Source organism: Paramacrobiotus metropolitanus, unplaced genomic scaffold (genome assembly GCF_019649055.1).
Source record: "Paramacrobiotus metropolitanus isolate TYO unplaced genomic scaffold, Prichtersi_v1.0 Parri_scaffold0000025, whole genome shotgun sequence".
Classification (NCBI taxonomy): domain Eukaryota; kingdom Metazoa; phylum Tardigrada; class Eutardigrada; order Parachela; family Macrobiotidae; genus Paramacrobiotus; species Paramacrobiotus metropolitanus.
Window position 1 is genome coordinate 2,359 of NW_026570245.1, and position 60,948 is coordinate 63,306.

The window sequence follows — 60,948 nt, forward strand, 5'->3', positions numbered from 1 at the left end:
ACACAAACCATATTAATACCAGCAGAATATTATAAACCATAATACCAGTAGAACAGAAAACAACTGACTAATTATTCCACAACTGGGCGAATTAAGAAATTATTTTAATAAAGCTGGCTAAGAAGAATTGGTTGAATTTTAAAGCAAAATAAATTATTTCAATAATTAACAATAGTTTAACAATATAAATTTAGTCCAGAATTTTACCGCAATAAAGTTTTCGATAGATTTATCGAAATGTATCATGTCCAAAATATAACAAAATAATATATTCACACAAATGAAAAGATAAATTATTTTAAAATTTAACGAGAAAATTATGATATTATTGTGATGCAGTAAGTCAAATATTCCATTAAATAAGTGAAAAAATAAATTTACTTCCCGAAGTACAATGAAAAAATTCTTTCTATAATTATAAAAACATACTTCACTTTCACGTCCGAAAAAAATAATTCCATGCCATGAACTGTTCTCGTAATTCCACGAAAATATATTATTCCCCTATTTCGATAAATATTTCTAAATATCTTTCAACATTTCCTGCGCCACCCGTCCGGCTTACCGCTCTGCAGATGATTCTCCGTGACCCAGCGCTCCTCCTCCCCATCCCGTCCATAACACAACCGCGCCGTATTCCTTTTTTCCCTCAAACACACCTCCTCATCCTCCTCTTCACACCGGCATCCGCGCAGTCCCACCGCCTGCTCCTGCCGCTGCAGGACTTCCAAGCTATTCCGGCATTTCTGACTACACCCCTGGCCCTTCAACATCCGCCGGCACAACCGGATAAAATACTCCCACGCCGTGCGGCACACCGCGTCGGCCCGGCACACCCTCTCCGCGGTGGCGCAGGACACCGTCGCGTTGCTGCGGAGCGCCTGCGCCACCTCCGCCGCGCAGCCGGCTCCCTCGAGGCGCTCCCGGAAGAGCAGGCACCCGGCGTCCTCGCAGCGGCACCGGCGGAATGCCGCGCCGAGCCGGTTGCCGAGTAAACCGATTAATCCGTCGCGACACCCGGGGAACAGTCACCGAGGGTGTCGGCGCACTCACTGCTGACGGTTAATAAATGTTCCCGGCAGTGGTCATCGGCGATGCAGTGCTCTTTCACGGCAGTACAACTCTCCAGGATCTCCTCATCCGCCGCGATTAAACCGGCGCAAATTATCAACAGGAATATTCTCTCCATCATTAAATAAATAAATTGATAACTCCGCAAAGACACGAAAATTATTGCAAAAAATGGGTATTTAATCCGCGAGGAATATTAACGGGTTTTGCTGGTTGGAAAGACGATCAAACTGGCTCATTTAGAGAAAGTAAACGTCGTCAAAAAAGTGTAATTATCAACCAAATACAACCGCGAATAATTTTAAAATTCCGTAAAAATCCCACAATTATTATTTAACGCGCGGTTGCAATATCAACATCACTAACGGCTGCAGCGGGATGAAAAGACGACCAAACTGGCTCATTTAGAGGAAGTAAACGTTGGCCACAATGGAGAATAGCAACAGGTTTATAGCGACACGTTGCCGATGATAATATAACCACACAAATAATCTCGACACACGGCGCAGTGGAGCGTCTCAACTGACCAGCTGCTCCTTCGCGAATTGTGTTCCGGCATATGTAGAAACAAAATATATAAACCTTAACTACACGTGCAGACAGCAGCTCATAAAGTTCGCAGCGGGACGCTAAGGAGTTGTCCGGTAAGACGGTTAATCAGGCGCAGAAAGGCGCTGATTGGTTGGAGGGGGCGGGGACTGCGCCCGCTGACCAGTGGTCAAGCGGCGTACACGTATCAAGCGGATTAAGCCGGTGGCGGGCACGTACAGCAAACAGACGAGTGAATTAAGCTGTTTGCCCAGCAATCATCATCAATGTCCACTCATAACACGGCGATTATGGCGTTAGTACGGCGCAGACAGACTTATGTATCCAGGCTGTAATTACCGCGAATGACGACATCTTGGTGAAATGTCACCCGATTGCATTCTGATACGTACAGATGTACTGTTTCCATTACTGCTTTTTTTTAAAATCACTTATTAATAAACTCTTAATGATAAAATTTAATAAGTCTTCGTAAAAAAAGCGTTTTCTACACTTGTTTAAGAAATAAAAATAAGGAAAAACAATAATAAATTCTTATTCAATTTGTTTGTTATTTATTTTTGATTATTATTTATTCCGCGAAATGTGCTGGTTGGACAGACGACAAAACTGGCTCATTTAGAGAAAGTAAACGTCGCAACAAGTCGAAGGTGTAATTAATGGCAAACTTCAGCGAAAATTCGGCGAAATAAACCGGCAATTTCTGCATGGTTTTTTCAGGGTGTGGATTTCGTACTGACCGTTGCGAGTGGGTGGAGCCACTGCGGATGCGCTGATTGTTTCGAGTGTAATTGATTAGTTTGGCGGGACATTGTGCGCGAATGTGCCTGTCAGCGCTGACGTTCAATTAGACGGCAGCGCGACGCGATCTAGATTATGAGTGTTGATGTATTGTTCCGGGGATGACTTTTCGGGGTGTAAGCGGAGACAGCCGGGGAGCGGGGGATTAATTACTGTGCGCCGGTGATTGATTAGCCTGTGCACTTCCGTGTATTAGTTGGCTGTATTGTCTGTACACTGTCCGGCATTGTCCGCCGGCTTAGCGGGACTCGTTAGGCCGCGGCCGCTAATTAGTCTCTCTCGCTACTGATCCTGCTGCGCCCATCCGCCGTACCTGTGCCTCACTTCGCACCTCATCAATTTACAGCTTGTCGCCGGCTAATTATACACCAACTAAGAAACATCATTTTTCGCAATTATACAGCAAAAGAAATGAAAGCAGAAAGAAAAATAATTTAGAATACTCATGAAAGAAAGCTGAAAAACGAAAATGAGAAGAAAATCAGACAAAGAAAAAAAGAAAATAAAAACAGAAGGGAAAAAAATGGGAAATAAAAAGAACGGATAGACACATAAATATGAAAAAAATGGGAATAAGAAACAGAAAAATGGAAATACGAAAAGAAAACGGGAAAATCAAATAAAATAAAAATAAATGTAAATATTAAAATAGAAAAATACAGCAATAAGATTAAACAAAAGACTAAACTAAAAATAAGAAAATTAGCGAAAAAAGAAAAATAAGAGGAAAAGAAACCCCGAAGTAAAAAAGCTGAAACAAAAATAAAAAAAAGAAAAATAAAAGAAAACCGTTTAAATAATCAAAATAAAATGCAGAAGAAAACTAAGAAAACAAATAAAAATTAAAGCAACCGGAAATTTAAAAGTCAATATTTCCCAGTCAAATTTTCAGTTGTAAGCCAATCTGCGCCCGCAAAAGCTTGTATACTGTAAAAGTCGTACGCATTCCGTAATTAAATTAATCGCTTTTTATTATAAAATATTCAAGTACAATAATCAAATCGAATTGTCCATAAAATACACCGAGAATAATTCTGACGCGAATAAGTCTGAATAATCGTTGCCGGTAGCGGTTTTTATTTACCGACATCTGGTCGGAATACTGCGCAAATATTGACCACAACTTGCCGAATAAATATCCCGGTATTTATGTTTAGTGACCAACCGATGCGGAATTATTTCCCATCAATAAATAAAAATGCCCGGACGCATGGAAATAATCCAGGCATTTATCCGAGTAGTGTATGGTCAGCGCAGCGAACATTTTCGAACACGCCGGACCACACACGCCGCAGCCGGCATATTGTGGCTGCTTCGTCCATCACTGGCGACTGTATATTGCCCAGCGGAGCGTCCCCGCGTCCAGCACACGTTATATGCGTTAACAAAGCAAAATAATTCATTCATCACGGGTAACAATGCGCCGTCAACGTGTGCTGGCCGGCCGCGCAGCGATAAATTAGCCCGGCCGAGTGACGACGCATTCCGCATATATGCGGATATACAGGGAAATTTAAATAGAACAATATGCGATTATGCATGTTGACAAGCCCGTTGGTGGCCAATTTAGACGCTGCATGCAGCCCGATATATCGCCGGTGATGACAGCCACGTTGATTATGATATACTAGGCGCATTTACGTGATTGATGCCGATTCGGCCCGATCAGCATATCAAGTCGATGATTTTTAAATTATTTAAAATTTTCAAAGGTTTAAAAATTATTTTTCCTACAAATAATTCAAAGAAAATTTTCTGGATCTTTTTTACGTCGGTTTGAATTATGGAAAATTAGATTTATCCTAAAAATAAATAACAGAAAATTGTCCCCGATTTTTCAACCTCATTTAAATGATGTAAAAGTATTTTTCTGTTGAAAATAATTAAAAGAAAATTGTCCGGATTTTTTATATCATTTAAGTGCTCTATACATAGATTCTTTATACAATAATTCACAGAAAATGGTCTGGACTTTTCTACATCATTTGAATGGTTTAAAAAAATAGACCGTATTTCTCGTAAAAATATTTTAAAGAAAATTGTCCGGGTTTTTTATATTATTTAAATAAAAAAAATTTATCCCTAAAATCGAATCAAATAAATCTACGGTTTTCATTTTTGTGGGGGAAAATGGAGGGTATCAGTGTGTGCCGGCGACTGCAGCAATCAATGGCCGTCTGCCTGTATAATATAAACCGATGAAAATTAGGCTGTGTCGCCGGTGCAATTGCTTTCCATTGGCCGTTTGCATCGTGTGTGGTCTGTTTTCATTGCTAATGCTACTCCGTGTCGCGCCCCATCCACCGTGTTTTTAATGTGCGAGAAATTGTTTTCAACTGCTTCCATTAACGTACAGCCCAGGGGAGCGTCATAATAAAATACGACTATAGTAGAAAAATTGGGAATTTTTTATTGAAAATAAACTGGATGCAAATTCTCGGAACAATAAAATTTTATTTCTTTTACAGCGCATATAAATTCATCAATTTATTTCAACTTATTCCAGAACACCAAGAGTTTTTCCATGAATCTAACTATTTTATAAAACGCGTAAAATAAAAGTGCCACCATTTTTTCCTTGTTTGTTATAATTAGATCCAATTACTGTATTTTGTAGATTTATTTACATTAAGCCAGAAATACAATTTCTAATGACCGTATTTTTCCTGATTATTAATGATAAAAGTTTCAGTTCTTTTTTTCCAATTCTGGAACAATTAATCCTCAGTAATCCGGAAAAAAAATTATAAAGCCACTATTTTTCATTAATAAAATTTTTCTAAAAATTTCGAAATATTGTAACGTATTTTTCGTGATTATTGATGATAAGATTTTCAGTTCTTTTATAAATAACTATCTTCGACAAACGGGGGAATAAAATTTCTCATGTTACTTGTTAGCATCTTTCCTGAATTTTCCACTTTTTAAAAGTACATAATTAATCCAGAATAATCCGGAAAAATTCCAAAGTCGGTATTTTTTATTAATAAAAATTTACAAAATGTCGAAATATTGTAAAATACGAATACGGCATTTTGCCTGATTTTTCGGTGAGCAGGGAATGATGCGCACATGTGCAAATCCGCGCCACTGACCACACACGACGCGTGCCAGCCAGTCACGATAACGCCAACGTTGCAGCGCGGGCGGAATAATTCATGGAATGCCGTGGCAGTGCCGGCGATAATGTTAAAATTGTGGACGGGAGGCGGCGCGGGACTAGCATAATAAACACTGATTCACACTGTTGGAAAACTTTGCAACGTGGCATAATGCGCAAGGCGGAGATTCCGTGTTTTGGGAAGCCGGCAACCCGGCGCGGCCACCAGCGGCGGGTCAACGCCGAGGTCACCACGTCCACCAGTTCAACGCAACGGCGACAAACAACCGCCGCTGCGTTGAACTCATTTTCTTATAATTTTACTGTATTTTTCTGTTTATATGTATTTCTATTTCCTCCGCTCATTTTTATATGTATTGAGTGTTTATTTCCTTTGTAACCGAATTTATTCAACCGCATTCATAATCACTGAACATATTTAATGATTTATTGAATGGATTTTCTGTTTACTGAATCTGACATTACTGAACCAGATTTTCAATGTGCTGAATTAAGTATAATTTTCTATTTAACACGGTAATACTTGATAACGGAAGTTTCTGATCAATTTTACTACTCTAATTTTGTTACTGAATGAATTTAAATAAGTACGCACTTCGCTACTCGAGTATTTGGTAAATTTTTACTGCATTTACTCATTTTCCAAAGTATATATGCAGTTTCCTTTTTCTCTATTTGCCGAATTTAATTTTTATTTACGGCATATATTCTACGTTTACGAGTTGAACTTTTCTACTTACTGAAATCTGTTTCCTATTTACAAAACTCATGTTTCTTCTGGCTAGATCGCTGCGATTATCCGTGCGGTAGAAACGCGCTTATCGGTCATTACGGAAGTGGTTGGAAAAATTCAGTTTTAACCACATCTTTCATTAATTCTATTTATTCCTGATATATTTTTGAACATTCTCAGCGGCGAAACATTTGTTTTCGGTTAGAAAAATGGCTTCATATAATGTGTAAAAAATATAATGCGCACTACAGATACCACATAAAGCGATATGGGATTTTTCTTAAATTTATTTCGGCGTTAAATTACCTAAGAAAACTTAGTACCGACAGATCAGCTTCACGGCGGGCGCTGTAATATTCTTCCTCAGCAAATGGACGAAGAAAACTTGGTTAAGACACGCAGCACCGGAAGAGGCATTCTGCAGAAAAAGGCGAAACGATGCGGACAGTTCAACAGGTCAGGAAAAAAATCACGGAAGACAGTTTGGTCCGCTGTTGTTTTCACAGTTCTTCGTCGTCGGGATGGTAGAGCTCCGTCAGCAGCCGGTACACGTACGACGGCGCATTGCCTCCGCTGTTTAACAACGCCATTATGCATATTTAATTTTTCGGAGATTTTGAATATACAGGGGTGCCGCGCCAAGTTCGGACAGTTGTATAAAATGAATTTTAAAATAGTTGTATTGATAGTTTTGCTTTTACTTTCTTAACATTGTTTGTGTAACTTTTTATTACGAATCTAGAACTGTCAAAACCAGTACGTTCTGAAATGCCAGTAGCGAGCCAAGCAGGGATTTAGGGGATGGGGTGGTGGTCGGATTTTGGGCGCTTATATCTGTCCCTCTAAACAATTCACCGACAGATATTGTTTCGTGGGTGTTTTGCAGACTATTAAGGGAACCAAAAGGTGTTCGTTACAAGTTGGCAAAAAATCGTGCTCCACCCGTGCCCGCGGTAGCCACGAAATAAGGTGTCTTTCCCATAGACTTGTATGTTACAACGCTCCTTAGGAACAATAGGGTTGCCCAGCGCACATGATGTGGAAACCTCGAATTAATATTTTCCATGCATGACGCATGGATAACATCATACAAATTTGACGTTTTGACTGAAATCAATTGCGCAAGCGGGGAGGTGGTTGAGCCGAACAAGTGGAACAAAAAAACGTCAAAGCTGGAGATTAAAAAAGTTGTAGCTGTTGTTTGAACTACTGGGAACGGAATATCCCGGGCCTGTTGTGAGGATAAAAGAACTCAAATTGACGTTCAGGGTTTCTAGAACAAGATTTTTCCAAAAACATTCACATAAGGCACCCTGCGACTGTACGGCGAGCAAGGCAGAGGAGGTCACCCTCCAGTTTTCGGGTGTCTGCAGTCAGACTGCAAAGGTCACGAACGCCTGATTGAAATCGTCTGGAAGATAGACTGATTTGCAGAAGGACTTAATGACAAACAGTTTAGAGCTATTGCTTTTAGACTACAACATCGACAGAATTTGTTAGCAAATTTTTAAAGGGGCAGAAACAAACAAGTTCGATGGGTCGAACCACTTTTTTCAGGTGGTCTGTTCTAGTTTTTCTTCTACTATAATCCAAAGCACGTTCTCAGTAGGGAAACCTGGAGTGCAAAAGATGTTGGACACACGCAGGGATCATATTAGCATTTGATAAGTTTTTGTTTGGTGGTGGATGATTTATGGGAAATTTTTAGAAAAACTGTCCGAACTTGGCGCGGCACCCCTGTAATATATTATTTTCTGCTGGTATAAAAGACAATAATCTACACATTTATTTTATATTTTCTGACACTTTCAAATAATATTTTTATATGGCCAACATTTTTTAAATTCTCCAAGATATATTTTGTCATACACCATTTTCTTTATGAAAACCAGTTGTACAGTAGATACGTTTCTTATATCCATTTTTTGGACATTTTCTACTCGTATATTTCATCTCTTAAATATTATTTCTTATCGCCCGTTTTAGTAGTGTTTCTACAACACAATATCAAATATTCTTATTAGAATTTCTCGTTGTTTATTTGATTCTTAAATTTGTTTAATTAATTACAGTTAATTATTGTTTAATTAATTTTAGTTATTAACTTTATTCTTAATTTCTTTTAAATATTTTTACGGGTAGATTTGACTGACATGTTGGAGATGAAGAGCGTGACGAGCTCGGGTGGGACGTAGTCGAAGACGGGATTGACCAGGTGGACGGCGGAGAGGATCTCGCCCTCGGAATAGCTCAGCACATCCTCCGGCGTGACGAATTTATTAAAGGCATCCTGCAGCATTCATTGGCTATTTAATCAACATTATTTTCTGAATTAAAAATCACGGGAATTCTCTTTATACTCGTGGGCATTTTTCGCGTTATTTATTTCATGAAAATAATAATGAGAAGAATAAAATATTCAAGATTACATATCCGGCAAGCGGTAGCAGTGTATTTAACTAATCCCTGTTTTCGATATTAATCCGAAAATCAGTTCTGGCGATTTTCTACTTATCACACATCTCTTCCGCTAATTATTATTATTTTTTGCATTAATTATCAGCAATGTTTATAGTTATTTTTTTAAATGTTATGCAATTTTTTGTGAATTTTTATCCCGTAATCAGTTGAATTAATTTAACCCATTTGCGAACACAACTTGCAGAATTTGTAAAACGAAGGAAATCTACAAATAAAAAGCATAATTTACCTGATCATACGTGCAGAGATACTGCGGCGCCAACTTGAACATGGCCGCGCACACCACCAACTGCAAACAATCCCAATTAATCACACCGGAAACAAGCGTCAAGGGAAACGTCCATACCGGGACGGAATAGTGTTTGGCGGCCAAGGCGATCGTGTGGCTACCGCTGACGGCCTTCAGTCTGCAATTCAGCCCCCAAAGTTAACAAATTTCTTTAAAATTCACAACTTATCTTGGAGAATTTCTCAAAAATTAATTCTTTTCATTTTTAATTTCCTTATTTTCTTAAAACAAAATTTAAATCAAATTTATCACAATTATTTCCCTCGGGAACACGAATACTGTGCGGAATATGTATTGTAAAACCATCCGAAAAATGTAAAAATTATTGTAAAAATTATATAAAATTTATCTTTAAAATTTATTGAACAAATATTCACTGCAACGAACTGTTTGGTCGTTTTTATTTGGAAATTCATTGTATTTGGTGTGAGAGAAAATGAGATAACATACCCGCCGTTGGCGAGGACGGTGTGGGTGCCGATGATGACCTTGTTGACGCGGGACATCATGGCGAAGACGGCCGAGTCGGTGATGATGGTGGTGGGGATGGGCGGGGTGTGCTCGGCCAGGCGTTTGGCCATTAAATGCCCGTGGAAGAACGGCGCCGCCTCCGCCACGATCACGTGGAATTTCCGCTTCTTCGCCGCATGCTACCGCCGGAGAACAACATTCTTCGTGCTCGGAAATGCAGCAGTGTGTTGAGAGGACAACAGACCTTGAGAAATTCCTCCACGGTCCGCGATTTGCCGATGGTGAGGATGACTTCGTTGGAGTGGATGTGCTCCAGCGCCTGCGTCGCGATACAGTCCACGCTGTCGCCACAAACAACAACAACAAATCGGCTGATTTATACACGAAATCCCCAATGAGCAATTCTTAAACAAATCCAAGATTCAAGCAAATTTTTCTTTTTACAATTTACTTGCTTTTTATTACCACCATCGTTTCAGAACATTTGACAACCTGATACTCTCGCTAATCCGTTTACATTAAAGGAAGTGGACCGGTAAATGGTACCGCATTCGTGTACATGCACGGAAACTAACACTTCCGCGCATTCCCAAACACTTTTTTTGTTCTGACATTCATGACATTCTGTAGCCATTAGATTTGTATACACTGGCGTGAAAACCGTTTGTTCGCGCAACATCCGGTTGGGAAATATTATCGGTGAAAAAACTTCCAAAAGTTTAAATGCCTTCAGGTGTACCAAAAGTCTCATTATGGGCCAATTTTGCACGTAAATGCATATACCGTATTTATCGAATTAGAAGCCCAGGGTTACAAATATTACAAATGACCCACGGGGTGGGCTCCAATTACGGGCATGGGCTTGTATTTAGGGGCTTCAATTTTCAAACCAGCTTTTGGCATTTTTAATATGGGCTTTACGGTATTTAATTAAGCCCATGGGCCTCTATTTCGGGGGGGGGGGCTTCAATTTTTCAAACCAGCTTTTTGGCATTTTTAATATGGGCTTTACGGTATTTAATTGGCCCATGGGCCTCTATTTCGGGGGGGGGGGGCTTCAATTTTTCAAACCAGCTTTTTGGCATTTTTTAATATGGGCTTTACGGTATTTAATTAAGCCCATGGGCCTCTATTTCGGGGGGGGGGGCTTCAATTTTCAAACCAGCTTTTGGCATTTTTTAATATGGGCTTTACGGTATTTAATTAAGCCCATGGGCCTCTATTTCGGGGGGGGGGCTTCAATTTTTCAAACCAGCTTTTTGGCATTTTTTAATATGGGCTTTACCGTATTTAATTAAGCCCATGGGCCTCTATTTCGATTAATTTTCAAACCAGCTTTTGGCATTTTTAATATGGGCTTTACCGTATTTAATTAAGCCCATGGGCCTCTATTTCGGGGGGGGGGCTTCAATTTTTCAAACCAGCTTTTTGGCATTTTTTAATATGGGCTTTACCGTATTTAATTAAGCCCATGGGCCTCTATTTCGGGGGGGGGGGGGCTTCAATTTTCAAACCAGCTTTTTGGCATTTTTTAATATGGGCTTTACCGTATTTAATTAAGCCCATGGGCCTCTATTTCGGGGGGGGGGGCTTCAATTTTTCAAACCAGCTTTTTGGCATTTTTTAATATGGGCTTTACCGTATTTAATTAAGCCCATGGGCCTCTATTTCGGGGGGGGGGGCTTCAATTTTCAAACCAGCTTTTTGGCATTTTTTAATATGGGCTTTACCGTATTTAATTAAGCCCATGGGCCTCTATTTCGGGGGGGGGGGGGCTTATAACTTTCAAACGACCTTAGGGGTGGGCTCTAATTACGGGGGGCTTGTATTTTGGGGGGGCTTCAAATTCGATAATTACGGTAACCACGTTTTCACACCGACCCACTGTTCTAGCATGTTTCAAAATTCTAAAATGAATTTCAAAAATTTTAAAACTTATTTTAAAATTTGAAAAAAAATCATGGAAATCTGGATCGGTGTAAAAACGATCTTCACGGCCGTGTGCATTTACATGCAAAGTTTGAAGGAGATCGGTCCCTAATGAGACTTTTGGTACACCTGAACGCATTTAAACTTTTTGAAATTTTCTAACAGCCATAACTCCCGACCTGGATGTTGCGCGCATAAACGGTTTTCACGCCCATGTATACAGCTCATCTGGCTACAGAATGTCATAAATCGAAACAAAAATGTGTTTGGGAGTGCGCTAACGTGTAAGCTTCCGTGCATGTACACGAATTCGGTATCATGCACCGGCCTACTTCCCTTAAATCGCTTACTACATTACTCGTATTATTACAATTTATTTCAAAAAACCTAACCAATTTATTCCCATTTTTATTACGCTGTAATAAATTTACTACAATTGACTGCCTGCAGAAATTTTATGGACGTTTTTTTTGCTTATTGTGCAGTTTTTCTGACCTGGTATCCAGTTCCGATAGGAATTCATTGTATGCTTCGATAATCTGAGTCTGTCCAATAAATCAGTGCCGTTCAGATTTCAAAACGTCAACACATGTCGGCAAAACTGTTTTCACCTTCAGTCCGTCAATCTTGCTGGAGAAATCGTCCATTCGGTGGCCGGAAATGAAGAGATTCTACACAAGACATTTTGCTCACGATGACACCGAGATAATCCGTTAAATTATACTATTATGACTACTACGAGGACTTTATCTATTTTTGTTATATTATTATTTATTGTTAATAGCAGTTAATTTATTTTTATTTATTTTCCCAACGAACGGCAACGTACGTGCAGGGATTCCCCGAACTCGGCGTCCTCCGTGGTGCCGCGGTCGGCCGCCTCCCCCGCCACCACCGCCGCGCCCTCGCCGCCGGCGGTGCCGTTACGCAGGGCGGTCGCTTGTGCGGCGCTATCGAAAACCAGGAAAAATTCCCCGCACGTTCAATAAATGCCAGGAACGTATGGCTTACTTGATGTACTCTTCCCGGATGATTTTCAAGGCTAGAAAAAAAACCCATCCATTGATAGTCACCTCCGTTCCCGACGGAAATAAAATTTAACAAAAATAAACAGATAACTTCCATCAACAAATAACCTACTTTTAATCATAATTAAGCAAATTATTAAATTAGTAGTATTTCTTGAAATATAAATGTAACTTAATATTATATGTAACCCAAATTCTTCGGTAACTCATAAACGATAAACGAAACACATAAATAAATAAGCGCATAAAACAAGTAGCCAATTCTTAAATAACCACCATGATCAAGCGTAATAATAAATATTTCCCGGTAATTTATTAAATTAATTATTTCAATTAACCACGGGGATATCTTTGAACATAAATAAATTACAATTAATTATTATGAACAGAAAAAAAAAACAGAAAATAAACAACATAATTCAAAATAACCAAAACCGAAGCTACTTTGTGGTAGAAAAATTATAAAATAATTGCACCGATTAACAACAGAAGAAGAAAAATGTATTAATATTTTTAATAAAACAACGCTTACTGCGTCGGACCACGTTGCCGATGACGGTCTCCGGAGGGCATGGTCTTGATGATGCGACGGCCTTCGCGGCGAATGACGTGCATTAGCTCCCTTAAACAAAAGCTAACCATCGTAATGAGCGACTTCCAGCACAGGCCTTATTTGTTTTCACCTGGCGTTGTTCCAGCGCACGGTGGCGACGATTTTCCGGAAGATCAACGCGGCTTCTTGAGCCGTCGCGTACGAACCGTATCGCTGACTGAAAAATACCAATTAAATCCTAACTGAAATCCGCACGAAGCCAAGCTACCGTAAATAATTATTCTAAAAATTTCCGCAAATGCTACAATATTTATAAAATAAAAACTGAGGCACATTCTGAGTAATTCCCGAAATATTCCTCTATTTAATTCTAATTTACCACCTTTTTATAAATAAACATAAGAAAATAAATTAAAAATAAAAGTCATTTAAAAAATTTAAAAATAAAAATTTAAAAATAAAAAGAATACTACAAATAAATATCAGGAAATTAAAAGGTGGAAATAAAAAAAAGAAGAAAAAAGTAAAAAACTCCATATTCGAATTCGGATCAAATTCCGTTTCGTTGCGAATCTGTGTTCAACGTCACGAAAACGCCAATACTGACCTGTATTTCAGCTTGTTGATGAAATTGTCCACGGTTTCCTGCAGCGTTTCGCCCAGCTGCGGGCCATCCGCGGCGGCATATCCCGAGGAACTGGCTGGAGGTCGCGGATGCTGCACGAGCGACGCTGGATACGCGAACGCTGCGTCGGCCATCATTCGCCACACACACTCACTCTCCGCAACGCCAACCGCGAAAATATCCTAGTCTGCAGATGGACGTGTTGTATAACTACAATGGCTCAAGAATAAACGATCAACGCATCATACTTTAAAATTTATTCCAGTATCAAAACCAAATCAAGCAATCAAATTATTTTATGAAAACGCCAGCAATATGTTTTCGTTTTACATCATTCACGTTGATTCACGAAAATGCCGTGCGTTGGTGGAACCAGTTGCTCAATTCCAATTCCACTTCCGTTTCCATTACATCAGCACGGCATCCATCTGCCACTCCAATGGAATTCTTTCAGAATTGGAATATCGCTGATTGGTGCCCATTTCCATTTCCGTTTCCACTGATCAGTACGGTGGTAATCACTAATCACCCAATTCCAAATGGAATTATTTTCTAATGTAATCCGAGCAAAATTTTCCTGTCCGTGTTTTGCCGTTAGCGGTTTGAATTTGTAGTTTGATTTCTTCCTTTCCCGACTTCTCACTGACTTTTACCAAAAACTTTCATCGAAGTTTTGCAAATCTCTGATGGTTAAAAATTCTCCATGGATTTCTGATATTGTTACTGGGGAAGTAAGGTTTGCTCTGTGAGAGAAACGCAGCAGAAACGGCTCTTCAATGACGCCGCTGGCGCGCTGCCTATGTCGTCAGCGCATCCTGCGTCCTTCCCCTTTCCCGGCGCCCCTCGCCACCCGCTCCCTCCACCCCCACCCCCAACCTACCGAACCCCGCCCCGATTATCCCCCACCGTGCCCTACAACCGCTACGGCGCCGCTTTCCGCTCGCACCTGTGCGGGCGCGTCAACCTCACGGATGTGGACGCCCAGCGCAGTATCTCCGTCTGCGGCTGGCTGCACAAGAAGCGCATGGACCACCGTTTCTGGCTGCTGCGCGACTGGAGCGGCACGCTGCAGGTGACGCTGGACGACCGGCAGCGAACGGAGTGGGCGGCGTGGCTGGGGGAGGTGGCGCTGGAGAGTGTGCTGCGCGTCAGCGGGGTGCCGCAACGGCGCCCGCCCGGGCAAGCCAATCCGCGGATGGCCACCGGGCAGCTGGAGCTGCGGGTGGAGCAGATGCAGGTGCTGAATCCGGCCGCGGCACGGCTGCCCTTCACGTGCGCGCAGTGGGAAGCGGCCGAGGCAAGTTGCGGAATTTTCGCGTTTTTTTCATTTTTTTTCGAGTTATTTTTCTTTTATTTTGTAATAAGTAATTTTATATTTTCTTTGTACGGTATTTTCAAATTAGTTTTCTTTGTTTTTATGTTTATTTCATATCCATATTATTTGCATTTATTTTGCATTTGTTTTGATTTAATTTCTACCTGAGCTTTAAATTTATTTCTCATTTTGTATGTATTTGTTCTTCGTTTTATTTGTGTTGATTTTGCGTTTTATTCGATTTATTTGTCATTTTATTTTGCAGTACAGTACTTTGCATTTATTTTGCATTTTTCTGTGTGTGGTTTAAATTTGTGAGCACTGTTTAAATTTGTTATTTGTATTATTTTCGATTTGGTTGAACTTTGTATGAATTTTATTTTTTTTTTGCCATCGAGTTTTTGTTTGTCGAGATTTATTTTAATTCGTTTCTGCAGTATTTTTCTGTTAATTTCATGTTATTTTTAATATAATTAATTTGTGTTTTACCTCTAATTTCATTGTATTGTACTTATTTTCATATTTATGTGCTTTTTTGTGTGTGTGTGAATTTTTTAATGTGTTTATTTTGTATCTGTGTTCATTTTTTATGTGTCGAGTTTTTCATTTGATTTCAATTTATGTTTTATTTAATTCGGCAGCATTTTCCCTAAAACAAATTAATAAATTTTAAAAATTAAACTGAATTTTTGCGCAGGTGGGTGAGCCGGTGCGGATGCAGTACCGCTACCTGGATCTGCGGCGCGCCGTCATGCAGCGCAACCTGCGTCTGCGCTCCTGGCTGCTGCAGCGTATGCGCCGCTTTTTACACGACCACGCCGGCTTCGTCGACGTGGACACGCCCTATTTATTCCGCGCCACGCCCGGCGGCGCCCAGGAATTCCCCGTGGCCAGCCAGCTGCCGGGGAAATTCTACTCCCTGGCGCAGAGTCCGCAGCAGTTCAAGCAGCTCCTCATGGTCGCCGGCGTCGATCGCTACTTCCAGGTGAGGGCCGACATTCACACCATTTTTTGCCGTTTTTTTTGAAGTTAAAAGAAAAATGATTTTATAAAGACTGATAAATTTTTTTAATTAATTTTCCGAATATTTTTAATAAATTTTTTAAAAACTACATTTATTTTTCATCCGTTTCCAACGCTCCAGCACCGTTTGAATCAGGAATCACCTTGATCGGTAACGAAATGGAATTTATTGTTTTTTTGAATATTTTTTTCCTGCTGTTAAATAAAGAAATTAAACGAACTAAGAATTTTTTGCTGCTGTATCGTTATTTCCACATGGTTATGTTCATAAAAAAAATGGGGAAAAATTGCGAAATAAAATGACAGAAAAATCATTGTAGGTAGCGCGCTGCTTCCGCGACGAGAGCAACAACCCGGAGAAGCAGCCCGAGTTCACGCAGCTGGACGTGGAGATGTCGTTCGTGGGGATGGAAGATGTGCTGGCGCTGGTGGAGGATTTATTGCGCTTTTCCTGGCCGGCGCCGGAAATTCTGGCCGAGGCGGCGAATTTCCCCTGGACCGACCGCGATGCGCTGCCACCGCCGGCCTTTCCTTTTCCCAGGTCAGCAAATTTATTTCTCCACTGCAGCAAACCATTTGTCAGAAATTATAGAAGAATTATGGGTAAAAAATGTCAGTTATTACAACTATGGAATATTTATGTGGTGTAGAACAAACATAAGAATTTTTACAAAGGAAAAAATTTGAAATTTCTTTGTAAACAAATTTAAGAAAGAAAATGTAATTTATACAGATAAATATCTGTGAAATTAAAAAAAAAAACGGAGCAAAATCGAAGTTAGCGAAAAATCTACTTCAGAAGAATGTAAGCAAAATCGCCCGCTGCACATATAAAAAATTAATTAATTTAACTCATTTTGTTAAGCGGATGGATTCCATTCAAAATGTTTTTGACTTGCAATTTAGCAAATTGGAATTTTGCTTTTAAAAAAATTCATTTATGCAGAAAAATGCCTGAACAATTTGAATTAAATTAAAATCAAACCAAATAATCTGCATTGAATTTTCCATGGGTTTAAAAATTCTGGAATTTTTTTAAAAAAATGTATAAATTTAGAAAATAAAGTAACATGATTAAAAGAGCAAAAATAAATTGCCTGCATTAATTACAGCGTGTGAATTTTAAAAAGGCGGCTAAATATGGAAAAATAAAATATGGAAAATTCAAAAATTTGGAAAAATACGAAAAAATAAAATGTGGAAAACTTAAAAAATTAAGTAGAGAAAAACTCAAAAATATAATATAGAAAATTCAAATAAAATATGGAAAAATTCCAAAAAATTGTTTAGAATGTCCTACAAGGACGCGATGACCTCCTACGGCACGGATAAACCCGACACCCGCTTCGCCTGGCACATCCGCGACATCACCCCCTGGGCACGCGACTACCGTCTCTTCGGGAACACCCCCCTGCACCCCGGGTCCACCGTCCGCGCCTTCGTCGCCCCGGGCGCCGCGCCCCTCTGCAAAAAGGCTTTTAAGGACGCCCTGGACACCCTCGTGAAACGGGAATACCCCGGGGTGCTGCTCAGCTTCCTCACGCTCAAACCCGACGGCTCGCTGTCCCGGGCGGCCCTCCCGCGGGAGGCGGCGGCCCAGCTGCACTCCCTGGTGGGCGGGATCCAGGGGGAGGATCTGGTGGTCGTTTGCGGTGGACCGGAGGAGCGCTGCTTGAAAGCCCTCGGGCGGTTACGGCTGGAGACGGCGGATTATGTGGAGAAAAACGGGAAGAGTGTCCGGGAGGATGCGTTTAAGTTCCTGTGGGTGGTGGATTTTCCGTTGTTCGCGCGGGCGGAGGAGGGGAGCGGGTGGGAGACGGTGCATCATCCGTTCACGGCGCCGCATCCCGAGGATGCGCATCTCCTGCAGGTGCGTTCCCGAAATTGAGATTTTTAGCGGAATATATTTTAAATTAATTTTTTTTAAATCGTTGTAATTTTTTTAAAATTTTTCTTATATGCGAGCGCTTCCCTGCGTCATTTCGGAAAATATTGTTTGTTGTTTTACTGGATAATTTAGGGGACTAAGTGATAAAATGTATGCATTTGATTTTATATTGATTTAGGAAGTTTTTCGAATATTCTGAATATTGTTTTATTTTTGAGGAATTTTTCTGTATAATTTTTTATTTTCATTTGCTGGTTTGCATGCTGTGTTCCGCCTAGCAAGGAACATTTTTTACTTACCCGTTCCACTGCCGGATTAGAAGAATTCCGTGGTAAAAAGCCCCGCAGGGAATTTAATATTGCTTTTGCAGCAGTTTTTTTTAAATCGCGATTATTTCTAGGAAATTTTCTGTATTATTCAGAATGTGTCCATTAATAATTGTTTTGTTTTTTTTAATTTTGCAAGTTTAATTTTTTATTTGCTGATTTGGAATTTACACCTTGCTTAACAGAAAGGTTATGGTTAATGTATTAAAAACCGGTTTGGACCGGCTGATTAGAATAATCACGGTTGCAAAAATGAACCTAAGAAACCTAAGGAACATTAATTTGTGCTTTCTTCAATAAAAAAATCCGCTTATCGACGGGTTTGTCTTGTAGGCCGGCGGGGATTTAAGCCGGATCCGCGGGCAGCACTACGACCTGGTGCTGAACGGCGCGGAGGTGGCCGGGGGCTCCATCCGGCTGGAGCGGGCCGCCGAGCAGCGCCACGTCCTGCAGCTGCTGCAGATCAACCCGGCGGACGTCGGGCATCTGCTGGCCGGCCTGGACAGCGGCTGCCCGCCCCACGGCGGCATCGCCCTGGGACTGGACCGGTTGGTATGCCTCCTGGCCCGCGCGAAGTCCATCCGCGACGTCATCGCCTTCCCCAAGACCGCGCAGGGCCGGGATCTCATGGCCGAGGCGCCCTGCAGTCTCCCGGGCAAAACCCTGCAGCTGTACCATCTGGCGGTGACGGCCAACACGGCCCCTGACCGCTCCCATGACGGAGGATGACGAATCCAGTTGGACGTTTCGTTTCTTAGTTGACGGTGTTCCAAGCTGTTGTTTTGTTGCGGTTTTCAGGGACTGGTTGACAGAATTGGACGTAAATGGAGACCGAAGATCCGCTGGTCATTGTACAAACGAGTTCTACCAACCCGGAATGCCAGCATTAAATAAAATCGATGTGATGTGTATACGAGTATGGACTATGTACGGCTCACTTAGTTCACAAATAAAACAACAAAATACGGTTGTAAACGGCTATGACAAGAATAGTTCCTCTAATTTCTCCTGATCCGGTATACAGAGTGTATTGTGCCCATCACGTACAGTAGGACCCGTTGTGCCCATTGTGCCCATTCTCGAGGCTTAGACCCGTTGTGAAAAGAAGTGAAATGAAATGGTGAAATAAAGTGAAATGAAATGAAACGTGAAATAAAAAATATACTGTTAGCCGCTAGATGAAATGGCACTACTTTTAGATCCGACCGCTGCCTGCCTCCGGCCGGACAGCGCGCTTTATGCGTCGCACAGAGCGGTGCCTCTTTGAATTTTGTATGGAGATCCGCTGCCGGAAAAAATCTTTCGCGCGTAATCGTCCGGTAGCGGCCGCGATGCCCGCATATGGTGTCCGATTTTATTGACCACCTTCTGAACTCCGTCGCCCCAGGGTCCGTATATTTTAAAAGCCGCGGGGATAAAGTTATACCGTGGCTGAAGCGGCACATGGACAATTTGTTGAACACCGAGACTTTGCTGACGACCTTCTGAATTCTGATGGCCGAAAAAATCAACTCCCGAAGCCCACTAAAAACCCAAGAAAATCTAAGATAACTCAACTTAAGATAACCTAAGATAAGTCCAAGATAACCTATGAAAAACCTAAAAAAACATGAACCTAAGCCTAACGCGACCAAAAAATTCACAACCGAGAATCCAAAAAGAACCCCGGACTTAATAAAACACCAAGAAATCTGACAATGTTAATCATCAACATATGTCGGTCAGCAACATTGTCGTGAAGCATAACGGAGATCCATAAACTGATGTCCTACCGCGTCGGTCTATCCCCTAAAGAGGAAAAGATGGAAATTATGTAAGGGAAATTAGGAAAAGATGGAAAGTAGGTAAGTGCTGCTGTATCGCACAATTCATAGACCAGTTAGTGAGCTGTACCCATGGTACGAATGACGATGCTGATGAAACGCAACAGACTCGCATTCGGATTGTCCAACGGAAACCAACAAGTATATTCAAAACTTCTCCGCATTTTATTCACAATCAATCCAACTTTCCAAGTCTCGCGTTCCGGAAGGAGTATTGCAGTAAATATCTCCCGGTGTTGGCTGCCATGGACAATGCAGGAGAGAGCTGCTGGCCCTGTCATGCAGTATCCACGACAGCCAACAGAGACGCTGGTCTTGGCTGGCGGTCAGCTGCACCGGTTCCGCGTGATCAGCGTGATGACAGTGCGGAGGTCGCGGGTGTAGACGGGGTTCCATGGGGGCTGTCATAAAATTTATCTGACGTCACGAAGAGCGTACGTCACGCTTTTCCAATTCCACAATCCCAATACCATTTCGCAGTGGTACTGGCGCTGGCGCTCGTGCAATTACTATGCGAACCTGTACATCAGGTACCCGGATTTGCACCGTTATCACGATGCAGAAGCGGGGATCCGATGTTAAGGTTCGAAAAGTACATATAGTGAAATCACTCAAAACTCGTGTTTTAAGACGTTATTCGATGCGCTGAGATACGTATGTGAAAACGTTCTGCGTGGGGCCATTGCCATTGGATCGACGCGTCATCGAACTGCGCCTGCATGGGCGTGAAATTTACCATCGCTAAAAATTTGTGATTTACTCCCGAAATTAATTAAGGGATTTGGCCCGGTACATAGTACCAAATTTGTATACATCCACGGCAACTTTCGCTGTCGCGCACTCCCACACACTTTTTTGCATTGCTTTATGATGTTTTATAGCCAAAGGATTCGCATACATAGGCGAATAAACCGTTTGTGCGCGCAACATCCGGTTCGGGAGTTATTAGTGAAACAAAATTCCAAAAGGTTAAACGCACGGAGGTGTACCAAAGTCTCATTATGAACCTATGCTCTTCAAATTTTGCACGGAAACGCACGTTACTATGTATGAAGATCGTTTTCGTACCAAACCAGCTTTCTACCATTTTTTTTTAAATTTTGAATTAATTTTTAAAATTTTTGAAATTTATTTTAAAATTTGAAAAAAATAGTAGAAAGCTGGTTTGGTACCAAAACGATCTTTACAATAATGTGCGTTTTCGTGCAAAATTTGAAGAGCATCGGTTCATAATGAGACTTTTGGTACACCTCCGCGCGTTTAACCTTTTGGAATTTTATTTCATTAACAACTCCCGAACCGGATGTTGCGCGCAAACGGATTTCACGCCTACGTATACAAATCCTTTGGATACAAAATGTCATAGAGCAATGCAAAAAAGTGTTTAGGAGTGCGTGACAGCGAAAGTTCCCGTGTATGTACCCGAATTTGGTACTATGTACCGGGCCAAATCCCTTAAGGAATTAACTATGAAATCGGAATATAATCTGGAAAGTAATCCGGAGAATTGGTGATATACTGTACGAGTACTACTCGTACTAATATCATTTTGAAAGTTAAGACTTTGATTACAGAGTAATTAATAAATTAGAGAACACGCGAAAAGCAATTATAAATGGAGAAAATTAAGAAGATATTAAGAAAAACAGCGGAAAGTTTGGTCATTTAAACGGATAACTATTTGGAACAGGTTCGACGTTATTTTGGAAATTATTTAAAAATACATACAATAAATTAGTTGTTTAGAAAGTACTAGTAACTGGGAAATTAACTTCCGAAGGAATATGTGAAAGGCAGAAGAGACTACGACTAAAGTTCCTTTAGTCGTATTCTCTTAAATATATTTTTTTATTCGGCATGCAGCAGCCACCGCCCATTGGTTCTGTACTGCATATATGTATATCCACAAATACAGGTTCTTCTGTGTTTTTCTTCTTTCTGTTGACCTTTTTCGGCAGCAGCAGTTGAGCAATGTGCAATTGGCAGAAAACATTAAGAACTGCTCACACCATAATAATTCTAATTCCATCCATAGAAACAGCTTGGCACTGAAACTTGCAAAAACAAATTAAACAACATCGCACTTCAGCCGAAGTTTTTCTGCGGCAGAACCACTACATTTGGAACGCACGAAGCAGTACTCTGTAACTTACAGAGTGTAAGCCAAGAGACACTACACAGGGCACTATGCCACATGGAAATCCCCACTGAACCAGCATATACCATAGGCGTATACCGGACATCTATCCCTGCTGTTCGTTTTCAACCAAGTGTGAACCCAGCCACAGTGAAACACCATTGCACCACCACCGAAATATTGCCCATTATATTAGGAGTACATTCATGTGCGAGCCGACATCCCGGTTAAATCTTGTCTGATGCAGATCAAGCAGATTAATGTTTTCTAAGCAGTTTACCATATTATTGTGGCTTATTGCTCGGTCCAGTGACATGCTTACCATGAGCGTAACATTGACGGCAGACCGTTTTCGAAAGCTAGCCAAGCTGTTGTTCCTAATCCAGACTTCAGTTTTGTTCTTATTTACTAACGTACGGAACGATTTAATTAAATTAGACATGCGATCTGGCCCCATGAAGATATGATATTCCCCGATATTTGGTAATCGTAAAAATATCTGCTTCGTGACTGACTTCGCATCTTCCTCCATCCTGCACAGTCTATTTCTCGCTAAAAGCGCTTAATAAGAAGTTCGCGTTCAGATGCTATAAGAGCAATTTTTTAGTTTGCCACACTTCCGTGCCCTGGCGTCGTGGTGCATGTTACATCATGGACTCATGGTTGGCCAATATTCATTATTCACAGTCAGCCACTTTTTACGACAATCCAGCGGTCGGTTGATGTGGCTTTGATACAGCAGGCGGCAGGATAAATTAATCAGCTGCTTGCAAAACGGCATTGGCAGTGCAGTGGAATGAATTCAACTGCAACGGCACGCATTCGGTTGAACAATTGGATCTGTCTCCTGAACCCTTACAAACGTTACAGCACACTTTTATTACAGTTACACTGACGCATACACACAATTGCCCATTAATTTTGCATACTGCAGTGTAAAACGTAAACGGGCCGCACACAAACACACAAGTAGAGGAGTCACATGTCGATACTCGTATGCATGTACGAGTACTCGTATGTACATACACCGTGCCTCGTTTAAAAGATCGGAGCCGCAGATTGGAAATTATTGTAATCCCGGCATTCCTTCAACCAGTGCTGGTACGAATACCTGATGCTGCAAACTGGATCATTGCGGATCATCAGTATGGATTAATCCTTCGCTCCGCAGGATTTCATCCGCTAACCGTCAACAACGTCCACCGTCTGTTGAGTGTCCATCTAAAAGCGTCCATGGAGCCGCTTCTGTTTACTAACAGCACCTTCACCGGAACTGGTCAAGCCAGCGGCAGCTTCACCTCACCGCTGGCTTGACCAGTTCCGGCGAAGGATGAAAGTGGATCGGCCAACGGCTGGATATTACCATGATCAAGAAACAGCTGCCCGGTGACTACAAGCCTGTCGACAAATTGAGCATGTAAAAGTACAGGTGGAGCGATATTAGCGCGAAGTTAGCGCTTGAATAATGGCCACTGCACTACGGTTATCGCACTGCGTAACTACGCTTCCCAGTTAGCTTCTCCCTTACTGCACCCGTGCACCAACCGTTTTCTAGCCAAGGCAGTTACAATTATTCTGACGAGGCGCATACCCCAACTCTTGATTCTCTGATCAACCTGTGCTTGGTGTCGTTAGATTCCTTAGAATTTTAGCAATCTTTTCCAAAAATCAACTTTTCCCCAGCTAAAGAACTGGGATTTAGAGATCTCTGAAAACCCATCGCACACATGATGGCTGACTTTGCAAAGAACGTCAGCAGACGCTGTTCCGACCGCAATACGATCTACGGCGTCCATTTACGGATGCGTGCTTACGCAACCGTCTTTTATGGAGATTACAAACTGCAGTGTTTGTCGATAGCTATCGCACCTTTTTACCCCATTGCGCGCACTAGCAATGACTGGCTGCATCGGCATCAATGCAACCGTGGACGATGGCGCGCGCGATAGGGCAAAAAGCCGAAACATCTATCGAGAAGCGCAATACAGAATCAACAGATTTGTAGCGAGACTAGTCGCAGGTACTGCGCACAAATGCGTATGGCGTATGCTGACGTGATGATCGAAGTCAGCCATCATGTATGCGCTAGTTTCTCAGAGATTTCTAAATCCCGGTTCTTTAGCTGGGGAAAAGTTGATTTTTGGAAAAGATTGCTTAATTTCTGCGGATTCTAACGATACCAAGCACATGTTGATCAGAGAATCAAGAGTTCGGGTATGCGCCTCGTGAATAGAATATCTGGCGTGCACCCAAGCCACCAGCCAGCAAAATGCGTGTTAGAAGATATAGCGCTAGTTTACCGTCAGCTCCGAATCGGTCCGGTTTTCGACCGGTCCGCGGTTCGGCTTGTAATCGGTTCGGTTTTCAGTCGGTTTGAACCGGACTGGAGCCGATTGTCCCCTTTCTTTGGTTTATTTTTCCCCACCCTCTTTTATTTATTCATGACATTTTATTTTATGGTATTTACAAGTGAAAATATAAATTATCAGGACCATTGGAGGCAGGACAGTTGTGCTTCTTACATAAATGATCCCAACGCGGATCAGAGAGAGGCTCAAAATCTCTAAGTTTACAGTTGCAGTAATAACACTGAACACAATCTTGTGTGCCAAAATGAAAAAATCCATCTCCAGCTAGTTCCATGGGTGAGGGTTTCAGATGTGGCCATCCTTTGAACGATTCCAAACGTGACTCTAAAGTGTCGTAGTTGCCGAAATCATCTATTTCGCGATTGGTTAGGGTGTTGCTGGCGTGTTCGGCAAGTTTATCGGCGAGCGTAATGCTGTTCTTGTATCCATCACACAGTTGTAGCCATGCCTGCGGTATACTTTTGAGACCGTGCCAAGCTCCGGCAATAGCACCCGCCAAGGTTGCAATTCCGTCAGTGCATCCACCAACCCGTATTGTAAGCGCCATGGTCGCTTCAAAAGCATTTTCAGGCGCCAGACTGGTTCCTTTTAGTACGCAGTAAATAGCCATAGGTACTGCTTCTAGTCCCGCGGAATCATTACCAAGGGCTTTCACCACGATATTTGTTTCTTGCGACAGCAGCGTTTTTAAAATGAACTAGTTTTGGTTGATACAGCTGAAGGTTAATGCCTGAGTCACACAGCGTGATTAGCATGTCCAGAAACTGTTCTGGAGTAAAGTAGGGGTATTGTAGGGCTACGGCAATAGCGTAGGCTTGAAGTTCACATGCTCCGTAAGCTTCCATTGCGGGATGTGTGAGTTCGGCAACGCTACGTACGTTGCGGATCATCAGCTCTGTCTGATGTCTAAAGTAAAGTGGGTACGCTGGAATCCACGCAGCTGGGCCGTATCCTTTGAGGAACGTTTTCGGTACAATGTTTTTCGGTAATGTGTCAAAGGTGTTGTAATTGCTCCACTTCCAGTGATGTATTATATCCTTAAGCTTCCCAAAAGCCGAGCGTATGACGGGATGTGCGCTGTAATAAGCTTCAACGCACGCTCGAGCGGCAGACACTGCATCATAACCCCCATCATCCAGCAATGCATTACCCAGCGCGTTTGTTAAGACGGTCTTCTCACGATAAGAGCGGTAGTCTCGTGTATCAACGAACAACTGCGCAACCTTGTGAACAATGCCATGATACGCCTTCAAGGGAACGCATAAGCATTCCCCCAGCATACCCCCAACTAAGCAACCACGAAATTGGTCCTTCTCCATTTTCCTTGCGAATGATAGATTTTCCAGTGCAACTCGAGTTTAAATATTCTATAGAATAAAGTTACTTTATTTACAACCAATCACCGCTCTCATTTCTAAAACATTTTTGAGTTTCCAAGCTACGTCACGTACGGTTTAGCCAATCGATAGGAGCTTACAGTATATAAGGGCGTAGCTATTTTTCGATTTTTCAGCCAATCATAGATGAAATAAAGTGTTTTTTTGTTTTGAATGACGTAAGTGTGAAAAAGGCGGAGTCTGATCGGAATTTACGACCAATGGGGTAAGCGGTTGGTTTTCTCAGACACAGCTGGTGAGTATAAAAGCGACGCGACTGGCCTTTTCCAAATCAGTCTGAAAAAAAGTTGAGAGCAAGTTTTTGCCATATCTCAACAGAAATGGATTTCGCACGCATTTTAGATGTTGTTGGTGATCATGATGGCTACACTGTGTACAAAGTCAATAGTGTGGTTAGCCTGTTCTGGAATGCTAAAGAAGTACGGGCATTTCTTGTGTTCGAAGCAAATGCGGATGCTGAGGGCTTGCGTAAAGCATGGAATAAAGGAATCCGATTCGGATACAATGAAATCACTGAATTGCTAAAGATCCTGAAGAGTGGACATTTGAAAGATTCGCTGGATAACGCAGCATCTGAAGGCAAACAGGAGAAAATGAAATTCGATGGCCCCGCTTGCCTGGAATTGACTTTGAAGGTGCACGAAAAGTACGGGCGCACAATCAGGTTTTCTCAGCCCGGGCGCTCTGTTCAGCTACCATACATGGGATTCATCGATGTGGCTCGAATCTTGGACGATAGCTTTAAAGCGCAATCTCTTATTGTTTAGCCGCTCTTCTCATGTTTTGTAACACTATAAAAATGTTGCTGTTGTTATTTTTGTTTGTTTTTTATTAGTCCCTTTTGTTATGAGAAAAAAAAGGCTGAAAAACGCCATTATTTGCGACAGTCTCAGCAGTGAAGTATATAAAGCCTTCTTGCTGACACTGTTGCAAGTAATGCGTTCAGTCATGGATATCCACAACATTATTCTGGCGGTACAGCTCAACGAGAAAGTTGATCTGCAGCATGTTTTAGAAGTTTTCGGGGAACATGCTACGAAGGTGAAAAATTTCAACGCAGTTAACATCAGACTTGTAGACCAGTCACATACATTCTGCCAGATCTTCCAGAATGGTAAGGTAATCGTAATAGGTGGCAAGTCCATAGAAGAATCAAATGGGCTATTAGAACAGTATTTGAGAATGTTGAGGGTAAACTGCATCGACGTGACTATTAAGGAGCGCTTTGTGGCAAATATAGTCTGTACGTATGCTTACAGTGAAATAATAAATTTAAATAAGCTGTATAGCCAGATTTTGAAAGAAAAGCCAACGGGTGTCGCATTTTTCTATGAACCTGAGCTTTTTCCAGCGATCAAACTGCGGTTTCCGTTATTGAAAACTACCGTAAACGTTTTCCATACTGGAAAGTGTGTGGTTCTCGGAGCGAGATCACTGTTGCAGATTCAACGCACAATTGAACAGATTAAAACCTCCTTGAAAAGTATACCACTACGGTGTGGAAAAGTGAAAAAATCTGATCGTTTCAAAAGCAACATTTGAGAGTTTTTGCAATTGAGTGCATTGTGAAGTGGCCGATAGTTAGCAGCACAAATCAGGAGAAATTAAAAATGGAAAAACTGAGTTTTGATTTCCGCTTTAAAACTCCCTGCGCGATATATATTTCTGGTCCAACTATGTCAGGAAAATCGACTTTTACAATGAAACTCTTGCGAAATCTTACGTAGAGTTTCAATCCACCCCCTGTTAGAATAGTATATGCTTATGGTACTTGGCAAGATGCCTTCCAGGATTTTGGAAAAGATATTGAACTTGTCCAAGGTCTTAATCCCATCGTAGAAGATGAGAATTTTTTCGACAAAGACGTCCCGAGCCTGCTAGTTTTAGATGATCTAATGGAGGAAATTGCTGGAACGCCAAGGTGTTCCTCGATTTTCACTCGCGACGTTCATCATAAAAATGTTTCTGTAATTTTTATATCTCAAAATTTATACAAACAAGGAAGGAGCATGCGTGATATCGCTCTGAATTCTCAGTACTTGGTAATTTTTAAATCAGTTCGCGATGTTCAGCAAGTTAAAACACTTGCACGTCAGTTAGGTATGCCACATATGCTGGAGGCCTACCGAAAGGCTATAAAGGAACCCTTTGGTTATTTACTGATAAACCTTAGACCCGAAGCTCCAGACAATGTTCGTCTTCAGTCGCACGTGTTTGAGTACAGACGCATATATGTAGAAAAATGAAACCAGAAGAAATTTTTCGACTTATTGAAGCGTTAAAGCTTCTGACACCACGTCAGAGAAGAAGCTTTTTCCAGCTGGCAACTAAACAACAAATAAGCGCAATCGAAGAAGCCTGCCTAAACCTAGTTAAGCAACCCACCGGTCTTAGCAAAATTGATTTAGCTCGGGCTCGAAAACATTCTTCAACAATCAAACGTCTAGCTGACCGCAGTACAGACCGTTCAAAGAAACGTAAAATATTGCAACAAAAAGGAGGATTTCTCAACGTTTTGCTTCCAGTATTAGGAACGTTAGTCTCCACTTTTCTAGCAAAATGAAGACGTACGTTTTAGTTCCCGAAACCGAGTTTTTAAAACAGAAGCATGCTCGGGAAGGTGTTCCCGCGCCGACTGCTTGGAAAAAGGCTCAAGACATTGGTCATGAAATTACACAGCAGCTCATGGCGAAGGCTGCTTTGGATTACCAGCGTTTAAACAATACGGGTAACGCTCCAGTCGCGACTCCATTGTTGGAAACAGTGCAAGTTGAATCTGGTGCTCCTGCTACCAATACATCACCCATAATGATTGATAAAAGTATACAAGCTCATTCTACAGGTGTTCTTAAAGATCAATATAGTCAAGCGGGTCCAAACGTAACCCATCAAGTTGTGCAGGCTGTTCCGACATTTCATGAACAGGGTACTCAAGCAACAGCCCCACCGTTAGTTGAATATAAGTATGTCGAGGTACCATCACAACCAATTGTACAATATGTACAAGTGCCTGGTGAGCCGCAAATACAAGTCGTTCCAAGCAAACCGGTAGTCAAACATGTTTATCGGAAACCGAAAAAACCCCCTTTGGTCAAAAAAGTCCATGTTAGACGCATTCCGAAATCCGATAACACTTTAAATGCCGCTATAGAATACGCTCCTACTCCGCCTAGTGTTCCGATAGTGGAATTTCCTGCTGATGGTGTGTTAGAATATCAAGTACCTGACAATGGATCCGTCCCGGCTGTGGAAAAAAACCAACTAGCTATTGAAGGGTTAAAAGCGCTTGCCGTTAAACCGAAAACTTCAAACCGGCTCCGGCAAAAGGACAAAGATCAGCAACTTGCTATTGAAGGGTCGAAGACGGTGGCAATTAAGCCAAAAACCTCTAACAAGCTCCAAAAGGCCACACCAAAACCTAAGCAAAGGGCTGCAATTGCTAGTGGTTCTCAAAGACTAGCAATAGAGGCCAGTGAGAAAGAGCAGGCAGCTATTACCGACACACCGCCGCTTAAGGCTTTAACATTCGAACAATCAAATAAAGCTGAAAGTTCAGGTCAGAACAAAATTCAGTTGAGAAAACGTAATAAACCGTCAGGACCTCCCGCTAAAAGACACAAAGGTGGTATACAAAGAGGTGGCTGGCTCTCGTACACATGATGAAGCCCACATTAGATGATTTGTATTTGAATCCTGTTTCTCAAGGAAGTTTAGGTGGCATAGACCGCTTGTACAAAGAAGCCAGGAAACATGGATATACACGAAAGCAAGTTAAGGCTTACTTAGAAACCAAAGACGCATATACACAACACAAACCTTTTCGGTCTAAGTTCAAACGCCGAAAAATTATTTCCGTTAATGTGGGTGACCAACATCAAATCGATCTTGTGGATTTTCAAAAATTTGCTAGTTATAACGATGGGTTTAAGTATATTCTTATGTGTATCGACTGCTTTTCTCGTTATGCATGGGCAGAGCCGGTTAAATCCAAACGGCCTGCTGATATTCGTGGAGCGCTTTTGAAAATATACAAGAGTGATTATCCTCCATTACGCGTTCAAAGCGATAATGGCAAGGAATTTGTTAGTAAAGACATGCGTAAGTTTTTTGAAGAATGTAATGTTACATTTTTTACAACAAAAAACGATGATGTAAAATGTGCGATGGTTGAACGTCTAAATCGTACCATTGAAGACCGGTTGTATGTGTTCATGACCGAAAACAACACATACCGATTCATAGATATCCTTCCTAAGGTTTTATCCGCTTACAATTCTACAAAACACTCGGCTACAGGAGTAGCCCCTAAAGACGTCGGTCCTGATGAAGCTGAGCAAATTCTCCAGAAGATGGTTGATGAACAAAAAGGTATGAAAAATCCAAAACCAACATTTTCTGTTGGTGATCATGTACGTTTGGCAAAAAAGAAACAGACATTTGAAAAAGGGTACGAGACTCGTTTCACAGAAGAAGTTTTTAAAATAACCCACGCTACACGAAGCGGGAGCCATTACCTTTACACAGTCGAAGATTTAAGTTTTATCCGGAAGAGTTATCTAAAGTCACAATGGCAGAAAAGCCATATCATAGGATCTCTAGGATATTAAGGGAAAGGAAACATAAAGGAAAAGTACAATACTTAGTACGTTGGTATGGATACGGTCCTGCTTATGACTCGTGGGAAAACAAAGAAGATTTGAAATGAGTTTTTGCATGACATTGCCGTCTTCGGCGTCAGAGGGGTTATACCCTGAAAACTGCCCTGGTAAATTTACAACGCTGCTCGCTAGACCTATAGATTTAGACGGTGCGTGGGAAGTAGGTCTTTCGGAAATTATTCTACCGCCTATGCGGATAAAGTTTAATACCGGATTATCCATTGCTGTCTCGCGTTACGGTATGCCGTCTAGAACTCATAGATTCGTCGATCAACATGCTTTTGAGGATGAAAATCATTTAATTCGGACGGTTAACAAACTGCTGAGGAAAACGTAGATGATAGGGACTCGAAAACCTACGGCCAGATAATAGCGAGTGGTCAAGCAGCTCAGTTAAACATCACGCCGGGCCTCGCTTTAACTTTTACGGGCTCCGAATACGCGCGCGCACTAGGTATACTACACCAGTACACATATAACAGCAGAGATGCTCTGTCTCATATGTTATATCCGGGACTGCATAATCGTCTCGTGCATGTGTATTGTGACGTGATTACACATGGGTTGGTAGGCGACTCAATGGTGCCTTTACTACGCACCTTATCGACTCAAGCGAATTCATTTCGAGAGACAGTAATTCGTTTTGAAAATCCGCATTATATGCCGCTAGCCTACCATACGTTTCAAACTATAGAAATAGCGATGCGCGATGATTTAGGGAAGGAGGTACTCTTTCATCCAGGTACATCAGTAATTAAATTACACTTTCGACCAAAGAAGCATTAAAATGGTTCTACAGGAGTTAAAATTTGACGAGCACCGCTACACCCAGATCTTCACCAAACAGCATGGGTACGGCATGCCATATTATCGTGGCGCACCCATGAAAGGTGGTAGTTTCTGGGGACGTGTGATTGGATTTGCAAAGGGTTTGTTCAGCAAAGCTGCGCCGCATATAAACAATTTAATTGCAACGGCCCAACCTCACATGAAAACAATGGCCAGCAAAGCTGTGGAATCCGTAATCGATAAAGCTGTTGAGCGTGTTAGCGAGAAATTACGCAACACGGCTCAACAACAGGGGTCGGGTATTAAGGGTCGTCGTCGAAAGAGAATGATCAAACCCACGAAACGTCAACGCGCAATAGACGCTATAAAAGACAAATTGTAACGATGGCTCTTATTGAAGCTGGCTCAGAACCCTCCATGCTTTTGGAAAGTCACTTGTTTTATCTTCCAGCTACGCTAACGGAAAGGTGGAATACACATGACTATGACTTGGGCCCGTCTCAAGCCGTAACCGACGATTCAAACGATATTGTATTTACAATTTCACCGTGTCAAACCGAGCTGATCAGCTTAGCTGACATTAGATTTTCATGTGATTTACACGTTACTAATTCTGCTGGTACTGTTCCAACAGAAAAAGACTGTCTTGCACCAATTAACAATATTTTGCATAGTTTATTTCAATCAGTTACGGTTTCATTGGGAGGTCGCAACATAACCGATAACAGTCCCTTGTATCACATTCGAGCGTACATTGAATCCCTTCTGGGTTTCACTGTTCAGGCTCAGAACAGTCAGTTGAGCCTGTGTGGATTTGCGTTGGACACTGACCTTGACAAAGACCCGTTATACATGAATGAGATAAATGGGGCAACAACATTTCATAGTAAGGGTGCCGAAACGCGAAGAACATGGTTGCAGACTTTCCGTCCGTTGCAGTTGTCTGGTAAACTACACTGCGATTTGTTCCAGCAAGACCGTCCACTAATTCCTGGTGTAGAGTTGAGCATTAAACTAATACGAAACAGGGCTAATCTTTGTTTTCTTACTGATAATGATCTAGCGGCTCCGAAGGCTTTTGCTATTCGAAACCCCAAGCTGAAAGTTCGAAAGTATGAACCTTCTCCAGACTTTTTAGCAGCCATGACAAAGCAACTAGTCACAACTAATGCAAAATATCACATCGAACGGGTTGCTTTAAGACAAACCACAATGCAATCAGGCCAGCAGCAACTATCCTGGGCGAATATTGTTATTGGACAGTTACCCAAGGTAATGTTCTTTGCAATGTCACCCAATCGCTCATTCGTTGGCGATTTTAAGTCAACTCCGTTCAATTTTCATCATTTCAACGTATCTAACTTAAGTGCTGAAATTGATGGACAGCTTTTTCCTACACGGGGGTACAACTTAGATTTCCAGAACGGTGCGTCAATTGAGGGTTATGAAGGGTTGTTAGATACTCTAGAGCGGCTGCATGAAGGTCATGGTGAACTACCGTTTGACAGGTCCGTATTTAACAAGGGTGGTTTCAATATTTTTGGGTTTGACTTCACTCGCGGCCACACGGGCAGAGGAGCCTTGTCACTGATAAGGCAAGGTAATTTAAACATCAATGTTAAATTTGCAAAACCGCTACCTGAAGGTATAGTTTGCATAGCTATGATGGTCTTCGATAACATTATCGAAATTAACAACAATCGCCAAGTACTTTTCGACTTTGCGCCATGAACAGCCTACAAATAGATTCAGCGCTGAAACAAGATCCTAACGTTCGCGACATTTTTGTCGGAGTATTTGCCAGTGATACGCTGCCAGTAAAAGAATTTCCAGGTGCATACATATCTAACACTCAACCGTCAGGTGCGGCGGGTGAACACTGGGTAGCATTTTATTGTACAAAACCCGGTACGATAGAGGTTTTTGATTCGTACGGAAAAAATCCCGGCGACTACTCAGATGACATTGAAAAATGGATAGACAATGACTTTGTTATAATGTCGAATACTGAGCGACAGAACACCGATAGTACTGTATGTGGTCAATATTGTATGTTTTTCGTTTTATTACGTTGCTACGGGTTTTCGTATAAAGACGTCATGTCTGCTCTCACTAAGCATAAAGGGGTGAATGATAAATTTGTATGTAAATTCATCAACAAGTTCTTCCGACTAAGGACTGTAGTCCGTGACGCAACATTTATACGCGACCTTATAAGAAATGGTTAAGCCGTTAGCTAAAAAAGCAGCATCAGTATTCTTTGCAGTACTGGTCACCATGCTGCTGGTAGTTTTCAATACTTTAGAAATCGTTTCCTATTTTATCAAGTCTGCTAATCGTACGCAGTTGGAAGAATCAAGAAAAATTACAAAAGAGGTGCTTGATGTGATGGTGAGCGACGAAGCGACGCAAACAGATTAGGTTTTCCCCTTTCTTTTATTGATTTTTTCCCCACCCTCTTTTTTCTATCGCGTGCCAAAAGGCAGCGTTGTAAAATCATCCAACATGATGCGCTTGTCGTAAACAAGCTTCAATTTCTTAGCTAACTGAACAGTATTAATTTCTTGGGTTTTTCCATTTCGTTTGATGTATTCTGGATATACAACCTGAACATGCCCATCCACACCATCCAGTAACCGCTTCAGCTGGTTAAAATCCAAGGCTTTTCCAGTCCGCGTCAGCTCCTTCGTGACCGAGTCCCAATCCAAAATATCTTCCGTAAATCCGTTCTGCATCATACCTTTCACTTTCAACTCAATGCGCCCCGTATCGGTTTCGTAGCTGTACACTTTTGGACCACAGGAGACAAATTTAACGATGTGATTCTCGCCAGCTTCTAGCTGGTTATCCCAGTCCCCAAGAATACTGCCGGTATCAGGAAGCCAGTCGCCAGGCCGGTGGATAAATATTACGGAATCCGTGTCGTAGTACAGCAGGCGCTCGCCCAACTTTTCCATGAGGGATAATAGTATAAGTCGCGCATGGCTGGTGGTGAAAGCGGCAATGACAACATTCGTACCGTTGCTGCCTTCATTGTAGTCATCCACTTTCGAGTGTGTTACCATCAGACACGTTGGGCTTACGCCATAGACATCATGTATTTCAATAGCTTTTGAACGACACAGATCAGAATACCGTTTGGGGTCGTAGACAAACTCCGTTGAGTTCATATCGCAACTTTGACCGGTTTTACCCCATAGACTGTTCACCACAATCTTGGTTGTGCTCTTCTTTCCAGCATCGAAAACCATAGCATCAGGATCCAAGGAAATGCCTTCGCGTTCTTTAACCGTCTGAATAAACTTGGCTTTCTTTTCATCGGTATCGCACCACGCAGGCCAACCACTGGCTTCCATTTTCACTTTTAAAAACTTGTCCATGTATGCCGCAAAGAGCTTGGTGTCAGACTGCGTCCAGTGCCACACTTCATACATTTCCACAACACGATACCCCACATCTATCGCATGATGTAGTTCCGGTGTCGCCCAAACCCCTTCGAAACAGCGATCATCGTCTGTATGCGCACAGCGGCTCGCCGCTTTTTCCATCGCGCATTTTTTGCACAGAACAAACATGAGCTTGCCGTTTATCGTGGCTGGTAAGACTGGATACAGGCATTGATCCGGAGCCGCTACCTTGCAGTAGACCAGTCCAAAATAATCTTTGGCATCCTTGAAATTGGACACGATTACTTCAGGATGGCCAACCGGGTATGCCTTGGTCTTGTTTACGAATGGGTACAAGCTAACAACGTCATAGTGCCTAATTTCTTCGTCATCTTTCACTTGGTAATACAAACGACTGGCATTCGTACCCTGACTACCCTGACTTTCAAGGAAGCGTTCGCGTTCCTGGAACTCTTCGTAAACTTCGCGCATTTTCTTCTTGGAGTATGGTACAACATCGTTTTCTTCAGTACAGAAAGGATGTCCATGGAAGACGCAGCCGTTATACTCGTAAACGGTTTGTGTCTCCTTGTCAAAACCGTCTACAAAGTATCGCCCAATTTTAACTTCTTTACCGTTCCGACCATGGCGTATACGGCCGTTTGCGCTCATGTTCTCCCATTCCAGCCATTGCGTGGCTTGAATACTAGTCCGTCGGTTTCGGTGCGGTCCGTGACTGGATAACGCGGCAACTTTGTTCTCGGGAAGGTGAAACATTCTCCAGTACCGGTAGCAGGCCGAAGGCATGGTCATACTTTCCATTGGATTCAGCGACGTCAGAGCTTGGTAATCGCTGATAAACTTTAACGCACACACACGCAAAACCGTAACATCGTTCGAGCAATATGTCATCATCTGCTCGCGAAAATTGAACACCCCATTGGCGGCCGCTTTAGCTTCAGCGTGCCACTTAAGAAATTCTTCTTTTTGCTTTCTTCGCATTCCATCAATCATATACTGTTCCGGCTCGGGCCAGGGCAAATCAGTTTTATCCCAGTTTTCAGGCTTATTAAATCGATGTGGGAAGTCGCCTTTCTGCACTTCGATTTCCAGGCCAACCGCTTTTGGTAACTGACTCAACTTCAAAGCCAGAAAGTTAAGGGTATCACGTGACCGGATCCCCAGTTTGCGGTACCGCAATTCCAACAACTGCGTCCCACGCTTGATGACCTCCACTCCTTTCAAACCATTGTCCAACATGTACTTCAGAACAAAATGTCCATCATAGCCTCGAAAATTGTGTGCTATGATAGTGAATCCCCGATGCTTTTCTTGAAACAGCCAGCGCCCAAATGCCTCATCAACTTCCGCATTCATCGGCTGACCATCTTCCGGAAAACGTACTTCCGAACCATCAGCATATTGCGCAACGATGCATGTGGGCACGTGACCATTCACTGGATCGTTGTAGGTTTCGTAATCGAAGAAAATGTATTTCATTTCTTCTTTCTGCCATGGTGGCGGTGCCTTGAGCGGCTTTATGTAGCACAAATGCGTAGCTTGGAGAAAAAAACCATTGCACGTGTTGCAATAAATTTCCCCGCACTGGTGTGTTACGTTTTGCCACGAATGGATAGGTTCACAAAAACACCGCATGTCTGGCAGATGAACATTTGCTCGCAATAATTCTTTCCATTTTTTCTTTTCTTCTTATGGATATCGTAACACTGTTGGTTGTGGAACCGACGGCTGCATTCAGTGCAGGAGATTGGATTGTCCACGAGACAGTCGCTCTTGTTGCGGTAGCACGACCTACATTTCCCCTCGCAACGATGACGTTCTTTATGATGATACGGTCGATCGCAATCATTGCAGAAGTAGGGTGAGCAGTAAAAGCCTGTCGCGGTTGTGACCAGGTCAAAATGCTCATTGTCCAGCAACAAAAAAATCTCCTGCATATCATGGGTTTTACGTTCGGGTACCCGTGCAATAATCATGTCGCCTTGATTGGCCGATATAACTTTAATTTGAAACTCGGGAAATTCATTTTCCTGTAGCACACCTAGGGCATCAAGGTCGCAGTAATGGCCAGGTTGCAGATCGCAGTTATTCATTATCTTGATGGCCTCCGCTTCCAAGCTGCGAGTGCGGTTAGCGCGAATATAATTGTTCCATTTATTCTTATGCTGCGGAACTTCAAGGTCATGCGTCAGGCGAAATTTCCCCAGGAACAACGCGGCAGGCAAGCACAGGTTATTTTCTACACGGACGCTTACAATGGATTTCTTGAAACGATTTCTGTCATGCTTAACATGCTGATGCCTGAGGAACCAGGATCCACCAGCCGGCATGATAGAACGCCAGATCCGTATGGTGAAAGAATCGTCAATCACCAGCTTCTGGCCGGAGTTCAGAAGCTCAATACGATGCATAAAAGCGGGTATGCTAAAGTCAGAGAGCTTTCGCATGGTTAAATAGAACGCTCTTTCAAGCCCATCCGATTTGAGAGCCACAACAACACGGTCCGTCGGGGCAAATTCTTTAAAGCACAAATCCATTATGACGCGCAGGATTTCCGGCATGATGAGCATGGTTTCTTCCTTTGCAAAAATTCGCGGTAGCGAGGCTATCTGGACACGGTATTTCTGTTCAGTGCTGTTGAAGGTTTTGAAAACGCGTTCCGACTCTTTGACCAATTGAAACAGACTTGAGAAATCGGGCAGCGATTCATCTCGGACCACATTTCCACCAGCTTGCGGCACTGGAGGATCTTCATACTGCCAGTCGTCCAGTTGCGCAAGAGCAAGAGCGGCAGCTAAAGATCCGGGGCTCAACTGATCAACCTGATCCAGGTGCAGCAAAGCCGTTGCTAGAGTCTGTTCATCGTGTTCATTGAACTCATTGGGATTAGCAATCATGTGATCAAAGGCTGCTTGATCTTCAACGGTTAACTGGTACGCATCATTAACTTGCTGCTGCTGCTGCTGCTGCTGCTCATCATCGACATCCATCCACGGCTCACTGAGAATGGCCGCAATAGCCGCATGATCAGAAGCAGTCAACTGATAAGTCATTTTTGCCAGACGGGAAAGATTAAAATGAAGAAAAGTCTCGTGCCGCGCGGCTTTTATACACGAGCTGAATTACTGTAGCGTGTGCTTATTGGTCTGATGTTTTCTGTAATACGATGTAATTGGTTAACACTGTTTAAGCCACACCTTTGGGCGTTCCAGTGGGCGCGAGTGGATACTTACCGGCGCTAGCAGCGCCGGTAAGTAACCGCTCGGCCTTTCTTTCGACATGTTTTAACGTGAAAAACTAACGAAAAAGAACCACGTTGTATTATTTCCACAGCAACAACAACAATCTCCATCAAAAACAGTCTACACCACAACATTGTAATTCCACTATTACTGTAACCATTATCCCACGGTATGCGGTATCAAATAAGAGGTATGAAAACTGTACTGCCATTATCCCATGGTATGTATTGTATGTAAAGACAAAGCCATAAAAGAAAAACACTACGACATTTTAGTTTTGCGTGTTCATCTCAGTCTCTTGCTTCTTGGCAGGCGGTTCCTCGGTGTCGTTGTCGTCGTCGTCGTCCGAATGCTTCCGTTTGTTGCCGCCTTCGACAGTGTCCACAGGCTCAGTGCCGTTCAGGTACTCGTCCAAGTCAATGTCTCCTACCAGGAGAGTGTCGTCCAATTCCTCTTCGGCTTCGGTCTCCGGAATCGCGTCGATTTCTCCTTCTTCAGCTTCAGTCGCCGGCTCACTCTCCAACGTGTCGTCTGCGAGAACGTGTTCACCTTCTTCTTCGTTTTCGTCACCCAGGTCGCTTTCAGCTTCATCCGACGGATCGCCCTCAAAGAAACCCGAGTCAAGCGAGTTGTCCGGGGCGCCAGCAACGCGTTCGTAGTAAAAGTCGTGCAGTCGCTTCTACAAAAATCAAGTAATGAATATAAATTGAATTTTGCACAGAAAAATACATCAACGGCGAGGGTTCTTACCATAAAATCAGTAGACGAAGAAACACGAGAAGGACGCCAGCATTGCGAGTGTAACGCTGAAGATCGAACCACATATTCTTCGCCTGCGAGTAGTACGTGTAGTAGGTGTGGATCTGGTCAAACTCAGTGCGTGAAGCCCAGTCCGAGATCAAATTGTTGGCTCGCTCTAAAATGTTAAGCATTTTGTAAGTGTTGGAACAGACAAACACAAAAATCTTAAAAAAAATTGGAAAATTCAGTGTCTCACCAATGTACTGTGCAAGTAGTGGAAATTCGTCAGGCAAATCCGGAGTGGGAACAACGAGCCGATAGTAGAAATCGTGAAGTTGCTTCTACATAGAAAATTTTGAAATTAGCAAAAAATCGTAAACCAAAATCAAAGTAGAATTAAGAAATGTAAATTCAGGTGAAGAATAAAATTTACAGTGGCTGCTTACCAGAAATTCAGCGACATGGAGAAACAAGACGAGAGCATCATAATGGCGGATGTAGTAAGCAAGGTCAATCCACAAAGCATAGGCTAAGTTGTAGTAGCCGGAATAACGCCGGATTCTGCGGCAGTGGTTGAGAGCCAACCAATCCGAAAACAATTCATTTGCGATCTCTAGAAGAAGCCGAGGTTTTCTTTAGGCAATAGAGTAATAACCGTGTTATAAAAAGCCTCAATACAAATTATGAAAGGTCACCCTTACTAATGTCAGAATATTAAATTTGAAAGTTATTAGTTACAAGTTATTAGTAATAAGTTATTAGTAGGTACTGTTTGAACTTACCAGTGTACTCTTCAAGCAGGGAAACTCGTCAGGAAAATCAGGAATAGCCATGGGGATGCTGAAGATCCAGTTGCAGTGGTGCGTAAAAGAAAACTGTCCGAATGATTTGATTTTGTGTTAGAGAAATCGACTTATATCCTCTGAGTTGGAACTCGACATTTTTTCTGGTGCGCAGCCATTGGCTGCAGGTGATTTGTAAACTCCCACTACCCTTGACCAGACTGATGTGGTCCGAAGCAGAGAGTTTTTGGTCTGGTGGACACTGGTTCTCTAACGATGTGGGTTGGGCTGTATGATACGTGGAGCTACCAAGGAAAATTCCTTTTGACCCATTCGGTAAGAAGGGACGAGGGGAGAACCATTGTAAGACTCCGGAAAAACCGTTTCTTAAACAATGGAAGTCGCGACGGAATCCGGGTCGCAGATATCAAGGTACCAGACCAAATCAAAAAGAGCGTGTAACCCAGATAAATAGGATTATGTCGGTACTAAAACAATGCAATCCTTGTCAGTGTCGCGACGAATCCGGAATATTAGCTAGGCAACAGGGCAAATGAACAGGAGCACGACAGCCATTATACCAAAATTCTCAAACAATAGAAACCAGGTCGCTGACGCGACTTATTCAGGATCTGTGATACGGATGCAGGGTAAATCAAATTGTCGCTTGACCTAGAAAAACAAGAACATAATGGCTCTTATCCGGGTCGCGAGACGGATTACTGTTTATTACTTGTCATCCAACCTCTTGTCATAGGTCTCCTCTCAACTTTCCTTTACTTCAACACATACCGAAAATTCCACAGAAACTTGTCTTTTCTCTTAACATTTGTACTAAGAAACTCAACCGTATGCTTCGTGCCTTGTTGGTTAAAACTTTTTCCTTACACGTATGTACGGGAAAAGTTAGGTTTAGTCTTACGAAGGAGAAAGAGCCTTAACCAGACCGACTGTAAGGAAACAAAAGGACATGTACAGTGAAAAATCTGGAAACGAAATTTTCGCTGATATAAACCAACTGCAGCCACAGTTAATCCATCAGTTGCTTGAGCAGCAGTTTTTGGACGCTTCTTGGATCTTTTTGTATTACCTTATAACAGCGCTGTATACTGTTCTGTTAGTAAGCTTAAGTTAACGAGTGACCTTTGCATAATGTCTTCCCGAGCAGATTCAGTAGCATCTACCGGATCTTCTTCATCCTCATTGTCCTACGCATCATCCACTTCCTCCGATGGCGTGTATCGACCATACAACTTGGTTGATCCTCGTTGTCCGTTTGCTAACGCTTGTCTGGAGATCGATCAGTTTTTTTATGTGCTCACTCATACGCCAACGACTGCAGAGCTGGCTGCCATCTCCAATAGAGCATTCGGTAAGACAATTTTCAAATTATTTTTTTTGTCTATTATTACAACAAAATTAAATTAAACAGAAATTGCTAACCGTATACGCCGTGATATGCTGGCCCGACGTCCAAACATAAGCGCCATGGATAATCTTCCTGATGCCTGGGTGCATGCTATCCATCTGGCTAATATGATTTTGGTAAGTTCCACGATAGATTTGGTTTAGTTTTTTGCCCCGCCTTCAAAGGAGTGATATATTTTGTTAGCAAAAATATATTGGCCGGATTCTTTATATAGTATAGTTTTATACCATTTACAGGAGACATTCAGTTTTTCCATGACGCCCGTCTTATTTCTTTGGTTGGTCCGTATGGTCCTTGCGCCGCCTACAATTCAGTCTACCAGTTTGGCGTGACCGGCACCGTACCGTTCATTGGTGAGAACCCTTAACCGCCTCGCAGCCTCCCGCACCGCCAAGTCCACCACCACCTACTGGCTTCTACACTCCAGCCAACGACTATTCTGCAGACAACACCCACCACATCCACACTCCAATCAACGACGGCGGCGTCTATACTGCCGCTTACGGCAGCGTCTACTCTCCGTTGCCTGACGACCATGAGCAAGAGCTAGCATTTTCCCTGCCACAACGTTCTCGCACTCCGGAACCGACCCAGATGGTGGAGTACAGTCCTGCTTCTCCTGACATGTCAACTTTGAGCCATTACCTTACGCAGCCAGCACATACCTCTCGTTGGAATGTTGCCCGCGTTGCCCGGGATCGAATGCCTTCACCGATTCGCACACAGCCCTTCAATTTGATTCGCTTGACGTCACCATCTTCTCCCAGTAGTCCATACCGCTCACGTCTGTTGGATGCGCCACGAGGTGGACGCCGCCGCTCTTCAACTCCACCGTCACCCACAGTGCCTTCCACGTCTGATGCTTTTACTACACCGACTCGCAATCCATGCCGATCACGCTTTGTAAATGCACCGCAACGCCGCCGCCGCCCGCCAACACCGTTCCATTCAACGACTCCGCGCGCATCAACGCCAGTACAAGACTATTCACCAGAGGACCAGACCGCCGTTGAAAGAATCAATAGCCTTCTTTCCCAACCTTTTATCCTTGACCAAATTAACCGCATCGCTAACTCACTCAGGGACCATTATCCGGAGGAAATTTACAGCCAGCCGACTACGCGAAAGCGCTCCACCAATTCGCCGAACGAATCAGACCCCCGCCGTCGCCGCTATAATTAACTCGCAATTTGCCTAATTTCTAATATTTCTTGTTTTTAAAAATTGTTTTGTTTGTTAGGAATCTCGGACTTGAACCATTGGTCACTGTCTTGTGTCTTTGTGGTAGAGGTTTAGCCTGGAACTAATGTTGTGGTATGTTGTACTACTGTTGTACTAATGTTGTACTAGCCAACTGTGTTATGTTGTAGTGGGTGGCGATTTGTATTAAACTACGTTAAACACAGTGTGTGGTGCCATGTATTAAACTATGCTGTCTAGCTTGTTTATAAGCACGAAGAAGCTCTGTCTAGCTTAATCATTAAATCAAGTTTTTAGTCTATCTGCACTGGTATAATTGTAACAAGGATAGGTCCGGCTGTATAGGTTAAGATACTATTACATTTTGTGCCCATTCATTAAGTAAAAGAATGTCACGATTAGCTCCGGTTAGCTTCCATGAATACGGAACTACCGTATTGTTTTATGAGATGAGTGGCATCGTTCTTTGAATATTAAATGCTTTTAATCCGGGTTCAACGTGTTTGTAGTCGGGAGTTTATTGTATATCAAATTATACACTAGCGGTCTATGGGTCAATAAAACAAAACCCTTTTATCAACAGAGGTTTCATTAGTATCCGGGTTAATAAGACAGCTAGTGACGTAACACAGTGGTCCGAGCGAAGCGAGAATACGCGCCCTCTCGGTGTGTGCGCGTGAAGCCGAAGCCCAATTTCAAGTCTGTGTAATAGATGGCTGTTGTATCAGTACGCTCGTATTAGTTTAAGCCCGCCCACATGGGTTCTCTCTGATATTAGCGCGTTTCAGTCACTCATTGTTTTAGGAACGGTTTTTATTGGTGGATTCCAAACTGAAGTACGTCCACGTAGGTTTCTCTCTGATATTAGCGCGTTTCAGTCACTCATTGTTTTAGGAACGATTTTTACTGGTTGATTGGAAACTGAAGTACGCCCACGGAGGTTTCTCTCTGATATTAGCACGTTCCAGTTACTTTCGGTAATACAAGCAACGTTGGTATTGTTCAGTGAAACGTTACGGTTGGTTACTAGTATATCAAATTATACACTAGCGGTCTATGGGTCAATAAAACAAAACCCTTTTATCAACAGAGGTTTCATTAGTATCCGGGTTAATAAGACAGCTAGTGACGTAACACAGTGGTCCGAGCGAAGCGAGAATACGCTCTCTGTGCGCGTGAAGCCTGCTGCGCTCGGCCGCGGCTTTGGCTTTGCGCGCGCGCCTCGAGGGCGCTTTATAATGGACCTATGGTACACATCTTTATAAAGTGTTTTTTTGTTTCTGCGACAAATCATTGAACCAGTATAACTATTTTTTAAACACAGTTTAATAGACCGACAACAGATTTCATTCAGAGTTCACATCAAGAAGTTATTGTTAGACATATTGTTATTGTTAACATTTTCTTAACAACATTGCACCCATCAACCGCAAGTTACATAAAAGCCATCATTAGCAAAATGGTTTAGCTAAGGTAACAACATGAAGAAGAGAAAACAATTCATCAGTCTAAGTAATAACCAAATGCGTTCAACCAGCCCTCCACTTCGGTCATACCAACTGTGTCCTCCATCGCACTGTTGTCCAATGAATACTGAGTAGACGCAAACGGCGGCTCGAATTCATCATCATCGATGTCTCCCAAGAATCCGTCGTCCATTTCATTACCGCCGTCTTCATCATTGTCCTCCATGTCGGTATCCTGGCCTCCGTCCAAACGACCGCTTCACCCCCATTATCCGACTCAAAGCAAAGCGTTTTCATACCTTCATCCGAACTGTCAGAGTCATCCAAAGTAATGACGGGCGGCTCTTCTTTGTCTTCAATGATGATAGGATTTTCGGCACTGCCAAGTGGATCGTCTTTCACGGTAATCACGGTTTGAGTGTTCGGGAACGTAAACTTCTGCGGAACGAGGATGCACTTTTTCACTGGCAATGGCGCCTTGAAGTGTGGAGACGGTGGAGTAGGAATAGTCGAAGGGACAGGCAGGGTGTCTTCAATGGTCGTACCGTCAGCGAACGTTGCCTGGAATGTAATAGTACCCGAGGAAACAATGCGGTGCTGGCTAACGGGAAACTCCATATGCAGAGTAGTCGGCTGGTCAGCTGTGACAGATACTGGGAATGGTTGAGTAGGCTCAGTGATGACAGCCGCCGGCAATGGTGGAGTAGGTTGAGGTGGCTCAGTGATGACAGCCGCCGGCAATGGTGGAGTAGGTTGAGGTGGCTCAGAGAAGACAGGTGGTGATGGTTGGGGGGTGGGCTCCCGCTGCCGGGTAAAATCGTAACCGCCAAAGTCCGGGGTTGGAGAACGGCTTGACGGTGGAGAGGGTGTCGGTGATTGGATTACCCGCTTGGCTTGGTTTTGCTTCTTCTTCGGCTTGGCTTTGAAGTGGATGGCTTCACTGATGATGAAGACTTGGCTTTGAGCTTCTCCTTCTTCTTTCGGTCACGCCCACACTGCCTGCCATTATGATGGGAACCGTATCCAGTTGTAAGTTGGTACGACGCGGATCGGGAACAATGTCACAACTCAAAAGGCAACCGACCACTAAACATATTATACGGATGTAGCATTATTTTTGTGAAATAAAATAAAAAGTCAATATACCTCCAACCGGTTGACCGCATGTAGCAAACGGTCTACCTCCTTTCCCGGCTTACTCCATGTACAGCTTCCGACAAACTTCTTGACACTTGCACACAGATCTAATAAATTAAATTTTCATTGTTTAAGTTTAACCCTTTTAACAAATATAAACGAAAACGTACCGATATTATACTGGGCACACTCCCGTTGCTCTTGCTCCGAAATATCGTCCCACTTGGTTTTCAACCCTTTGATTATAGCTACAAATAGTTTTCTCTTAGAAAAATACTATTAAATAATTTCGATAATAAAAAAATAAATTTATAAAAAATTTATGAAAGGGGATAAGACTTACCACACTGCTGGCGGCACCACTCCTGATAATCCGCAAGATACTTGAAGGGAGCCATGGAGCAAAAGATAAACTGAACTAACTAAAAATATAAGGGAGATCCTGGCAGGTATTCCAAGGTAGGTGGATTGGATTAAAAAAAACTTTGGAATGAAAAAATTTGCTTGGTCGCTGAGGTTTTATACTCAAAAAAAGTGTAGGTTTCAACTCTTAAAAGTTAACATAACGTATGAACTATTGTTTTAGTTACTTGTACTACGCAACCCGTTAACTGAACTCCGTTGACCAGACTAAAAATTGACGTTTAGACTAGTAACCAACCGTAACGTTTCACTGAACAATACCAACGTTACTTGTATTACCGAAAGTAACTGGAACGTGCTAATATCAGAGAGAAACCTACGTGGGCGTACTTCAGTTTCCAATCAACCAGTAAAAATCGTTCCTAAAACAATGAGTGACTGAAACGCGCTAATATCAGAGAGAAACCTACGTGGACGTACTTCAGTTTGGAATCCACCAATAAAAACCGTTCCTAAAACAATGAGTGACTGAAACGCGCTAATATCAGAGAGAACCCATGTGGGCGGGCTTAAACTAATACGAGCGTACTGATACAACAGCCATCTATTACACAGACTTGAAATTGGGCTTCGGCTTCACGCGCACACACCGAGAGGGCGCGCGTGGTCCTCGCTTCGCTCGGACCACTGTGTTACGTCACTAGCTGTCTTATTAACCCGGATACTAATGAAACCTCTGTTGATAAAAGGGTTTGTTTTATTGACCCATAGACCGCTAGTGTATAATTTGATATACAATAAACTCCCGACTACAAACACGTTGAACCCGGATTAAAAGCATTTAATATTCAAAGAACGATGCCACTCATCTCATAAAACAATACGGTAGTTCCGTATTCATGGAAGCTAACCGGAGCTAATCGTGACATTCTTTTACTTAATGAATGGGCACAAAATGTAATAGTATCTTAACCTATACAGCCGGACCTATCCTTGTTACAATTATACCAGTGCAGATAGACTAAAAACTTGATTTAATGATTAAGCTAGACAGAGCTTCTTCGTGCTTATAAACAAGCTAGACAGCATAGTTTAATACATGGCACCACACACTGTGTTTAACGTAGTTTAATACAAATCGCCACCCACTACAACATAACACAGTTGGCTAGTACAACATTAGTACAACAGTAGTACAACATACCACAACATTAGTTCCAGGCTAAACCTCTACCACAAAGACACAAGACAGTGACCAATAGTCCAAGTCTAATACTCCAAGTAATGCTGTACGTGGAGACGACGAATCCGACCCATACGATAATCTTGCAGTATAACTAGGGGTTGGGCTACACGGTGATGAACCAATAGCTGGCGAGCACACTGTGCTAGGTGTTTTGCCTTGAGTTGACACGACTGATAGATACTATATAAACGCTAGCATTTCAGTGCGGCAGTTCAGTTGGTAGCCAAAATGGATATGACACAGATGAGCAATCGCTTCGGGAGTTTTGAAAACTGGCCGGATCAGTCCCTTGCCCCTAAAGAACTGGCAAGCCAAGGGTTCTTTTATCAAGGGCAGCATGACGAAATCCACTGCGCATACTGTGGCTATATTATGGGTGACTGGGTGAACTCACGGTATAAACCATACTACCGACACCGTTTAGCACGTCCAGACTGTGTTAGGGCTATGGAGGAATCCGGATCAAGAAAACACATTCCGCACTCACCGGCAATGAAAGACTACAAGACACGCTTTGCTACTTACGCTGAATGGCCTGCTAACAAGCACCAGCAACCCAGAGATATGGCTGCAGCCGGCTTCTATTATGAAGGCCGAGATGACTGTGTTCGCTGCTTTCACTGTGGTGGTGCACTTCATGCTTGGGACAAAGATGATGTTCCGTGGGAAGAGCACGCTTGGACTTACCCGAAATGTCCGTATCTTGTACAAACAAAGGGCTCAGCATTCATCAACGATGTTCGTAAAAAACGCCAAGAAGCCGAAACAACATGTTGTGGATTAACACGAAAAGCTCAAGAACCTACAACTTCTGAAGACCCCAAAGAGAAATTACGCTGTAAAGTCTGCTAAGAAAATGATTCGGAAATCATGTTCAGACCATGCGGTCATTTAGTTTGCTGTGCAAAATGTTCAAGCAAGCTGCTGCTGTGCCCAATTTGTCGGGGTGTCATTTTCCATAAGTGCTGGGCTTTCTTCTGTTAGTTTTTATTGTCTGTATCATGCATGTTCATTCATGTTCATAGAAAAAGAGGGTGGGGAAAAATAAACCAAAGAAAGGGGACCAACCGGTTCAAACCGACTGAAAACCGAACCGATTACAAGCCGAACCGCGGACCGGTCGAAAACCGGACCGATTCGGAGCTGACGGTAAACTAGCGCTATATCTTCTCGTGTTACGTGGCTAAACCGGGTGGCGTGGCGCCGTAGTACGGAATTAAGCGTCACCCCGTCAGTTTCGAAAGTTATTTACTGTATTTACGAATTCTCGATCTGTCGACAGGCTTGTACTGCGTTGTACAAACTGACGATCTACGACCACAAGGCGTACTGGACAGTTTGTTTCTGACCTTTAGCGGACTTCTTTCCGGCTCGACACCTTATTTAAAGACGAAAAGCATGTACGGCCAGTTATAATTATTATTATTATTATTCTGCTAAGGCCACGCTCTATGGAAAAGTCTGGCTGCACTTCAATTAGACTCAGTAAACTTATTGACCAGATGCTCCGGTAAGTCCGGAGGTCCCGAAAAAAAAATGGAAGAAAAACGTAGATGTACATGATATCTCGTCACACCTACAGATAGTCGAATAGACGTCAGCATATAAAAAAGTTAAAGTGTCAAAAGTATGAAAAAAAGCGTTCAGTATTCGTATTTAAAGTATTGCAAGCTCTGATTGCATTGTTTTTTTTCTGGGACCCGTGGTCCAGTATCATCTTAATAACTTTTGTAAAAACTTTCACGTTTTTTCCGTTTTTTTGTGTGGCTGGAACATCTGTGAATTTTCTATCGCTTTCCTCGTGCGATTTACGTAGTTTAATTTTCCTTAAGTGAAAGACTGAAAGGTTACGGCTATGTACCTTTTTAACCCACGGAAACATCTAAGTTGCTTTTTTTATTTGTTAAATTTGCGCAGGCTGACAGGCGCTGCGCGTTGCACGTTGTGCTAGCTTGCAGTATCTGTACACAGAACAACTACAGTTTCCGTCCTCCGAAGTCGTGATAATCACTAAGTACTGGGAAACATGCACGTTGTCGTGCATTGACAGACCGGAGCGCAGCACCTTTATGCGAGTGATAAATAATTTTTAACGTCCTACCATTAGCACGTCCTACCATTAACACTTGACATATAATTATTAATTTCTAGTTAGCAACAAAAACAGCCAGCAACACTTTCCTAACGACCTTCCGTAACGGACAGAAATCAACGAAAGCTTAGTCTGGACTCTTAAATACACAGAACCTTCGCTACGCTCCGGTCGAATAGTTAATTTGCAGTCTTGCCTGATTCAGTTGCTAGATTTATGCACTTGCTTGAATCGAATACACTGAAATGAGTGAATGTGTACAGCACTGTTAATGTCGCGGTAGCTGTGCTAAATGGACAAGTCGACTGTCTGACAACACTTTTCTACTGTGCGGAAAAATACAACAATTTGACTGTTGCTACGGCACCGGACATCCGCTATAAGTATATAATAATGATACTGTACTTAAAATAAAAACTATGGAAAAATGCATATTGTCGTGCACTGGCCGACCCGGAGCGTAGTAGCTTTTTGGTTATGCGAGAGATAATTGATTTGTAACGTTCTACCAGTGGCACGCTTAATAATTGACCTATTTATCAGTTTTAACTCAGCAACAAAACCAGCCAGCCATACTATCGTAACGACCTTCCGTAACACCCTTTCTTAGCGGATAGAAATCAACAAAAAGCACTGGTTTTGAACATAGAAGACCTCCGCTACGCTCCGACATTAATTAAACTACAGTATACAGATTTTATAGATCTTGCCAAGCTTTATTGCGTGATTCTCATGGCAACAACCAAACACAATTGCTACACACAGCACACTCGTAAAACAGTCTTTTCTGTATTTTGTTTTCGGTCGCTAAACCGTCGGTTTATACGGTTGCCTAATATTTATTTACTGTAGAAAAGATGCCGAAAGAGTGATGATGCGCTGTCAAACAACGAAGATCCTGCTGAGATTCCCGGGAGAAGGACAATCCGTCACGCATCCGTCTGGTATTAAGAGGTCAGTTTTAGCTGCGCGGCCAGTCGTCGCCCCAGCCAGCGGGATATGAATCGATGGGATGAACAGTGTGCACGGTGTTAATTGGCGTTGGCTTACAATGAGCCAGATACTTTGAGATACTCTGGGATAGCCGTTTGTCCAGCACCGGCAGGAGAGTGTCCTGTCCATGAATGCCACATCCTGATCCTCCATACGGTGTCCAGCCCACCAGGATGACGAGCTGGACAGCGCAGCGCATCATGATCGTTGTTCTAATAATTATTCTCTCCGTTGGCTTTTTCGCATTAGCCCCGACTCTACCGACATTCAGCCAGTTCGCGCGTCATTTCAGCTATAGGCGATCAGCGCCACCCTGGAAGGACATGAATCCGGTAACCACTTTGAATAAGCCATTGTGCTAGTTCTGCCTTAACCACATTTCGGATGCGTTCCACATTACAAAACTTGGTATTCCTTAGTACTCTCGCATATATAACCTTGTCTAGAAACCTTACTTCGTTTTGTCTCATATTTCGGGTCACTTTAAAATGTATATACAACAAATAATACAAAGTATAAAAACGTATACTTGAAATGACCGAAACATGAGCCAAAACGAAGTACCAGTAACTATTCAGCAGACGATTTTTGCAAAGCTTAAGAGTATCGTGTCTCCGGCGGCCGGTGCGCGAATCCATAGGGTGACAATGTCGGCAACGCGATCAACGTCCCAGTATAGAACTTATAAAAAAACGTGTCACCTTTCATTGTAGAATTGTGCGTCCACCGAAGCCACCGCCCAAGAGCCGGACGCGGACATGGACCGGCTGCGTTGCGGCTTACTGCTGCGTATGTCTGGTCGGATCGCCGCGGCACAGCAATACCGTCAGCAGCGGCGCCAGGCGTTCCCGACGGTCTCCAACAGCACGCCCAGCGGTGCATCTCTGGCCCGATTCCTGACGTACAATTTCCGGCCGATCCTGGACGCGGGACTGGGCAATTTCTTGTTCCAGACGGCCACGCTGGTGGGCTGTGCGCACCACAACCACCGCATTCCGGTGCGGATTAGCCACGACCTGCGGATGGTCCTGTTCGAAGGAATGGATATCGACTACATGGACCCGTCCGTCCTCTTCCCGAACAATTCGCTGGCAGCGCAGACTCTGGGTAAGCGTGGATATAGATCTTCTTAAAACTTTGCTGTAAAAGTAACATGACTATAAAGTCGAAAGTGAACCAATATCAGATCCATAGCAATTTTTTCCGATTTTAAAATGAATTTCAAAAATTTTAATTCATTTTAAATTTATGGGAAAATGCTATGAACGTGAAATTAGTTCACTTTCGACTTATGACCATGCGCCTATTATAGCAAAGTTTCAAGAAGATCGGTTATAACCAGACTTTTGGTACACAACAATGCATTCAAACTTTTCGCCCATTTTAATACGCCATATCTCAGCAATCGGATGTTGCGCGCACAAACGGTTTTCAGAACAGCGTACACAATTCATTTAGCTTTAGAACGATATAAAGTAATACAAAGAAGTAATACGGAGTGCGCGAAAGCCAAAGTTTTAGCGTATGCGTCTCATTTTTGACGCTATGTATCGGGCCATTTTCCTTACGACTTATGACGCTGTTTGTTTAGGCGACTTGGGTCCGGGAAAGTTCACTCCCGTCTTCCACAACATCAGTTCGCGCTTTCCCCACGACGCCGCGGCGTTATCCGGGTACGGGCAATCCTGGAAGTATTTCCACGGTGTCGCCCCCGAGATCCGCGCGCTGTTGACCTTAAAGGAAGCCATTCAACGGCAAGCCATCAACGCCATTCTGGAGGGTCTGCAGAGCCTGCGCCTTCGTGGCACCCTGAGTCGCGGTAGTCACAACCAGCAGCCGGTGCGCGTGGGGATCCACGTGCGCCGCGGCGACATCGTCAACAACGCCGGGTTCGCCGCGCACGGCCACGTGGCCGCCACGGAGGAGTACCTACTGCGCATGGCGCTGCGCATGCAACGCCGCTACCCGCACGCCGTCTTCTTCGTCCTCAGCAACGACCTGGAATACTGCCGTCGGCTCTTCCGCGAACCCAACGTCGTTTTCGTCGCCGGGAAGCCGGCCACCGTGGACCTGGCCGTCATGACCTTTATGGATGTGCTGGTGCTGAGTGTGGGCAGTTATGGATGGTGGGCGGCGTACCTGAGCGACGCGCAGGAGGTCGTCTATTTCAAGGACTGGCCGCGCAATGGCAGTGAGTTTGCGCGGGGCCTGGCGGCGGAAGACTACTTCCTCCCGGCATGGCACGCTGAGAATTAGCCGGGTAACTGCTCAGTCAGCGCCAGCAATCACCAACGACAGATCCTTTCAACTACGTCGCCGTCTGGTGTCTATGGCATACTGCTTCGCGCTTTTGAAATAATCGTTCTACTAAAGTCTGATGCTCGTAATGTTTGTTTTTACAAGTTTCAGTGCTAAAGCTGTTGTTACGGGGAATTAGAATTATTATGCTACGAGCAGTTTTTATTGTTTTTTTGCCAGATGCACATTGCTCAGTTGCTGCTGCCGAAAACAAAGGTCAGCCGAAAGAAGAAAAACGTAGAAAAAAATGTGTTTGCGGATAGGTCGTACAAGTACGGTGCGTCTGTACGCAGTACAGGTACTGATGGTCGTGCATAATTGTGCTATACATAATACATAACGTACATATATAGGGGGAAAAAAGTCTAGCCGAACCAGTCCCTTGCACTTCTGATGTAAGCCAGCTGGTGGTTTACGTTGTGGCTTGACAGTGTTCTATGTAGAGCGCTGCTTTTAAGGCTGTGCGGGCGGCATTGACGGTACATGTGGTTTTAGCTGCACCAGGCTGTAATACAGTTTTAGCCTGCTTACCTGCAGGTTGTACGAGTGCTGCTTACCTGTTATCAGTACGTGCAAGCTAAAGAAGAAGGTCTGTATTGTAAGCGTACATTTTACGGAAAAGGCTACTCGTATGGTCGTTTAAGTGAAACACTACCCGTACGGTCGTTCGGTTGGCCACCTATGGCAAGTGAATGGGCGATGATCGTTTAAGTGAAACACCCGAAATAACATTTTCCACAAACCGATTTTCTTACGGATTTTTTCCTCTTCCAATTACACAGGATGTACCCTTTACAGAGGACTTGAAAATTTTAAAAATGCTTGAACCGTTTTCTTTACAAATGAGACGTAAAGAAATCAGTGACGACAGCGCTTTAGCCGCGCCACGAGTGCCACTGCACTACGCTCAAATATTTGCAATCACCGCCATCCATGGGGGGCTGTTAATTCAGTTTAAGCAAATTTAAGTTCAGTTGAATTTTTTTCTTCGTTTGTTTGAAGTTGGTGTCTTCAAACTGTATTTGGTCTATTTAGACCAAAACTAATAGTTTTGATCTAAATAGACATCTTACACCGCGATGGGACTGCCACCCATGGATGGCGGTTACTGCAAATATTTGAGCATAGTGCAGTGGCACTCGTGGCGTGGCTAAAGCGCTTTCGTCACTGATTTCTTTACGTCTCATTTGAAAGAAAACGGTTCAAGCATTTTTAAAAATTTCAAGTACTCTGTAAAGGGTACATCCTGTGTAATCGGAAGAGGAAAAAATCCGTAAGAAAATCGGTCGAAAATGTTATTTCGGGTGTTTCACTTAAACGACCATCGCTCATTCACTTACCATAGTGTTTCACTTAAACGACCATACGAGTAGTTTAACAAGTATTAATGCTGACAACCGCGTAACAATTGTTGCGGGTAGATAGTAAATTAATTAATTGAATTAAGTTACGTTCGTTGACCTTAAGTTACAAAATAGTTCAACATTCTGTATAAAGCGGTTGCAAACATCGAAAGTCCTAAGTTGTATATTTTCGACCGATTGCGTCTTCGGTTCGCACAATGTTGGAAACAAAATAAAAGAAAGATGGTGTGTTTGCGGACCACATTACCTAATACTGAATTGGTTCATTGGGAAGAGCGGCATCATGTTTGCAAACCGCCTTATACAAAACGCTGAATTATTTACTCCGTTAACGCGAACCCTGGAATCCCTTAGGCGCATCGCAAAGCAAACTGTACCGCTGTCCCCCGATCCGTTCGTCGTAGCTCCATCTCGCGTCTCGAGCAACGTTTTCCGCAAATTAATTAATTAATTAGCCGATATATTTAATTCATCGGCCCCGGTGTTTGGTCTGTCAGGTGTTGCTGCGACGCGTCCGTTGTCGTTACCGAGCTTACGTTGACAGCACGCAATTCCCGCAACAGGATGCGAGCTGCACTTCGGTTTGTTTAGCTAGGAAGTTCTGCCTTTCTGCGCGGCTGTTGACAATGTGGCTCTTGTGTATTGTGGTGATACAATTATTACAGCAGTAGCCGGTTCGGCTGCTGTGTATTGTAGTGGATTGATTAATTTCGCTATCTGTCTGCTGTTAGTGACATTTATGACAATTTTCTTACCGCTGTCTAGCTGAATGACAAAATGTTTACCCGGCAATCTGTTGAAACGACAACTCGATGATCGACATGTACATGTCCAGTGTTTAACAACTAGTCGTCCATGTTGCTGGACGACTAGTTGCTGAACATTCTGAATTGATGGTATTCTGAATCCTGAATCTTGGTGATATTCTGAATTTCTGGCGGCTTAAGGAAACACAAGAAGAGCATGGAAAAAATAAGAAAGCATAAGAAAACATAAGAAGCCTAACAATAACATTAAATTAAAAAAAAAACCGAAAAGCATAGGAAACATAAGAAAAACGTAAGAAAACTACTACGAAAGCTACGAAAGTATAGCAATCTAAGAAACTTAAGAGAACCTATGGTCTAAGAAACACGAAACACGTATATTTGTACAACCAAAGAAAAAAGATAGCAAAAAACCAAAAACCGGGCTGATACGCAAGCTGTCGGCCAATGGATATAATACTTAGTAACTTCATCAAGATCGTCGAGCAGCAAAATTTGTAGAAAACCGAATGGTTGGTGAATGGTGAGCAATCTGTGGGTAGTCAGTGTCACGAGTACGACTGGTTGAAGTACATTTTGTATGGACAGTTATACTTTGATGTGGTTTGCAACGGAAGGAAGTGGCCAGAAAGTATCAGCCAATTAGTAAAGTGTTAAGTGTACTTTGATCTCTCATAAAACAATCAATAAAATGTTGTCTCATGGTTTGTCTATGAGTGTTTTAAGTTGAAGGCGTGTTCTGTCATCTTTCATATTTTGGATCAGAAATCGCTTCTGAGTGCTTGAGGAGAAGAACTCCTTGTGAATGAATTAATGTCATCTTGCATAGCTAGCAGCTCTGGAATATCTGGTCTTGGGAAGTGTTCTCTGGCATATCTTCTTGTCCTAGATGTTGTTGCACTGTTAGTCTGAATGAGTCTGTATAAAGGTCACCGTTAGCAGAACGATTGGGTTAGCGTCGTGCCTGAGTTAGCTGTTTAGTAAGGTCATTCACCACCATAAACCATCAGTAGCTTTACCCTATCTGACATGGAGGCATTTGGTGGTGAAAGTCATTCTATGTGTTTTTACGCGCGGTTGTGTGGTTTATCGAGTCGACTAAATGCAATAGTCATTGTTACCTGTCCGATTTCACCTGTGCGATTTTACCTGTGAACCCGGATCGCCTGCCTGTTACCGGTCTACAGTGGGATACCTTTGTGTTTGTTCTTGCGGATTGGATGCAGCTGGATGCCGGCGAGCACGGTGCCAACCGGGTGACGCGGGTGAATTCGCGGTTGAAGAACCACACGGATTTTGTAAGTGGCAGATCGATAGCCGTGTCTAGTGAAGCATGCTGTTTAATTTTGTTGCGATGAGTCATTTCTCCCTGCGTTAAAAAAATTGTTCCGTTTTGCACGATATTGCATGGAATGTGGTTACTACGTGACTTTTAATGGAACACCAGCGTGAATGGTATCGGTTAACTTTCGTTCTTGATACCGGGTTACGATTCAGTAAGATAGAAGTCAGCGTTAAAAGTAATGGGATACAGCAGTTGGTGCATTACGTAGGTAACATTTGTTCTTATGTCCCATGTGTACAAAGAGTCGAAGTTTTTAACCCAGACGGAAGTGTGGGAACGATATACCCATTGAGATAGAAAGAGGTACAAGGTCAACGAACAGTAATTATTATGCTAATCATAACTTTCGTTTAACTACAATAGCTGTGCTAGTCTGTGTAACCCGCCGACATACCATGCGTTTGTCAGCTGTTGTTTATCGGCTTGTACCGTAGATGTGATGAAACTCTTGTGGCCTCGTTGTTGCTTTCGTAACGTTCGCGGCCGGTATTTTATTGGGCGTGACCGGCAATATTATTTGCCGGTAACCTGATGTAGTTAACAGCATGCAAGTACACGTTTCAGCATTGTTGGGCAGCGTTTTGTTTAATGCATCAACTTTATAGTAAACAGTGTCAGTTACCGGCACTTGCTTATGTAAGTGATAACTTTTGTTGAGCAAAAAAAAAGCTGAGTTTCCTCTGTATTTCTGTTCACTGTGTAAGTCTGTACTGCCGTGTTCATCCTGGCTTGTGCACATGTACACGCGCGGCGCAATCTCGTAGCTGTTGTTGGTACATAAATACCGGTACAACGGGTACATACCTTTTGTTGTGTACTCTGTACATGTGATTTATTAACATGCACGGCAATGCCAATATACTCGTACCAGTTGTAATGATAATTTAGCTCTGCTTTAAGTAATAATTCTAATGATAATTGTAACTGTTAACCTTGAATTACAATGGCTAATAATAGCAATAAGCTATGCCTGCTACAAGAAGCACCTTACCGTTAACACATGTGAGTGAAAGGGAGCTTGTTGATAAAAGCGAAAAAGCCATAAAAGTAGAAGTAACAAAGTGAAGCCGATTACCAGTAAAGAGCCGGTTACAGGCGCGAGCAAGGTTACAACCAATGATCTGAATAGTACGGTTACTGGGAATAACAACGAGTTTCTTAATTCTCAGGATAACGATATTTTGCCGGTTACTGCAAACCTAGAGTTGTTTGAGGAGAGAAAATTTGTTGGTGCAGTTGTACAGAACAAAATGGATGCAGCTGCAGTAAACAAATTAGCTGATGCTTTAAATAAATTAAATCCTGCCAAAGTCGACCGGAAGGTTAACCTTGCAGATTTGCCGTCATTTTCTGGGCAAGACTCAGAATCGGCGGCAGATTTTCTGATAAAATTCAAACTTTTTGGTGAATATTTCGAATGGGATAATGAAAAGTTGAAAGAAATGTTTCCGATGCGGTTAAACAAAGACGCTTTAAAATGGTTTATTACGAATAAAACTAAGCTACCAGACTGGGATGAAACTGAGAAAGAGTTTCTTAAAGTGTTTGGCAAAAGTGCGTACGACCTTGATCTGCAATCACTAAGCTTTTCTAATAATCCATTACAAAATCCTCTGGGTTACGTTTTCGAGATTCTCGATTACCTTCGCATAACAAACCCTCTTGCAACAGAGCAGGAAAAAAGTACGCGTGATTTTGAGCACATGCCACCTGAACTGAAAGCAGCAGTTATCGAAGACAGACCAGATACTGTTGATAGGTTTGTTGAGAGGCTTAAAGACATTAAAAGAAAACAACAGTACTTGTCGGTTGTCGGTAAACATGATACATCGATAAAAAAACTAACGTGGCAATAAGTCCGAAATGTAATGAGAAAGTACGGTATACAAAGTAGCGCAGGTGTAAAACTAAAGAATAATAATAATTAATGATCGTCGATCAATTTTTTGCGTGTTAGTTCAAAGCCTTTAAAAATAAAAACTATGACAGTAAGGCAACAGGCGGACAGTATGGAGTATATTAGTTATAGCTGTGTGTTGAAAATAAAATTTTTCTTTGAGTGAATAAAGTTGTATTATTCATTTTAGCCATGGACAGTCAGGGCCCTGGTCTGTAAATGGTGCATTTTCAAAATATACAAACAAAATTGTGTATGATGATGATGTAAGAAATGAGATTTTTGTGAGGAATTTAGAGAGTTGATAGTGTTAAATTAATGATTTATTTTGCCGCCTGTTGTCTATAAATTTTTATCTGTCAGTAATGATTTTGCAGTCTAAACATCAGCTAATTCAGAATGTTGCTACAAATTTTTGAAAAACTGTGGTAAAATACCGTTACTTTCACTGAAACTAAGGTACAAGTAAGTTCCTGTTTAGTTATCCAATCGTTTTTAACTGGCCATGGGGGAAGCCCTAATAGTCGGTTACTTTAGTCATAGTTTATTGTATACCTGCTTTCAACAAATTGTATATTGGAAGGCTCCTAAAATTTGCAATTTGCCAAGCAAAGTGGAACAATTACTTGTATTTATTTAATCGGTGATTATTGTCAATAGAACTAGAATTTATTCACCTAAAAACAAATAAAAATGTCAAAATTTGTGATCTGTATAAATCTATGGTTAGAAATTAAAATTCACAGACAGCGCAATTGTACGACTAACCTTTTAATGATTTGTGTAACTGACTATAATACAGTGGTCTATTTCTCACTTTTCCAAACACGCGGAACTGTCTGTATGTTCCATGCATCCAAAACTGCGTGTAGGACGCACAAAATAAAAAAACAGGCTTGTGCGAATATATTACAGCGGCAGCAGTAAATGCGGTGCAATGCGCTCGTATGTTGTCAGATGTCTGCACTGACTCAGACGTTACGCATTGAAGCGTAACGCACTGAACCACCAAGTTGCCGGCATGTGACTAAAGTTCGATTACTCATGTTGCATTAATAAACCTTTCTGTTTCCTTGGTTTTAACGCGGGCGCATTATGCTTGGTTAAATGTTGGTTTCAAGTTACATCAACCACATTTTGGTTAAGATGGCATTTTCTTCTGTTTCATTTTGCGTTTTTTTTCAAAGTGAAAATTGCATCTTCGTTTGGTTTGCACCATGTGTTGTGTTGTCGCATGTATTCATGTTCAATACAGTGTACATTTCTGTTTTTCTTTGTCTGTTTTCTTTGAGTTGCAGGACTGCAGTTTTATTGGTTTCCGTTTCCCTAGTTTTGCATGCACGGCTATATCGATCGATTTTTCGTATGAGCGCCTTGTGCGGCCCGAAGCGCCAAGGTTGGGTGGAATGTTTTTGCAGTCACCGCAGATGAGAATGAGCCAGCAGATCAATGACCTGCAGCGAGGACAGCATAAGTAAAGAGCCCTGCTGTTCAATGTGAGATGCGTTCGTCGATAATGAACTGGATAAATCGCGACATGCCACGTGCAGTAAATATACTGGATGCAACACAATTATGCAGCTTTATCCGCTACTGAAGCGTGCTGTTCTGACCGTGAATGGACCGATAAGGGATGTTTTTGTCGAATAATTCAGCGCAGATTGGTCCAGCGTCTGCGGACACACTAACTTTTGCCAAAGCGGAATTCACCAAAGCCTAAGAAGGTGCGCGTGATCTTTGCAGTAGATGCAGTGTGGATGCGGAGTGGACAGCATGATGTGGATACGGAGTGACAGCTGATGCTGATTGCGAAGTGGGATTGGATTTGGTTAACGGGTTGGTCGAGAGCGCCCGTAGTATGGAAACGGGGTGGTCATTAGCGCCCATGTTGAAGTGCGTATATGTTTTGGGAGAGATATCAGGTTGGCTGTCGGCGCCTGGTATTTTGTGAATGCGCTGCGGCATATCATGTGTGCCGCGGAAGTTCTCTCATCAGTTATTGCTATCGCTTTTACACCTATGGATGGTCTGAGTCTGTACCGCTACCTGTTGTGGTACTACCTGACGTTATTTTTCGTGACCTTTCCTGATGTTAACTGTGGTGCCATCAATGGACATTTCCTGTCCTAATCTTATTTCAAATTTCAACATCGTATTATGTTCCTGACCTGACCACGTGCCACCACCTGTCAGCTGTATTACGCCAGGAGTTTTACCCGGGGCCTCCATGTAGCCAACGGTTCTCGTGGCTGTAAGTCAGCTGTCTTAAGTTTCGTCAGCAATGGATGTTCGGATGGATCCTGTGGACGTTCGTGCCGAGGACGTCACGGTCCAAAGAAGGAGCGTGTCACGAGTACGACTGGTTGAAGTACATTTTGTATGGACAGTTATACTTTGATGTGGTTTGCAACGGAAGGAAGTGGCCAGAAAGTATCAGCCAATTAGTAAAGTGTTAAGTGTACTTTGATCTCTCATAAAACAATCAATAAAATGTTGTCTCATGGTTTGTCTATGAGTGTTTTTAAGTTGAAGGCGTGTTCTGTCATCTTTCATATTTTGGATCAGAAATCGCTTCTGAGTGCTTGAGGGAGAAGAACTCCTTGTGAATGAATTAATGTCATCTTGCATAGCTAGCAGCTCTGGAATATCTGGTCTTGGGAAGTGTTCTCTGGCATATCTTCTTGTCCTAGATGTTGTTGCACTGTTAGTCTGAATGAGTCTGTATAAAGGTCACCGTTAGCAGAACGATTGGGTTAGCGTCGTGCCTGAGTTAGCTGTTTAGTAAAGGTCATTCACCACCATAAACCATCAGTAGCTTTACCCTATCTGACATCAGGTTGTTTTAAACAGCAATGTGTCGGTCAGCAAATTGTCAGCAAGTGTTTATTCCATTGCGATTACGCAACGTAACTCAAGGTCATCGCAACAATAGAATATTAGCAGTGTTGTTTTACTTGTAAAAGCAAATAGTAAACCTTACACATTCTGGTGAGCCGTTTTTGTGGTTTACTATTGAAATAAATAGTAAATAGACCGCGAAAAAGAAAAGTAAATGGTAAGTAAAAGTTAGAGAGCAGATGGACAGCGTCTAATTAATAACTTAATTAACATACTATATGCTCGCAACAAATGTTACCTGGCTAGTATTTTCCGTGAGATTCACGTTTGCAATACTGTACAGATTTTCTGCTTTAGCTTAGCTAAAGCAGAAAATCTGTATTGCAAATTTGTTTTGTTGCAATGTGTTAATGTTTTGTTGCAGCGCAGGTGCCATTGAGAACCGACCACTACTGTGCAGATACAAGCGCGAGCTACGTGGCAACAGGATGTGATATGCATCGCTTCAGTGGTGGAGGTCAATTACATTTGGGTAACCGTTGCGCGACGGGTAACGGTGGAACGCGTAAAAAATTACGAATGAGTCAGCAAAAAATGAAATGGCAAAAAAGAAGACGAGTAAGTTTACGTGCCAGGGTGGAAATTGACCATCCAAATGTAAAAAAGTTATCGTTTAATGCAGCTCCTCTGTGATTCAGAGTGGATCTTTTCTCGATATGAAAACAGTACATAATCTCATTGGAACTTAATTATGGATTACGAGTGTGCAACATAATATCATCTTTTGTTATTTTTCTGGTATGGCACCGACGAAAAAAACAGTGTAACTAAAAAATTTTCAGTCTGATCTTGAGGTGGCAGCAGAGCAGGCCTCTATTAGCCACCTTTGGTTTTATGGGTCCTCGCTTCTTCTTCTTCGCGGAGACGTCCTCTAACGAGATGTCGTAATGGCACAGCACGTGATA

General features: G+C 42.6%; 5 protein-coding genes and 1 long non-coding RNA gene across 7 annotated transcripts in view; 3 read left to right on the forward strand and 3 right to left on the reverse strand.

The window, feature by feature from the left end:
- LOC129587535 (uncharacterized) overlaps window positions 1-4,982 on the reverse strand; it is a 5,730-nt gene extending 748 nt beyond the window's left edge. The window contains exon 1 of the mRNA XM_055481328.1: window positions 566-4,982. Within this exon, the coding sequence (XP_055337303.1) occupies window positions 566-773 (208 nt within the window). The 5' untranslated portion in view covers window positions 774-4,982. The remainder of the gene's footprint in view (window positions 1-565) is intronic.
- Window positions 4,983-6,407: 1,425 nt separating this feature from the next.
- LOC129587525 (translation initiation factor eIF-2B subunit beta-like) lies at window positions 6,408-13,958 on the reverse strand. Its single transcript, XM_055481321.1, is given in 14 exon segments — window positions 6,408-6,848; window positions 8,429-8,565; window positions 8,986-9,045; window positions 9,103-9,163; window positions 9,496-9,695; window positions 9,761-9,857; window positions 11,941-11,990; window positions 12,057-12,116; window positions 12,275-12,395; window positions 12,457-12,487; window positions 13,006-13,045; window positions 13,047-13,095; window positions 13,157-13,243; window positions 13,634-13,958. Coding segments are annotated over 14 exon segments (1,221 nt in total). The 5' UTR covers window positions 13,789-13,958; the 3' UTR covers window positions 6,408-6,775.
- Window positions 13,959-14,253: 295 nt separating this feature from the next.
- LOC129587543 (aspartate--tRNA ligase, mitochondrial-like) lies at window positions 14,254-19,214 on the forward strand. Its single transcript, XM_055481338.1, has 5 exons — window positions 14,254-14,948; window positions 15,664-15,951; window positions 16,310-16,530; window positions 17,280-17,859; window positions 18,537-19,214. The coding sequence occupies exons 1-5, from the start codon at window positions 14,451-14,453 to the stop codon at window positions 18,930-18,932; spliced, it is 1,983 nt and encodes a 660-aa protein (XP_055337313.1). The 5' UTR covers window positions 14,254-14,450; the 3' UTR covers window positions 18,933-19,214.
- A 19,082-nt stretch (window positions 19,215-38,296) lies between these two features.
- On the reverse strand, window positions 38,297-39,599 carry LOC129587398 (uncharacterized). The gene is made up of 2 exons (XM_055481136.1): window positions 39,549-39,599; window positions 38,297-38,704 (listed from the first exon to the last, which is right to left on the reverse strand). Exons 1-2 carry the CDS (start codon window positions 39,597-39,599, stop codon window positions 38,297-38,299), a joined length of 459 nt encoding a protein of 152 aa, XP_055337111.1.
- Window positions 39,600-47,727: 8,128 nt separating this feature from the next.
- LOC129587582 (galactoside alpha-(1,2)-fucosyltransferase 1-like) lies at window positions 47,728-51,967 on the forward strand. Of its 2 annotated transcripts, XM_055481388.1 has the most exons (4): window positions 47,728-47,789; window positions 49,334-49,806; window positions 50,188-50,581; window positions 51,066-51,967. In XM_055481388.1, exons 2-4 carry the CDS (start codon window positions 49,606-49,608, stop codon window positions 51,728-51,730), a joined length of 1,260 nt encoding a protein of 419 aa, XP_055337363.1. In that variant the 5' UTR covers window positions 47,728-47,789; window positions 49,334-49,605; the 3' UTR covers window positions 51,731-51,967. The 2 variants fall into 2 exon arrangements, with proteins under 2 accessions (XP_055337363.1, XP_055337362.1); XM_055481387.1 differs by lacking the exon at window positions 47,728-47,789 and having other exon boundaries at window positions 48,967-49,806.
- A 2,987-nt stretch (window positions 51,968-54,954) lies between these two features.
- Window positions 54,955-59,890, forward strand: LOC129587555 (uncharacterized). Its single transcript, XR_008690378.1, has 2 exons — window positions 54,955-55,201; window positions 58,444-59,890. It is a non-coding gene; the product is annotated as an uncharacterized LOC129587555 (long non-coding RNA).
- Window positions 59,891-60,948: the final 1,058 nt, after the last annotated feature.

Excerpts from the sequence above, each read along its gene's own strand:
- LOC129587582 (XM_055481388.1), top strand. The coding sequence starts at position 49,606 with ATGCCACATCCTGATCCTCCATACGGTGTCCAGCCCACCAGGATGACG. Across the intron at positions 49,807-50,187 it reads CCTGGAAGGACATGAATCCG|AATTGTGCGTCCACCGAAGC; the intron begins GTAACCACTTTG and ends CTTTCATTGTAG. Across the intron at positions 50,582-51,065 it reads GCTGGCAGCGCAGACTCTGG|GCGACTTGGGTCCGGGAAAG; the intron begins GTAAGCGTGGAT and ends CTGTTTGTTTAG.
- LOC129587398 (XM_055481136.1), bottom strand. The coding sequence starts at position 39,599 with ATGGCTATTCCTGATTTTCCTGACGAGTTTCCCTGCTTGAAGAGTACA. Across the intron at positions 38,705-39,548 it reads CCTGCTTGAAGAGTACACTG|AAGCGACTGCACGACTTTTA; the intron begins GTAAGTTCAAAC and ends TGATTTTTGTAG.
- LOC129587543 (XM_055481338.1), top strand. The coding sequence starts at position 14,451 with ATGTCGTCAGCGCATCCTGCGTCCTTCCCCTTTCCCGGCGCCCCTCGC. Across the intron at positions 15,952-16,309 it reads GCGTCGATCGCTACTTCCAG|GTAGCGCGCTGCTTCCGCGA; the intron begins GTGAGGGCCGAC and ends AAATCATTGTAG. Across the intron at positions 16,531-17,279 it reads CCGGCCTTTCCTTTTCCCAG|AATGTCCTACAAGGACGCGA; the intron begins GTCAGCAAATTT and ends AAAATTGTTTAG.